Consider the following 61,034-nt stretch of genomic DNA (forward strand, 5'->3'; position numbering starts at 1 on the left):
CAAATTGACTTTTAAGAGGTGACTCTTTACTGATTTTTGCATGTAAAGAGAGCAATTTGGTTACTCAAGGCAGCCTTAGTGGAAGCAGCCAATTTATTATTATTGGAAATCAACTTACCATGATGAATTTGCAATAGCAATCTCCAAATGACCAATTTGCCAAATTGCTAGATTTGTTTACAATTTTTGTCTTGCCTTGGCTTCGCATGTTTAGTCCTATTTGGGTGCATGTCCATTCCAGTTTGGTTTCATATTTCAGATACCAAACATTTCTTAAATCCTTCGTTTGCACATGTGAATGGTTGCGATTTCTGTTATATACCGTTCATTTTGCTGTGTCCCTACTGCCACTGTCCCCGCTGCTGTCAGTGTCCCTCCCTGCCTCTGCACAGATGAACACACTTCAAGGATCTGTGTGTGCACATGAGGATTTTTCCTTTGACAAAGTCCTAGAAATGTCAAGGAATACGTAGATGTCTAAGACTTATGATGCAAATTGACAAATCACCAAGTGATTGGCAAATATGCCAATTTACATTCACACCACCTGGGTGTAAGACACTGATGGTCTTGATCTGAATTATATTCCTACCATCAGTGATTGAAGCTGCATGTTTCCCACACATGGCCGACACCAGGTGTCATCGCTGTTTCTCATCTTTGCCAACACGTAAGGTTAAAAATGATGTTGCATTGTTTTTTTAACGTACATATCCTTGGTCATTAATGAAAGTAAACTTTTTTCAGGATTAATGACCATTTTAACTTCTCCAAAAGATACGGTCATGTCCTTTGTCCAGTTTTTTAGTGTTGGGCTTTCTATGACCAACACTAAATATTGGTCATATTGACCCTATATCATAATCTTCCCAGTTTTCCCTTTTTACCTTGCTTATGGTGACATTTGAGAATCAGTTTTCATTTTTGTCTAGTCAAATTTAGACATTTTTCCCTTCTTCCTGGTTCCTTCCTCTGTTTTTCACCTACAAAAAGCCTTCCTCATCCTAAGAATTGATGAATGTTTTTTATATCTTTCTAGTTTATTTCTTTAATTTAAATGTTTTAATGCATTTGGAACTTATATTGCTACATAGTGTTCTCTACCTTAAAAACAAAACTTGGGCAGGATGGGCTTAAACAGGGAAGACTTCTGATAAGAATGGCACCTGATAAGAATGGCAATATGGATGCGATCTTGAGGCCCTCAAACAGAAGATGTTATTAGGTCTACTTTATTCCTCCCCTCTGGCCCCTGAATAGTGTTGAGCCAACAGCTGCAGTTTGTGTCATGTATTGTCAGTTTTCTTAGGCGACATCACATTGATCAACTGTAATGTCAAACAAACTGGATTAAAGTATACTCTGAAATAAGCAACAAAATTCATGATCACCAAAGTATGACTCTAAAACGCTTTTCAAACCTTCCTGCCCAACTTATACATATCTGGAGTTTTAAAAGTTAATTATCAAATTTGTCCTAAAAATTTAACTGTGCTTACCTAGCAAAATGATGCCAGGAAATGTAGAGGAGGAGTTTAGTTCTTCCTGTGACTCTTTGCTCTCCTCATCCTCCTCCCACCATAATTTCTCCATGCTTTAAAAAAACATAAAGAGATCGGAAAGACTGTTATGATTTGCTTTTACAAAAATGGGATTATACTATCACCCTATAACTTTATTTTTTCAATAATGGTCAACCCTCCAGGTCAACAGATATATGTGATATATTCTTTTTGATAGCTACTTAATATTAAACACACACACACACACACACACACACACACACACACACACACAGTGTTAGTCTGCTTAGGCGGCCATAACAAAATACCATAGACTAAGTGACAAACAACAGCAGTTTATTTCTTACAGTTCTGGAGACTGGAAAGTCCAAAAACCAGCCAGTTTGTTTCCCTGGTGAGGACTATCTTCTTGGCTTGCAAATGGCTGCCTTCTCACTGTGTCCTCACATTTCAGAGAGAGAACGGGGTCTAGTCTCTCTCTTATAAGGTCACTAATCCCATCATGGGGGCCCCACCATCATGACTTTATCTAAACCTAGCTGCCTACCAAAGGCTCCACCTCCTAATACTATCACCTTGGAGGTTAGGGCTTCAATATATGCATTTGGGAGGGATACATTCAGTCCATAACACACACACACACACACACACACACACACACACACACACACACACATTTAAATCCTAGAATGAAATACTGAATAACTTAGCCTTAAAATTGAGCCACATCAACTAACTTTTTTTGCGGGGGTTGTGTTGGGTCTTCGTTGTAGTGTGTGGGCTTCTCATTGCGGTGGCTTCTCTTGTTGAAGAGCATGGGCTGTAGGCGCGTGGGCTTCAGTAGTTGTGGCACATGGGCTTAGTTGCTCCACGGCATGTGGGAATCTTCCCAGATCAGGGATCGAACCCATGTCCCCTGCACTGGCAGGTAGATTCTTAACCACTGCGCCACCAGGGAAGTCCCTAACTTTTAAATTTATATATATAATTTTAAAACATTTTATAAAGTGTGTTTTTCAAGTGTATAAAGGCTGTAAGGCTTTAAAAAAAACTGTGCTTGGGATTTTGTTGAAGTCAGTGTATTAAAAAACAACAACACACAATGATTTTTACTTTTTAAATAAAGTGTGCCTCTTCTAGACCAAAAAAAAAAAAAAAAGGAAAAAATTGGGCCACAAATGTTAACAGAAGACAGCATTGTATAATGATTAAAAATATTTCTAGAGTGCTAGAGCTTCAAATATATTTCTTAATATTAAAAAACTCAGAGAAGTGAGCTAGAAATCCAAATAATTTTCCTATTCACATAATTTAATCCACATAATTTCTATAGTGGTACTAACTCAGTATTTCTCTGATTCAAGATTTGGCAGGACAATAAGGTTGTGTTTAAAGGAAATGTTTATGTTTTACTTCCTACTCTTCTTAGAGTCTATATATTATGACTTGAGGCTTAGAATTACTAGTGAATTTTGCAGCTGCTAAACAATAAAACTCAGAAAAATATAAAAATTATAGCCTGGTTTTCTTTTCCCATTTAGAAAAGGAAATGAGCTCAACCAATAGCCAAATATTTTAACATGCATACAAAGTTTTGTTGTCAAATATTTGTGCTTTTTGAGTGTAGCTCTCATTTGGTCAATGTATAATTAAAATTTCAGTAGTCTCCCCTAAAAGCCCTTATGGTGAAATATATGATTTATTACACAGTGTTAATTAAGCTCCTATTTTGTACTAATTCATTTTCCAGGTGGTAGCTGGAAAAAAATATTCTATTGTGTTCACGGCCAGGGAAACCACATGTTCTAAGGAAAGTAATGAAGCGTTGAACAAAAGTTGTGAGATCAATAAACATAGTGTGAGTAGTAACGCAACCGTCTTACTTATTCCCTGGAAACCTGTATGATATTTTATGCTTGTTTATGTATCTCATGAATAACACTGTTCTCTCTTTTGGCTTCTGTTTTTGTGGATAGCCAATTCTAAACTGTAAATCTGATGTTTACGTGGTACCTTGGGAGAAAAAAATTTCCCTTACTGTCAACTGTCAATCACTTGGACAGGTATGATTCTAATTACAGTTGGTTTGGGTTAGTTATGCTCATTCTGAAAAATCATATTTTGGGGTTGAAAATGAACAACTCTTTAAGTGAATTGGGGGACTATCTTTTTAAAATGGGGAGAACTCTCACATTTCTTTGCTGATCTCTTTTTTTTTATGACTAGAAAGGAGAGCAGCAGTCCTCTTAATCACTTCTCAGACACTGTCAGTGCCTCATGGGTCCACAGGCTCTCTTAGTGAAGCACATCCAAAGAGCTTGGGAGAAACACAGGGCTCATACTCCACTCCCCATTTCCTGAATCAAAAGCTGCATTTTAACACAGTCCCCAAGGGAGTCATACCCATATTCAAGTTTGAGAAGCATTAGTTTGCATCATTTTTTTAATTCGTAAAAGAACCCTGGGAGGTTAAGTAATACTTTCCCTACTGTCAAGGTTGAGACACTAAAAAGTACGAAGATGCTAAAGTCCTAAAGTGAATTAAAACTTTCTCAAGTGCTTCCTCCCTCCCAGGCACTGTACTGAGGACCTGACACATATGTTCCTCCTGACAACTCTATGAGGCAGGTGCTTTTATCATTCCTATTTTACACATGAGGAAAGTGAAGCTAGTGGTGCTTGGATCCAAATCTAGGTCAAATCAGAGCCCACTCTGTTCCCCATGACGCTGGTAACTAGTAGGGTCTGGCTTGTTTGACTTCAAAGACCATGCTCTTCACATCACCAAACAGTGCCTCCGACTGCCATGTCCTCATAGGTAGTGAAAGTGTAGGTAGAAACAATCCACGAATCCGTATCTTCAATGCAAGTTGCCTCCGCTCCCTTTGTTCTCATTTAGGTTTTTGCCACGTGTAGGTATGTATATACTCTAATACAAACATTACACAAAGGCTGTGTTTCAAGCTTATGAACATATATATTCTAATGTGTTTCAATTCAACAGAGTGATTGTGGTATATGCTGCCTATGTATTCCATTCTTAAAGCCAGGTAGGGCCTTTTGGGATAAAAGCAGTAATTGTGCTAATAGAAATAGCATCAACTAATAAGTAATGTGCCATGGCTTTAAAGAATCATAGGCTTAGAAAGTACCCTAGAGGTTATATAGTTAACCATCCAGTTTTTCCAGATAAAGAAAAAATTATCTAGTTTAGAGTATTATTAAGAAAAAGAATCAATATCTACAAATTATAAAATCAATCAAAAAAGGAAAAAATATTATTCATTTTCATCCTTTTTGGATTATTATTATAATATAGTACTTAAAATCTGGCAAAGACATGACCCACTGTAAACTGAGATAACATTGCCAGGTCCCTGTCCCTTCTTTCTTCTTTGATAGTGTGGTTTTCACAGTAATGCATTCATCTTAATATCTCCTGTTTAGACCTCACTGATGAAAAGGCCTTCAGGTTTTTCACCTTTCCGATCAGTACAAGTGGAGAAAACTAAAGAAGGAACAATCGTAAGTCCACCCCACACTTTCCTGGCACCTGTACAAGATGAAGAGCGGGATTCAGGAAAAGAACAAGGACCCACTCATGGGCATGGCTGGGGCCATGGAAAGCAAATAAAACATGGCCTTGGCCATGGCCATAAACATGAGCATGACCAAGGCCATGGACACCAAAGGGGTCATGGTCTTGGCCATGGGCACCAAAGGGGTCATGGACATCAAAGGGGACATGACCTAGCCCATGGACATAAGCATGGTCATGGCCACGGAAAACATAAAAATAAAGGAAAAAACAATGGAAAGCCCAATGGTTGGAGAACAGAGTATTTGGCAAATTTTTATGAAGATAGTACTACCTCTTCTGCACAGATACAAAAGAAGACAGAAGGGCCAACACCCCTCCCTTCCCTAGCCCAGCCAGGTGTAGCCAACACCTTTCCTGACTTTCAGGACTCAGATCTCGTTGCAACTGTGATGCCTAATACACTACCACCTCCCACAGAGAGTGATGATGATTGGATCCCTGACATCCAGATAGAGCCAAATAGCCTTGCATTTAAATTGATTCCAGATTTTCCGGAAACAACTTCCCCCAAATGTCCTGGACGCCCCTGGAAGCCAGTTAATGGAGTGAATCCAACTGTAGAAATGAAAGAATTTCATGATTTCAGTCTCTCTGATGCTCTTTATTAATTTATGCAGCCACGGGTATTTCTTTAACATCTCATCATCCCCTCTCCCCATTGTCCAAATATCCTGATATAATACAACTAAGACCATGAACGTTCAGAACAGCCTAGAGAGAAATGGTGAGACTCCTAATGGGGACACCATCGATCTCTACGGACGACATAAAGCTGAGCGCAGAATTCAAACTCCTTTCTGAGTCTTCCTCACAAGTTTTCTCAACTAGCACAGAAAATGGACAAACTAATGTGACTTGTGGCCTACTGCAGTTTGCTTTTCTGATAACGAATGTGTACCTTAAAACGTACGTCATCAGTTTTCATACAAAGATTCTTGACATTTTGAATAAACTGTGACATCTGGGCCCTGAACACATGTGAAAATAAGGGAAGTCAAGAGACTGAATGCTGAACTTCTTAATGGGGAAAAAACAATAATAAAAACCTCCAGAGGTCAAAGAGGGACAAGAGAGAAAGACAGATTGGCCAAAGGCAGGAGAGAGAAAGTAAATTAATTGACTTTCTGTTTCCAAAATGGGCTAGTTATATCAAACAGTTACTCCCACTTGACAAAGCTATTCTGATAATTCTCCTTCTGGGTGAGAGTGTTTCTTATAAGTCAGTAATTTCTGTTTACTCATTAACTGTGCTTTGCAACAGGGCTTTCAAATAGGAGTTTTCTGTTTGTTTATATGTTGCCAGGGCTAGACTGAGTAATCCTTAGTGTTTAGTAGCTCTGAGTTTAATGATAAGGATGGAAAGCAGAAGAAGTAATACAAAGGCAGGCCTGCTTAAGGAAATCTTTTTTTGATGATTGATAAGGGAATATCACAAGATGTGATGTAAATTTTGTTCAGGAATTTTATGAGAAAGTCCTCTCTAGCCTCACTTTATAATTGCATTATTTTTTTTGCCACAACATTGAAGTGTACGGACTTTGCAAAAGAGAATAATATGATTATCTTTAATTGCCTGATAATGTGAAGGAGGCATATATTTTATAACCCTTGCTGTGCTTTTGCCTAGGAAAACAGATAGGGCTTTATACAGCTACACTCACTTGTGGATTCATGTGTCACTGCTCCTTCAATTTATTGGATGCATTTGAGCCTCTGAGTTTTTATTTCATTTCAAATATTATCTGTACTTGCAAATAAAGAACCTATGGTGTCAGGAAAAAGTCTCATCTTGTCAACTGGTGGCTTCACTTTTCTCTTTTTGCATGATAACATCAGATTAATGGCGTTTTACTATACTTACAGAGGCACGTAAAGTCTTGTGAGTACAAGGGCCGACCTCAAAGAGACGGGGCAGAGCCAGAATCTGAGAGTGAGGTCAACTGACTGGTGGGCAGAATCTCCACAGCTGGCACAATTGCCCCGACAACCTCTGTCAGCAGCCCTGCGTGGAAGGACAAGAAGGTGGGATAGAATTTAAATAGAGAAGAACGCCATTTTATCCCTCTGTGGCTGGGTGAAATAAAGTTCTGATTTGATGTTCTCCCTTCTAGTTAATTCACAGCGGTCTCCTTTCAGTCACAACCAACCTGCAGCAAAGTCGAGGTGATCAGAGAACGGACACTAGGGCTCTGCCCTGGGATCTCACAGCCCAGCCCCAAAGCATTCTTGCTCACCGAGAAAGGATCCCTTTGGTGGGGCTTCCCCACCACAGAGACCTAATCACGGGTGCCCAGTCAAGGGTTAGTGGGTTATGTTTCTACCACCAGTCTAAGGACTCTCTTTCTCCCTTCCCTTCTTCCTCCTCCTCCTCCTGATTCCCAGCCCAAAGCTGAGAGAAATTCATCTTGTTTTATTATTATTTGTTATGATCCAGGTAATTACCAAAAAAGAAAAAAAATCTTTTGTTAATATGATGTCTACCAACTTCTCATTATCAGAAAATATTAAGTCTTAAAAAAGTTGAAAGAAAATGTAAAATTATCTTTCTGATCTGGGTAAAGTAAAAAATAGAAAACCAGTAGAATAAAAAATAAGAGATTTAAAATTTTCTGTAACAAAACACGTTTATTGAATGCTCCTTTTCGTGTGTAACTTAGTCCTCACAACCACTCTGAGGTCCCCGTGATCACCTTTCTTTTACAATGAGGAAACTGTGGCTCACGGAGCCCTGCCCAGGGTCACAAAGTTAATATGCGACAGAGCTGGCATTCAGACTCAGACCTTGAACGCCTTTACACCATATTATCACGAGGCTTTATCATCAATGTTGTCATTACAAAAAACACATCAAGATAATTTCTGATTCTGAGATGATTATTATTTCTCTCCAAAACCTTTATGAAATATCTCATTGTGGCTGGTGCTGTTCTGAGTCCTGCTCATGGTAAACTAGAATGGAGTCACACAGGCATTGGCTATTTACCATAGTCAGTCCTGAGGAAAAGAGAAATACTTATTATTTTTTTAAATATTGAATTCTTATTTAAAACATCCCACTCCATTGTATTGTCCAGATTGAAGAGAAAGTCAACAAAGAGAAACCTGTGCAATCATTTTATAGAATTACTGAGTAAGGGACTTCCCTGGTGGCGCAGTGATTAAGAATCCGCCTGCCAATGCAGGGGACAGGGGTTCAAGCCCTAGTCTGGGAAGATCCCACATGCCACGAAGCAACTAAGCCCATGCGCCACAACTACTGAGTCTGAGCTCTAGAGCCCACGAGCCACAACTACTGAGCCCACGCACCTAGCTAGCGCCTGTGCTCCGAAACGAGAAGCCACCACAATGAGAAGCCCGCACACCGCAGCGAAGAGTAGCCCCCGCTCGCCGCCAACTAGACCCGCGCTCAGCAACGAAGAGCCAACGCAGAAAAAATAAATAAATAAATAAATTTATATATATAAAAAAATCATTAGCTATGTCTTTAAAAAAAAAAAAGAATTACGGAGTAAGATGAAGATGCCATCAGTAAGATGACAGAAATTGACGTAAGCCTTCTTTTTTGTCAGTCTTAGTTTAAATACCTGCCGGCTCATCACATTTTTGGGGTTCCCTGGGTGCTCAGAGCACGAGTGTGGTGATTGGGTGCTTCTACTCATCTTTAGTTGACTTGTGTTCACATATTCAGCCTATGGGAACCTCAAGGCAAAGAAGAGAAATAAATTTTAAAAGACATAAATGCTTTCCCTCGAAGAACTTACAATCACTTTGGGAAGCCTAGACGAAAGCATATGAAACAGACATTTAATCCAAGTAGGATCTTTGTGGAGCAGTGAACCCGACTAATGTGACAGGAAGATGCTGAAGAGATGGAGGGACCAACTTGGAAAGATAAAATGAAGCCCAAGTGGGACGATTTATAAAAAAATTTTTATTGGGGCTTCCCTGGTGGCGCAGTGGTTGAGAGTCCTCCTGCCGATGCAGGGCATACGGGTTCGTGCCCCGGTCCGGGAAGATCCCACATGCAGCGGAGCGGCTGGGCCCGTGAGCCATGGCCGCTGAGCCTGCGCGTCCGGAGCCTGTGCTCTGCAACGGGAGAGGCCACAACAGTGAGAGGCCCGCGTACCGCAAAAAAAAAAAAAAAAAAAAAAAAAGGGTGCTGGGAATTCACTGGTGGTCCAGTGGTTAGGACTCCGCGCTTTCACTGCCAAGGGCCCGGGTTCAAATCCTGGTCGGGGAACTAAGATCCCGCAAGCCACACAGAGCAAAAAAATAAATAAATAAGTAAAGGGTAAAACAGTAGCTCCTGAAGAGAATATAAATATCAGCTTTTTAGGTAAGTAATATTTACCAGCTGGGTGATTTAGTACTATGTCAATTTGGCTAAATAGGAATTATAAAAGAAGCCCCTCTGCTATGTGGCTCTAGGCTAGAGTTGTTCAGAGGAGAAATTGATATGTGACTGAGAAAATGAAACAGAGCTGCTACTCCCGAAAGGCGTGGGGTGAGACGCAGAAGCGCTGAGAGCTCCTGCCTGTCCTCATCCTCCCTGCTTTGTATGTGATCCCCTCTCACTACCGGCCATGTGGACCTCCAGCCTCGTGAGGCCCACCGGGACAACTGCCTTCCACAGATTTCTCACTAACTCTCCGCTGTCCTTCTGGCAGCTGGATGTGCTTGTGCAGATTTTCCTAAAAGCTCTGGCTTTCTTGAAAGCACAAATGCCTCTGTATAGCACAGGGAACTCTGCTCAATATTCTGTAATAACTTAAATGGGAAAAGAATTTGAAAAAGAATAGATACATATATATATAACTGAATCACTTTGCTGTACACCTGAAACTAACACAACATTGTTAATCAACTATACTCCAATATAAAATAAAACTTAAAAAATTAAAAAAGGACCCAAGGCTGATTTGTAACTTTTCTCTGATCCTCCAACTCCTCTTCCCTGGATCTTACTTCCCTAGTCCCTCCCACAATGGTATAAAGTCTAATTTCTAAGGTAAATTTTTTTTTTTTTTTTTTTTTTTTGCGGTACGCGGGCCTCTCACTGCTGTGGTCTCTCCCGTTGCGGAGCACAGGCTCCGGAGGCGCAGCCTCAGCGGCCATGGCTCACAGGCCCAGCCACTCCGCGGCATGTGGGACCTTCCCGTACCAGGGCTCGAACCCGTGTCTCCTGCATTGGCAGGTGGATTCTTAACCACTGCGCCACCAGGGAGCTCTTTTTTTTTTTCTTTCTTTCTTTTTGCCTGCACCATGCAGCTTGCAGGATCTTAATTCCCCAAGCAGAGATTGAACCCAGGCCCCTTCTGTGGAAGCATGGAGTCGTAACCACTGGACTGCCAGGTTAGTCCCAACATTTCTTGATTGAACTAAACTGAATTTGTGTATGGCACAGTGTCAAGCCCTAAGAATATGTATGGCATTGAACAAGACAAACAGTTCTTGCCTTTACTTAGCTTACAATCTAGTGCAGTGGTTCACAAATGTTAGCATGCCTCAGAATCTCCTGGAAGGCTTGTTAAAACCCTGATTGCTGGGGCTCACTTCCAGAGTTTCTCATTTGGTAGGTCTGCTAGGGGGCCCTGGAATTTGAGTTTCTAACAGGTTCCCTGGTGCTGCCGGTCCAGGTACCATACTTTCAAAACTGCTGGTGTAACAGTTCCCCACCTGGCAGGCTACACATTAGAATCACTTGGGCAACTTTCAGAAAACGCAAACTTTGCTAGGAGAATCAGCCCAGACCTATTAAATCATGTTTTAAAAGCTCTGCAGGTGATTTTAATGTGCAGGTCAGCATTGAAACCACTGATGTTAATGGTAGCAGTTACCATTTATTACTTGCTTGCTATGTACTGGACACCACATGAAGAGCCCATATACATGACCACATCTGCGAACCCCATTTTACAGGTAAGAAAACCGAGGCTCAGAGAGGTGAGATAAACTGGCTAAGATCACACAGCAAGTGTTAGGAGAAGAGGCAGGATTGAGCCCAGGTCTTTCTGACCCCAGAGTCCACACTCAGAAGCACCAATGACTGTGCCACATGGGCCTCAGAGAAACTGAGCACCTGATTTGAATATTGAATGATGAGTAGAAGTGCTGCAGGCAGAGAAAGGGGGAAAGCATTTCAGGCAAAAGTACTGAGCTCCGCATTTCTGGAGGTGCTGAAGAAGAGGCCAGAAAGTTAGAGGTATTCTGGGAAGAGTCTCTGAGCTGGGTAGGAGGGCAGGACAAATGACAGGGGTGGCCCATCCTCCAAGATTCTAGAATACTATAATGAGGAAGTCTAGAACTGACGGACCAAGAGGAGAAGGAAAAAGATGTGGGCAGTGATTTCTGCCCAGTTGCCCTGCAAGAGTAATAATGATCAGATGCCTCTCTCCTGCATTTTTTCTCTCTGTTTTGAACATCTACTACCACTCAGTTCTGAAATCTTATTTACCCCCAAACAACTTTATGCTAGTTCTATATGCTAGGTAAATATTAATAAATAAAAGCCAGAACATGTAACAGGAAAATGTAGGACTAAGATGGAGGCTATTCACATTTAAATATTCATTTAAATGTTGAATTTCACTATTAATTTTTCTCTAAGGTTCATGATATCTCTATTCTTTATTTTATACACTATTTTATAGTACATACTTTAATGCTTAGTATGGAAAATTTAGAAAACACAGAATAAGTTAAAGCCGGAAATAAAAACTCCTGTAATCTCACCAGCCAAAGGAAACTACTGTTGAAATTTTGGTTATGACTTTCCAGAAATATTTTCTCAAAATGCCTGTAGGTATGTGTATTCCAGAAAGGAAATCATGCTGTAAATATAACATATAATCTCTAATTTTTATTCAACAAATATGACCATTTTTTATGCCCTTAGACTTGATTATCATAAGTTCCTTCACAATTGTGATAAATATATGAATAACTTTTAATAATGATACACTGCTGAAAAACTTAGTGAGTAAGAAAATTCAGTAAGTATGGTATTTGTTGTTGCTGTTACTGTACTGATATTACAAAAGGTGGATCCATAAAATAGGTGGAGACCCATCTGTGAGTAGCTGACTCAAAATAGTCCTTTCTGAATAAGTGTTTGTACATTTGAGAGGTGATTCAGCTTAAATCTTATTCAGGTGAGTGAGGATTTTTTGTGAGCGTCCAGCCCCAGTAAGAAGCAAGTTTTCCCTCACTGCCAGGAAAAATGAGAAACGAAATGAATGACTGCCAGTGGCCCTCACCTTTCCCAAGGGTATTTTTCCTCCTTTTCTGGGAACTGCTGCCCCCCAGAGGATAAATGCAGAAGTGAAGGTCTTTAGCGGACACCATAAAACTCTTAGAGGAAAACATAGGCAGAACACTGTTTGACAATAAATCACAGCAAGATCTTTTTGACCCACTTCCTAGAGAAATGGAAATAAAAATAAAAATAAATAAACGGGACCTGATGAAACCTAGAAGCTTTTGCACAGCAAAGGAAACCATAAACAAGATGAAAAATCTCTCAGAATGGGAGAAAATATTTGCAAATGAATCAACGGACAAAGGATTAATCTCCAAAATATATAAACAGCTCATGCAGCTCAATATCAAAAAACCAAACAACCCAATCAAAAAATGGGTGGAAGACCTAAATAGACATTTCTCCAAAGAAGACATACAGATGGCCAACAAACACATGAAAAGCTGCTCAATATCACTAATCATTAGAGAAATGCTACATTAAATCACATGGAAGCAACCTAAATGTCCATCGACAGCTGAATGGATAAAGAAGATGTGGTACATATATACTATGGAATATTTCTCAGCCATAAAAAGGAACAAAACTGGGTCATTTGTAGAGATGTGGATGGACCTAGAAACTGTCATACAGAATGAAATAAGTTAGAAAGAGAAAAACAAATATCGTATATTAACCCATATATGTGGAGTTAGAAAAATGGTACAGATGGTTTGCAAGGCAGAAATAGAGACACAGATGTAGAGAACAAACGTATGGACACCAAGGCGGGAAGGGAGGGTGGTATGAATTGGGAGATTGGGATTGACATATATACACTAATGTGTATAAAATAGGTAATTAATGAGAACCTACTGTATAGCACAGGGAACTCCACTTCACTGTACAATAGAAACTAACACAACATTGTAAAACAACTATACCCCAACTTAAAAAATTAAAGATTGAAAAAAAAACGACGTGAAGGTCTTTATAGGAAACTCAGGGCCACTGGGAAAAAGTGCTTTCCTCTTCTTAATGAATACATTTGCATCCTTTCTTTTCCTTGTTCTTACAGGGCTGCTGTATCATTTCACTTTGCCTAAGAGCTTATTGATTCCTTTTGTTATATGGCCGTGGTGAAAGTGAATATGAAAGTCCATATGTACCCAGGAGGATGTAGGACCCCAAAAGGGACTCTAGCCTTTCTGAAGCCTTTGGCAGTAAAAGCTTTCTGTTGTGGCACACCAGTGTAGATATGCCACAAAAGACAGAGGACAAGAGCCTCCCTTGGTAGAAGCCTTTGCATTATATAGGATGACTCACCCATGGAGGAAATTAGAAAATAAAGTCCAGTAAAATATCTCAAATTTAATGGGACTCCTATAATTGGTGACAAAAGACCACTAAGACTTTATGAGTCTAGGGGAAGGGATCATAAAGATTCTCAAAAAAAATGAGACATTACGCTTGAGGAAAAAATCTGCAGGCTGTGAGGAAAGATAGATACTGGGCTGTCACTCTGTCTGCAAGTGCCCGGCAGTAAACTTATACTCTATGGCCTATAGAAAGGCATCAAGTAGGTTATCGTTTAGTCTTCAGAAAATTGAAACTTAAAAAGTCTTTTTCCTAGGAAAAGGTGCCTTCCAAGTGGAAAAGTTTAAGTTTTAGATGAGAGCTAAAACTCTGAGCAAAATAAAACGTAAAACATATAAATTATGATATAAAGATAACTAAGTTATTAATGAAAATTTAAAGAGTATGTCTATTGTTTTCTAATAGGAACACTCTCAAAAACATTTTTAGAGGAGAAAAAGGAAAATTTAACTTTCATTGAATGACCTGTTGTCTCTCTTATTTATGACATAAAAAATAGAGGTAGGAAAATTGACAACAAGCCAACAATGAGTAGTTACAAAAAGGGAAAGAAAAAAACAAATACAGGAGACCCTTTCCATTTGTAAGATGATGAATTATAAAGACACAGCTTCCTGGGACTTCCCTGGTGGTACAGTGGTTAAGAATCCGCCTTCCAATGCAGGGGATGTGGGTTCGATCCCTGGTCAGGGAACTAGATCCCACATGCATGCCGCAGCTAAGAATTTGCATGCCACAACAAAGGAGCCTGCAAGCCACAACTAAGGAGCCCGTGAGCTGCAACTAAGGAGCTCACGAGCCGCAACTAAGGAGCCTGCCTGCCGCAACTAAGACCTGGTGCAACCAAAATTTAAACTATATATATATATATATATATATATATATAGAGAGAGAGAGAGAGAGAGAGAGAGAGAGAGAGAGAGAGGGAATGATTTTTTTAAAAAGACACAGCTTCCAACTGAAAAGACTTTTAAAAATCCGTTTAATGAAGATTCATAGAGTTTTCATATTACTTTTTAAATGCATGAATAAAAAGTAAAATATAAGCTAAGTTTATGTGATACTACTCAAATACTTTAATAAATTGTTTTATGTATTCTGGGTGTGAAAGATAGCTACATATCTTCTCCTGGTTTTGCTATATGAGAAATAAAAATGCAAACTTAGCAAATGTGAGAAATACAGCATTTTACAAGTGCTAAATTAAATGAAAATTCCAAAATTCTAAACACTTGCCTTATAAATTATTATTGCTTAAAGTATATAAACATGAATATGGGCGTACAACTGAGTTGAGTTTTTATCTGAATGATTGGTGTCATTAGAAACTGGTCTTGAAAACCTCAGATGATATTGCAATTTATGAGAACCTGGAGAGTTTCTCCACTTCCCTTTATGTGTAAACTTATAAGATGTGATATCTTTCTAATAAAAGTTTAAAAATAGTATTTAGTGAACTTTAATGCCAACTTAATATATTTTTCTAAAATCTTAAATTGTCTTTGGAAACAGACAATAGTTTATTGAGATACCTAGTTAAGAATCAATATTTACCTGGGACTTTGAAAAATATTAAAATTCAGAGTGCCAGTGGACTTCCCTGGAGGTCCAGTGGTTAAGACTCTGCGCTTCCACTGCAGAGGGCCTGGGTTCGATCCCTGGTTCCAGGAACTAAGATCCTACATGCCGTGCAGCGTGGCCAAACAAATAAAATAATAAAATAAAATAAAATTCAGAGTGCCAAGAACTGTGAAGAATCTAAGATTTTGCTCTAATTTCAGCCAACAAGCTAGCCTTCCACAGTTTCATGGACGGTGGCAGAAGACACAGGACACCTGGGTCAGAGATAGTATTACTCCCAGCAATCCCAGCATTTCACCAGTCCCCTAAGTTCCATTTCCCACAGAGTGACACAAAGAGGGTCAGGGGATACCCGCATTGCCCACACAGTGGATTGCATTACAGGAGAGGAACCCTGAATTTGAAGAACATGAATATTTTATAATGAGCAGTAAGCGCACCTGAACTTTGTACTGGAGGGAGACATCACTACGATGGGCAGTAAATAAAAACATCCTTTGCTCTGGAGGAAGACACAATCTCTATCTCCTTGTTGTTCACTGTACAAACATCTTTGAAAGATCGTCCAGAACAAAGTTAATCATTGCTTCTGCTCTTATGATGTGCAGAATCATGAGAACCCCATGGAGACTGGTCTCCCAACACAGAGAGAAATAAAAAATAAAATGCATAGCTCCTACACAACACCTGTGCATGGTTTTATATATGTATTCGTATGTATGCATGAACACTTTTTTCCTTCAGAATACTCAAATTAAGATTAAAAAGCATATAAACATCAAATTATGATATACTTGATAAAGTTGTTTTGAGAGCTGGAGTTTTAAAGATTTAAGTATTGTCATTTAAACTTACATGACTATATATGTGTGTGAGTGCATCTGTACATATCAAAGTTATATTAAGGTTAATAATTTTAAAAAATTATGTATAACAGAGGAGAGATGATTTGCAGTTTGGGAAAAGAAAATTGGTCTCTGGCTATGTCATCTATTGTCAACATGAAGCAGGTAAAAGTTCTTTGCCTAAATTATATTCTGACATGGGAGCAAAGATTGTCACACCTCTGTGTGTGCCCTCTCCCTTTTTGCAAGTGTGCCAATATTTATACTGATTCTTGTGTTGCTTTTGAGTGCTTCATGATTGTACCCAAGTTCCTGACTGCTAAAAGAATTATTATGATTTCCACTGTTATCTCTCTATGGCTGTTATAAAATATCCACTTCTAATTTTTAGTCACCTTTGCTATTATTTGTATCAACTCTCCAGTCTCTTAGGGCTACTTTTTCATATATTACCCATTTCTACAACTTGACCCAAAATTCAGAAGCTTTGGACACCCACAGGATGTCATTTTCACCTCAACTGTCTTTGCTGCTCCCCAGACTAACAAAGATTTGCTCCCTCACCTTGTCCAGTTCAGCACTTGCCAACAAGGAGGAGAGTCCAGGAGTGAATGGGCATGATCTGTATGCTGCAGTTTTTTCCAGAACTGCCCTGGAGTCTTGTAAAAGCTGCCCTTTTTTTTTTTTTGCCAGCCCCTCAATGTTGAAAACGATGCTAAGAGATGGCATTCCTCCCCTCCTCGGGAACCCTGAGAAGAGTTGTTGATATGAGTGTGCTCTCGTGATTGCAAGCATCTGTTTAGGATGAGTGGAAACAGCCACAAAGAAAGGTAGACACAATGACTATCTGCAAAAGACTTCTAAGAGACAGTTTATTCCCAGGTTTGGAATACCCTTGTCTGTTAACAATAGTTGGATACACTTCGTAGGAGAGAGTGTAAAAGAATTTTGTTTTAAGGCCCTACACGTATATAGCAATACCTTCATTGATTTTTCCATCTTAAATTAATCAAGGGTAATGTTAAAATAGAAATCTTAAAGAAGAAGGAAAAGGAGAAGGAAGAGGAGAAAGAGAGGAGAAGGAGAAGGCAGGGAAGAAGGAAGGACCAACCCACTGGCTAAAGATTTTGGAAAACTGGATTAAAGCGGCCAGAAATACTGTCCATAGCCAAGAAGCAAGTAGCAGAGGTTACCTCTGGGGAGAGGAGCTAGAGGGAAAGGGGTATGAGGAAGACTTCTTTTTCACCATTTGTCCTTTTGTTCTTTTGCATTTTGTACAAAGTTTATAATTGCTTATCAAAATGTTCATATAGTAACACTCTTCCAAATTACAATGTCACATACATGACCCTTGAATTACATTTCTTGCAGATATAACTGCACATGTGCAAATAATGATGGGAGAAACCTGTTCATGGCAGCATCGTGTGTAATAGCAAAAGTTGGGGGGCCTCTAAATATCCATGAAGGGGATGAGTGAAAGGAACTGTGTACATCCATACAACAGGATAAAATGCAGACCCAAGAAAGGATCAAGAAGCTTATTATGCACTGATACAGAATCTGTATCTCCAAAATATATTAAGTAAAAAAATAAATTAATAAAGAAAAAGATACAGAAGTAAACTATGCTATCACTCTCTGTAAAATAGACATGCATTTCCTTGCTTATGTGTTCACAACTATACCTAAAGGATACAGAGGAATAATATAATTGGTTGAATCTGGGGAGAAAATTAGGTGGCAGTAAGACAAGAGTAAGAGGATGGCTCTTCACTATATACACTTTTGTACCTTTTAAACTTTAGGTCTTATAAATATATTACCTATTCAAAAAATAAAAATAAGCATTTTTTGAAGGGGATAATAGTAAATGTTACCAATTTCAGAAAACCTCATCCATAGGTATTTTCTACACCTCCACCAAAGTTCAATTGGTATCCCAATAAAATCCATTTAGACTATCTCTGAAATTATCCTGAGACTATGAGAAATAGAAAGAACATGGCAACTGAATTATTCTGTAGAGATAAATGAGGAAACCCAAGTACTTTTCTGCAGATGAAAACTTTTTCGATATATAAGTATACATATATCAGACTGCTCTTCTTGCTAGGAGTTTTTTAAAACTTTTAAAATTGTGATATAATTTTAGACTTGCAGAAGAATTGGAAAAATAATACAGATAGTTCTTGTACACCACCTTTCACCCAGCTTCCCCTAATGTTAACATCTTGCATAATCATATTACAATGATCAAAGATAAGAAATTAGCATTGGTGCATTACTACACCACAGACTTCATTCCAACTTCCTGTGAGATTTTAAATTATGTTTCAAAACCTACTTGATTCAGGCGGACTTCCCTGGTGGCGCAGTGGTTAAGAATCCGCCTGCTAATGCAGGGGACATGGGTTCGAATCCTCGTCTGGGAAGATCCCACATGCCACGGAGCAACTAAGCCTGTGCGCCACCACTACTGAGCCTGCATGCTGCAACTACTGAGCCTGCATGCTGCAACTACTGAAGTCCACGCGCTGAGAGCCTGTGCTCCACAAGAGAAGCCACAGCAATGAAAAGCCTGTGCACGGCAACAAAGAGCAGCCCCCGCTCGCCTCAACTAGAGAAAGCCCACGCACAGCAACAAAGACCCAACGCAGTCAAAAATAAAAAAATAAATAAAAATAAACCTACTTGATTCAAAGCCATTAAGAACATAAACATTATTTCTTTCTGTTACACAGCAAAACAAGTTGTATTTTTTGTCTTTAGATTTTAATTTTTGTCACAAATATTTTTGTAAATGTTCAAAATAGCTAGATAGTATTCTGAAGATTTTTAAATGTTTGTATAGGTGTACAATAAGGCAAACTGAATTCATATTGGAAAAAGTGGCATCTGTAGAATTGTGGATTTGGCTTAAGGGGCTTAAATTATGGCTTGAGAGAAGTATTCATGTTTCATCAATTGATCACAAGCTTTTGCTAGTCAAAAAATTTGTGAATTAGCCACTTAATTAAAGAGATTCAATTCCATTCCTGAGTCTACCATCAAATGCAGTGGTTCTCAAAGTGTGGTCCCCAGACCAGCAACATCAGCATCAGCTGGGAGCTTGTCAGAATATGTGTTTTAGCAAGCCCTGGGTGATTCTGAAGGCTAAACTTTAAAAATCTCTGATTATAAGTGTTTCAGTGACTAAAAGGAGGGGAGAAGGAGAAGGGAGGAACTAATAGAGAACAGGAAATTCTCAATGGAACATTCAACCTGCCTGCTTGTTAACGGGAAGGTCTTGGTTCAAACTTTGTTTGTTTCCAAGAAATAGATTGTACTTCATTTCTCTTAAATACAGACTTACCTTTGCTATACATCAAGGTTTCACCTTTGACCTGAGTGAACTGGTTCCAAAGACTACAAAATGATTAATGTAGAACCTCTGCATTGATAACCTCTTCTGCGAGAAACCGATTTGATCACTCTCTCATTGGGAAATGAGTGTAATAACTCCTCACTTTGCACAGTTCTGAGATGCACAAATTTCAGTCACAGTGGTCTAAATTAAGACCAGTCCCCCAGGGCTTCCCTGGTGGCGCAGTGGTTGAGAGTCCGCCTGCCGATGCAGGGGACACGGGTTCGTGCCCCGGTCCGGGAAGATCCCACATGCCGCGGAGCGGCTGGGCCCGTGAGCCATGGCCGCTGAGCCTGCGCGTCCGGAGCCTGTGCTCCGCAACGGGAGAGGCCGCAGCAGTGAGAGGCCCGCGTACCGCAAAAAAAAAAAAAAAAAAACAAACAAAGAGATGTGTATCATGATCTGTAGCCAATCACATCAATTCTTTCAAAGTCTGTTGACGACTAGTCACCATGCATTGGTTATTCAGTATGCAGTTGCTGCTTTGTCTTCCAGTGATAAAGCCTACCTGACATTTTACAAAACTGAATGACTGAAAGAATTGTCCAAGAAAGATTAAAGTGCAGCACAAAAAAAAAAAAAAAAAAAAAAAAGGAAAAGTGATATCGCTAGAAGTGAAGTGAAATTGGAAGTGATTAGAAGATACCGCCGGGCATGCCAGGGGAACTTTGTGAAGGTGAACTTAGTGACATAAATGAGGAAAGTGGTTGTGACACCAAGGATGAAGATGTGCCAGTGGAAGTGATGTCTGCAAAATCCTTCATGTTGAAGAATCCTCAGAGAGATTTCATAACATAGAAATCACAAAAGATAAAATCTTGGAAGCAAAAATAGGTTGTCAACTTGTACTCCCCTGAGAGGGGGGAGCTATATAAGTGGATTGGTGGACTTTCAGGGAATTAGGAGCTGAAAAAATTGTGTAGTAAGTTGCAAATATTTTAGTTCAGAGATTGTTGTTGTATCTCCTATGTTACCTTTGCTGACAGAAAATCAAGTCACAATCAAGCTCAGAAGAGGATTATAACCTGGGACACAGATTCGCAGAAGCTCTGACAACTGCTCCACTGGTCAAGAGTTAGAGGTGCAGTTTTATACATTCCTGAGACAGAATTTATGTATCACATTTACAGATTAGCATTGTACATCAAGTTCGTCAGAGATGTTTTGGTCAGTTATGTGTGTACAGAGTGAGCCTTTGGTCAATGTGACCCCCTGTATGGGATGAAAAAGAAATATTAATCTTAAAATTACCATGCTGGTGTCTGAAGAAAGGGACCGTTTTTCTCAACAGTTGATTATATCGTCCTGCTTTGAGGAGGTCTGGTTAATGTATCATGCTGATGCACATGGCGCATTGGGAAAGGCCCACCACAAAGAGGGGCGTTTTTCTTTCCATCTTAGTTTGCTTGTCATGTCATAGAAAATTTATGATTTTTCCTCATCACCTTTATCATCTAAAGTTTGATTTCTTTCTGGTTGTCATTCTCAGTAAGTTACTGGTCTGGTAATAAATTATTGTCTATTTTTTTTTTCTGAAAGATATAAATAATTGTGAATTTTCTTCAGTAAACTAGAATAGGATTTTTGGCTCTTCTCCCACATTTATGGTGGTTAAAAAGAAGGAAGGGGGGCTTCCCTGGTGGCACAGCGGTTGAGAGTCTGCCTGCCGATGCGGGGGACACGGGTTCGTGCCCCGGTCCGGGAAGATCCCACATGCCGTGGAGCAGCTGGGCCCGTGAGCCATGGCCGCTGAGCCTGCGCGTTCGGAGCCTGTGCTCCTCAACGGGAGAGGCCACAACAGTGAGACGCCCGCGCACCGAGGAAAAAAAAAAAAAAAAAAAAGAAGGAAGGGGAGAAGAAAAAGGAGAGGACAAGGGAGGGGAGAGAGGGGGAGACTGGAGAAGAAGAGGTGCTCTGTTCACCCACCCATCCATCCCCCTTCCAGATTATTCTTTTATGGTATTTTATCTTTTTCTTAGGTATTCAGTTACTCAACGTCTTAGTCATTTTAAATGTTCTATTTTGTGTTCTCTTTCAGATAGTCTTTCTAATACCAGAAGTTCACGGCCACTGAGTCCTGCTGCTTGTTGTAAGTGCTGACTCTTAACAGGGTGAGTTGTTTCCACGTATGTTTCAATTATGATCAAAACATATGATCTGTAGCAGGGCTGGCTTTTTCCTGAGAGAACCCATCGTGCCCTGGGTGAAGAAGAGTCCTGGCAGGTTCATTCTCTGTTGACTTCCAACAAGAGTCTTGGGATGTCACTGGGCTTGGACACATTTTTATATTAAATTCCCACCTTGGGGTTGGGGGACTTCATTGGTAAAAGAAATTCAATCTCCAAACCTCTATGAGAAACTGGACTCTAAGATGTTAACAATGGGGGAAACTGGGTAAGGGGTATATGGAGGAACTCTGTGTACTACCTTTGCAACTTTTCTGCAAACCTAAAATTATTCCAAAATAAAAAGGTGATTTTTTCAAAAGGGAAGTCCCTAGGTTAGACCCTTAGGTAGCCATGGAGTCAGATTGCATGCATTCTGGTCCTGTGTTCATTTACATCTTCATTTTGTGTATCTGCAATATCCCTTTTGCCTTGCAAGTTCAGCTATGAATTTAAAATAAATTTTGTTGTAATTCATCTAGCATATCTGAGAGTTATTACAGGTAGATTTTCAGATCATATCAGTCCACTACACATGGAACTTAATTTCCTATTTTCTCTTTAATCCACACAAATCAGGCTTTTATCCCCACCAGTGAAACTGGTCCAGTCAACCTTACCAATAACATTCATCTTGCAAACCCAGTGGTAAATTCTTAGTAGTCAGGTACTCAGTCTTTTGTTAGCATTTGAACAGTTGAGCATGCCTTCCTTGAAACCCTTTATTCTCTTGGTTTGTCACACCTTCCTCTTATTTCTCATACTTCAGTGGTCTCTCCTCAGACTTTTTTGTGGTCTCTCTCCTTTGCTGACCTTCACATGTTGAGTGCCTCTGGACTCAGTCTTCCACCCAGTCTCTTATAATTCTGCATTCATTCCATGGGTGATATTATTCAGTACAGTGATTTTAAATATTCATATGCCACGACTCCCAAATTGAGATCTTAGGACCTGATGACCTGATTTCTTCTCCTACCCCTGCCCCCCTGCTTCAGGTCCCCAGACTCATTTATACAACTGCCTACTCAACATCCCTGCTTAATGTCAAATTTAATAAAGCCCAAACAGAACTCTCCATCTGGTGCCAAAAATAACAGATACGTTGTTCAGTATATGCCTGTGGTAGGCCTTGACCAGGTCTGGCGATTTAGCAGCAAATAGAAAAGTAAATCACTGTGGCATAGCAAAACCTCTTCATGGGGACTTCCCTGGCGCGCCACTGTTTAAGACTCCGTGCTCCCAATGCAGGGGCATGTGTTTGATCCCTGGTCAGGGAACTAAGATCCCGCATGCTGCAAAAAAGAAAACCTCTTTATGGAGTAGTACGTAGACCTTTGAGTGGGAACATGGCCCTTCCCCAATAATAGTATGAGATGGTAAAACTACAGTTCTCTACATTGACCACCAAATTTCAAGTATACCTTCATGAGGGCCTTCAATCCAGAGATCTACTAATTTATCAATACTATCTTTGGAGAGTAAACTTCTAGACTAGCCGAAGTAAAGGAGAGAAAGTTGCCTAACTACATGGAGTAGGGGAGGAATTCCTGAAGTCTGCTTTTTTGTGTGTGTGTGTGTGTGGTATGCGGGCCTTTCACTGTTGTGGCGGAGGAATTCCTGAAGTCTGCTTTTTTGTGTGTGTGTGTGTGTGTGTGGTATGCGGGACTTTCACTGTTGTGGCCTCTCCCGTTGCAGAGCACAGGCTCCGGACGCGCAGGCTCAGCAGCCATGGCTCACGGGCCCAGCCGCTCCGCGGCATGTGGGATCCCCGCAGACCGGGGCACGAACCCGTGTCCCCTGCAGTGGCAGGTGGACTCCCAACCACTGCGCCACCAGGGAAGCCCTGCTTTTTCTTTTTTTCTCATTTAATTTCACATTTATTCTCATTGCACTGGGCTGGGAAAGGAAGGAGTTGTGAGTGTACAGAATTGCACTATTGCACTGTCTTTCAGACAGAATTGGGATCCAGGTTCTAACTTCCTTTGATTTCAGGATCTGAATCAGAGTCAGAGGAGTCTGACTGCAGCTGGAGGCTGGGGGCTGCTAGGAAAAAGGCAGGGAACAGGAATGTACTTGACCTCGGAGAGTTCCTGTTCCAGGGCTCCCATCCAGGTACCTGAGGATCCTTCATGTAGATCACATGTTGGGGCGGTGGGCACAGCAGCTCCCCAAAGGGAATATGACTGGCACAGGCCTGGGACTGGTATTCAGGAGGTGGGAGGCTGGCCACATGTGCACAGGGAGGACCTGAGAAGACATTGTCCAACCATCTGTATCCCAGGATCCTGTGAAGGGGCCTCTCCATAACGACAAGGCCAGGGCTTGCTCCTTGACCTCTGGTTGGCCTCATGAATAGTGGAGCATAAGTCATGCAAATTTATAAGCATTTGGAGACATTGTTGCCACTCTTCTTTATGCCCCTGTGCTTGCGACCCTGGGCAATTGCTTTTGGCTGTACATGAGTCTTCTCACCACTTCACATTCAAGGAATTCCCATTCTTGTAGGAAACTCCAGATTTCCTGGTCACTCTAAGGTTTAATTGGCCTGTTGGCTTTTCTGATCCCTGGGTTTATTTTTCCTCCTTTACTTCCTGGGGGGTTGCCAATGATTTCCGCCCGAAGTGTCTATTTTTATTCCTGATAAAAATGTCTATTTTATTTTCTCTGCAGCCACAGGGTTCTAATCCAGGGTCAGCAAAGAGCTGGTGTAAAGGGTCTTTTAAGCATGGGCCACTGCCTGTACTCCTTGCTTGGCCCTTGCAGTAAACCTTTCTCTGCTCCAAACCCCGATGTTTCAGTTTGTTTCGCTTCACTGTGCATCGTGCCCATGAACCTGGGTTTGGCAACACAGGCACTTACTCTGACATGCTGGAATTCAGCAGAGCCTGGACGTGCCCGAGTATAGAGATGTGTCTGCTCCTCTCTGCTCTGGCAGTTTCGAACTGCTTTTTCAACAGACTTGCAGCCAGTGTTCATGTTTTAATCTCACATCCCTACATCCCAAAAAACATGGTCCTACCAATTTCTGAGTCTTTTGGTTGTTCTGCAATACAAATGAGGTTGCTTATCAGCTTTCCGCACTCTGAATTTAGGACTAAGCTTTCTCCCATCTGCTAATTTTCTCATCAATTTCTCATTTGCTTTCCAATTTAAGTTTTGTGAGCTGTTGTCTCTTTTCCAATTTTCTTGAGTGTTTAAGTCTTTTCAGCAAGACTTTTTACCATTATTTTGGTGAGCTTTCAAGAGAAGGCAGAGGTTAAATATCAACCTTCTAACTTTAACCAAAATCAAGACTTTAATACCTAGGGACAAAGGTCCCCATTTGAAGGAGGAGGGTGGGATGGAGCAAAGGCGGGGCCACTGATACCCTTAGGAACCTAACAATCCAGCTAGATCCACAAACTATTCAGAGTTGCCTGGGAAGCTTTGAAACCTCAGTTCACACTAGTTAGCCCAGGGGGAATTCTCATCACAGTTCTCTCACGGAATGCATTCAAATGCAAGCTTTTTTTTTTTTTTTTTTTTTTTTTGTGGTTGCCTCTTGCTGACCATAGGGCTCATACCTGAGAGGACTAGCTAATGATTTAACCAAAGTGTGGCTCCGGACGCACAGGCTCAGCGGCCATGGCTCATGGGCCCAGCCGCTCCACGGCATGTGGGATCTTCCCGGACCGGTGCACGAACCCGTGTCCCCTGCATCGGCAGGCGGATTCTCAACCACTGCGCCACCAGGGAAGCCCGAAATGCAAGCATTTTGAAGTAAATCATTTAATCTCTATACAATCTCTGTACAATCTGTACAAATCTCTGTATAATCCCTCCACAGTTTTTTACCTCTAGGAACCAGGGTCACTGCAAAGAAGGAAGGCAACCCAAATTGGAAAATAGGTGCCCCAAAGGAAAATTTAGTACCTATTCCTCAATCTGTATTCTGTTGAGAGTCTATCCCCTCAGTGATTCCCACTGTCCACAAGTACCCGTCTATCTTATCAGACAGCCTTTGAGCTGATTAATCTAAACTCATATAGAAATGCACTCTCTACTTTTTAGTCTCAGAACTTCATTTAGTTCGTTTGATAGATTTTCCTTTCTTTGTCTACTTCAGTGAGTCTAACAGATTGAACAGCTAATTCCAAATTAGAGAGAGAAGGAAAAACAAGAAGCTTCCCATTTAAGGTCCCAAAGGATCTTCTGCCTTTCCCCTCCTTGGCAAGACAGGGAGTTCAGTCCCAAGCATCTCCTTGCCTTCTGGAAGGAGTTTGCCAGCTGACTTTACCACAGCACCACCTTGTCCAGGAACCAAGTTTTGAGGTGTGTTTAGAGTTAAATCTATTAGAATCATCTTTTGTGTTTTTGTTTTTTTACTTGCAGAGCCAGCAGAAAGGCAGCTAAACACAGGGTCTGGGGTTTTTTCATCAACTAACAGACATCAGCTTATAGAGAGAGATAGGTCATATAAAGTCAAGGCTATTAAAGTCAACTACAATTTAAGTGAACAAATTGCATTTTCTACTGCAAACTCATTCTGCAGATTAAAGAAACACTGCAAAGTTATATTTGCTTTGCAGTAGAAGGGAGTTTAAACGTGAATGACCAGCTCAGGAAAAACAGCTAGTAGCAGTGGACATCTCAGGAAAATTTTCAGTGTTTCTATTGAACATCACAAGAGACAGAGCCTTACAAATTATTATAAGACTTTTCCTCCACTGGTCTGGGCTGCTTATTCCTGATATCACCAGAGTGTACATATTCCTGGTTCTTGACTTCTGAGCTTACTGTGGAGGATAATGATCAGCCTAATACTTTGCAAATTTCAAGTATTTAACGTAATAGGTTTCTTGACCACCACCCCCCGCCAAAAAATGACATTACAGCCCATATAATGTCTTTTATTTGGGTCAACTGTAAGTATAAAATATTGAAGTTACTTTTCAAAGGAATTTTAAAGGAAAATAAAAATAGAAGCCTCTAGCAAGCAAAGGGGCACTATGCCTTGACCATCTTTTCTCTTCAGACGTGAAGGCCTTCCCAAACAGAGACAGTCTCAGGGAACACCAGCTAGTTATGCATCACCTCAGCCTTTCTACGGGAGTCAGGAAGATGGCAGAGTGCCCACTCCATTTTTTCGAAGTCCTATTAATATAATAAAAAAAAGTTTTCATCAGAAACAACTGACAATTAATATTTAGTTGGTTATTTTCAGACTTTAGTTGGCCTATCATTCAGAATTCAGAACTGGAAACCAAGATCTAATTTGCCTCGGCCCTGGTCTGGCTAATGACTACAGATTTAGTAGGCCTACAAACCATCTGAAACAGTGTATCCCAAACAGAAAAGTTCAGATGAGCTATATTGACACACAGTATTTATTTTGATTTTTTTTGGTAATTACTTTAATCAGTATTAGAAAATACAAGAAATTAAACCTATGATTTCACTCAAGCGAAGTAAATGCAAATTGACTTAAAAATTAGGTAAATAATTCAGGTGGTACTCAAGTATGGCAAAAATCATGAAGCCTGAATAGTTGAAGAATGGCTGGATTTATTCCAAGGAAATGAGGTCTATAAACTGCCACTTCACTTCTACGTCTACTGCACCCGTTTCAGATGCAAGGAGTGGACCTAAGGACCACCACCACCCAGCCTAGGCTCCAGGCCCACTTTCAAATGTGGGCAAATTCACCATACAAAATTCACAAACAGCATCAGCAGAAGTAACAATACCAAAGCAACTGATGGAGCAGTGAAGAGGAGGAAAATGCTGAGCTGTTTTCCTTAATGTAGTAGGGTTAGGAGAAATTTTATTTTTAAAATGCCCTTTATTGTTCTTAAAGTATGGTTTGTGCAACAAAAAAGATAAAAACTTGCAAGTAGAACTCATTTTGTTTTACAGTCCAGACAGTTTATAACAGCTTCTTCTTAAAAGTACCTTTATGTAAATCATCACCATTTCAGTAAGTAAATGCAGGCCTACAAGTTCAGGGGATAAAAATGGTCACATAAGCTGAAGGGGACATCAGGATGTGTCCTTTTTTGAATATGAATAGCAGGAGTAGTTTTACTCTTTCAAAGAAATTAAAACAGCATATCAACAGTACAACTCACTGTAGGAAATAGATAATATTCCTTCATCTTTGTAGTTCTACTATTTATTCTTCTAGTTATTCACTCATTCATCCAAAAACATTTAAGGGCTTGCTATATGTCTACGGAATTACTGCCAGCAGTGAAAAAATTCTTTTCCTCATCAGTTTGTTTGACCTAAGAATAAAAGAAGCAAAAACATCATTTTGCCATTTTTGGATTAAAATTCACAACTTCCTAGAAGCTATTCTGGATCAACTCTACTCTATGCTAACAATGCCTTTACTGTCTCTTCTTGGTTCTTATTTTATACACTATTCAACAAAGTTGGTTGCTGTGGCAGGCAGAATAATGTTCCCCCCAAATAGGTTGGCTTACAATCGCTAGATGGCTTTACAATTGTCAGCGGAGGCTACTGGAGAGTAAAACTAAACTAGGTGGTCACACAGGGAAAGAAGCAGAGTTTTAGCATCATTTGCCATATAAATGGCCTCACATGTTCCAGGTTAGCAAAGAAGCATTGTAGTTGACTTAGAGATAGCCATCTAATTTTAGATCTCAGGTAAGTGGAAAAGTTTCACAGTATGCTCTGTGTTGATATGCAAAACTTTGTTAACGTGTATGTTTTGTTTGGATCTTTATCTCATTTTTTACTTACTAATGCTATTTAGTAAGCACTTGAGAATGCGGCAAGCACAGCATTTATTAGAAATACATGGTAGAGTTGCTGGCAATGTGGGTCTGGATTTTTGCTGAATTTTGGATTAGGAAACTTTCTTACCTTGAAACCCCTTGAACAATTGTGACTTAAACCAGAGTTTAGCTCTTGATTATTTCCTGTTAAGGGACTCTGGAAATCCGCCACAGCATGTAACAGTAGTGCTAAACCTAAAGAAAACACTCAACAATTAGATGTTGTTGATTGATTTCACCCTATGGTTGATTGCTTTCACCCTGTAGACTCAAGTGAGACTAAATTGTTGGCCATTTTTCTCATTTAGTATTTTCTTCAGTTTCCTGGATCCCAGGAGATTTTTAGTAGGTTTTGGATGAGCCAACAAGGATCTCTGATCTCCATTCTCAGAAAATGTCTGGCATTACCTCAAATCTGGATTTGAACATTATAAAGGGTGGATAGGGAGCATCATCACTAGACTGAGGGCCAAGTACACTTTGTCATCTTGGTATTAGTTTTTGTCACAGTTCCTAGCATGATAATTTTCAAATAAATAAATGATGTTTGGAAAAAAATGTAGTATTTAGAACCAGATATCATGTTGAATACACAAATATAGAAAATTAAGTCATTTTTATCCCCGTTATCAGACTTCAGGTTGGCCTTCTGAATTAATGAGAAAATGTTTTCTTGAGTATTCGTGTTATCTTGCAGAGTGGGTAGGACTGTATTTTAAAGTTAAATGACTAACAATACTATTTTTGGTTTTTATTAACGAGCCTGGGTTAGGGCTACAGTTGAAAACCTCTGGAACTTTACGAATCAGGCGGTTTATTTAAGCAGCAAGGGTTGTATTGCTCTCAATGTCACTAAATCAACATTATGTATAAACAATTAAAGCGCAAAAAGCCTTTAAAAAAAAAAAAAAAAAAGACCATAACCAAAACCTGTGTAGTCCCAAAGCAGCATGGAGCTGTATAGGCCGAAGCATCCATTTAAATTCTTGACTTACAAGGAACATTACCCCTACATAAGCAAAAGTTTACAATGATTTTATCAGGCATTTCTGACACCTGTTAAAATTATAAGCATTATTTTAAAAAGAGAGCGAGGGAAGACCAGAGGCAACATGAGAAGAATGGAGTTGGCTACTCCAGAGACACCTGCAGAGGACACTACATATTTCTTCTCGCCCTGCACGCTGGACGGTAAACCGGATCTTCTGGGGCTTGCTGGGTAGCCGACATTTTCCGTAGCAGGAGTTTCACTGTCAAGGTCTGAAGGATGTTAAACGCTCGGGCCAAAGGCCAGGCGGCTCTTTACCGTCAAGTTAAGTAGCGGTGGGAACGAGCGCAACAGCCCGATTCCCCTCCAGTGCAGAGTGTGGACGTGCCTGCCCCTCCGGCACCGAGCACTGCGGGACCGGCGAGCCTGGTCCCACTCGCCGGCGGGAAAGCCAGAGCTGCCAACCGTCCGGCGCGCCCCAGCCTTCCGCCTCCCGGTCCAGCCCGGCCGCCCGGCCGCCTCTGCTTCGGGGGCGCGGAAACCCCGTAGGAGCAGGGCGGGCGGGGAACGCGGGTCTTCCCACCGCTTGCTGCAATATTCTTCCGCCGCAGAGCAAAGAGTCCCAACATTCCCCCCCAGGGTCTTGGGATGTTCAGTAACGCCGTAAGATCGACAAATAACTAAATTTGGGTTTTCCCACCGATTTTCTTAGGATATTTTCTGAGATAAGCACCCCAGGATCACAATTTTGTGGCTGGTCGAAGAACGACGGGAAAATTCCTCCGCAGAAAACGGGTCCCGGCCGCAAGCCTATAAAAAACGGGTGGTGCGGCCCTTCTGTCTTTCCAGTCGGGCACTGAGTGGTTTTTCGGATCATGTCTGGTAGCTCCGCGGATTATAACAGGTATGCCGTTTTCTCGGTGGTGGTGGTGGTGCTCTGTGGCACAGGTCCTAAAGCGCTGGAGGAGGTTGTAATAGATGGAGAGGAGGCAGGGAACCCCGGGTTCATAGGCGTGGCTTTGGGGTACAGTACTCCTGTGTTTTTCGAGAAGCTTCCATGATAGGTAGGGCCCGGATTGTGGGGAGACGGATAAGAAAACGGGGTGGTGAAAGAGTGTGTTTTCCCGAAGACGCCTTGAAATCGCAGCCGCTTCCCCTGCCCGTGCGGAGCCCGGCATTTATTGGAAGCCGTGGCGCAGTCCGTACGGTGTAACTGGGTTGTCAAAAGCTTTATTCGTGGCCAGCGGCGCGGTTTGGGAGCGCTAGGCAGTAGGTTGGGTGGGGGCAGGACGGCAGCGGCGGCCGGAGGCCGCATGGGGCTGGGCCGGCAACGAGGTCCCGGCGAACCGTTGGCGAGGCCTCGCGGGGTCTAGGCCCGCGTCAATCACTACGGCTTGCGCATTGTTAGGGGCGGAGCCCGGCTCCTGGAGCTCTCGCGAGACGGTGCACTGCCGAGAGGGGCGCGCCTGGCGCTCAGGCCTGGGGGGAAGGGTCGGCGTCCGTGGGGCTTTTCCGGGCGTCCCCGGTTCCTAACCTTTGAGCGGCCGCGCAGTACCTCGTGTGCTCTGCAGCACCAGCTGCCTTTGCTCTTTTGGGAAGTGTACACGTGAGGGGGAGAGCGACCGGATGAGAAAGGGCTTCTCTCCCCCTCAATGTGCAGTCGCAGGGGTTTGGGGAAGGGACGTTTTCCTAACAGCAGTATTTTTGTCAGCAGAGAACATGGCGGCCCAGAGGGAATGGAGCCCGATGGTGTCATCGAGGTAAGAAGTGGGTGTGGAATTTGGAACTTTGGAAAGGTGAATTTGTTCATCCGTTTATTGCTTTTTTTTTTTTTTAAACTTTCAGAGCAACTGGAATGAGATTGTTGATAACTTTGATGATATGAATTTAAAGGAGTCTCTTCTTCGAGGCATTTATGCTTATGGTTTTGAGAAGCCATCAGCTATTCAGCAGAGAGCTATTATCCCTTGTATTAAAGGTAAAAGAACTCGCTGGCGCTTTTTAAAAATGATTTCCCTGTTCTGCATAGACGTGCACCTTTTTAATATGGGAAAATTACCTTCTGGGGGACTAGCACCTATTTGTATTCCTTAAAGTGAAATGATGGCAATCATCTTTCGGGACTGACCTGAAATGAAGAGAATACTCATTGCTGATCACTTGATTATTTGGGCATAATTCATGTTCCAAATGGAATACGTGGTGTAAACTAGAAGTGGCGGTTTGATGTGGGATCAGTAAATGTGTATCCTACTTTTTTTAGGGTATGATGTGATTGCTCAAGCTCAGTCAGGTACTGGCAAGACAGCCACATTTGCTATTTCCATCCTGCAACAGTTGGAGATTGAGTTCAAGGAGACCCAAGCACTAGTATTGGCCCCCACCAGAGAACTGGCTCAACAGGTATTGATAGTGTAGTTCAAAAAATGCTTGCGTGTTGTACAGGTTTCAGGTTTCACAATTGTGAAGAATTTAAAGCTTAGTATAAATTTGTCCTACAGAGCCCTCCTTTTAACTGTCCGTGCATGCAGGGAGTTTCTGTTGAAAGCTAAACAGTCAAACGGGAACTGGGTGTGCAGGTATGGTTTGCAGGGTTGTGTAACAGATTGAGAAACTGAAGTTTTTGTTCAGGGTGGACTAGACCTGTTCTCATTTTCAAGTTTGAATGCAGTTGTGCAACATGAAAACTGCAGTGACATGTTATTTGACTGTCTTAGTAGTTTGTGATATATCTGTTGCATGCTGTGTTTTCAGAGCTCACTGCTATATTGGTTTGAAGTAAAACCTTGCTAATACATCTGTAGGGTTTATTAAAGCCAAGATTATATACGTCGCAGTGCTGCAGGAAAAATTGTTTTACCGCTGTTTACACTTTTCTACACAATGAAGAATAACAGTAGGAAATGTTTTTAGTTACGTAGCTGGTACCTGGGGCAACAGAATCTCAAGTTTGACAAGGCACAAGATGTTTTCAGGGAAATTTATCTTGAGGCATTTAGATTGGTCTGCATTTTAACCTCGGAAGTAGTTAAGTGCTCTGCATGCATTAAAGTTGTTTGTAGACCAGATATTTGCCATTATGCTTTGGAAGTTAAGTCACAGAACCAGTAATTCTGCTGGATAATAATTGAGGCTTTTGGCTTTCAGATCCAAAAGGTAATTCTGGCACTTGGAGACTATATGGGAGCAACTTGTCATGCCTGCATTGGTGGAACCAATGTTCGAAATGAAATGCAAAAACTTCAGGCTGAAGCACCACATATTGTTGTTGGTACACCAGGGAGAGTGTTTGATATGTTAAACAGAAGATACCTTTGTAAGTATTGCTGTCGAGTATAGTTTGGTTTTACTGTTATAAATAAAGTAAATAGCATGCCTGAGAACCTAGAGATGATAGTATGACTTTATTTTAAACAGCTCCAAAATGGATCAAAATGTTTGTTTTGGATGAAGCAGATGAAATGCTGAGCCGAGGGTTTAAGGATCAAATCTATGAGATTTTCCAAAAATTAAATACAAGTATTCAGGTGAGCTTTATTTCACTCCCACTCTTAAAATAGCTGGAGGTTAGGTTTAATGCGGGTATTATTACAAAACAACTGAAGTGTTCTACTGTCGCTCCCCCTGCTTAAAGCAAAAGCAACTGATGCATAACTCACAATTCCATGCTCAGACAGAGACGCTTGGTCTCAAAGATTTTTTTTCCTCGAGTATTGTGCAAGTTGTGCGAACTCTGTGACAGCATAATCAATTTTTTTTTTTAAGGTGGTGTTGCTTTCTGCCACAATGCCAACGGATGTGTTGGAAGTGACCAAAAAATTCATGAGAGATCCCATTCGCATTCTGGTGAAAAAGGAAGAATTGACCCTTGAAGGAATTAAACAGTTTTATATTAATGTTGAAAGAGAGGTAATTTGTCTAATTGTCAAACATAAAAATGTAGCCAGGTTTTTTTTTTTTTTTTTTTTACCTTCTTGAATAAGCACTGTGCTAAAATTACAGAAACTAGGATCACATCTTGGTTTTTGTAATAATGCTAGCAGAGTACACACAAGAAGAAGAGTAACTGCACTAGGTTGTAAAAGACTGGGGTGGACCTCTTTCTTAATGTCCAATGTCCTTTGTCTTAAGATTTGGTGCAATATGTCTTTAGAGCAATCTAATAATGAGTTTCTAATGAATGTAAGTTGGAAACAATCATGTTAATTACTGTTAACTTTCTCTTTGAAATACTGTAGGAATGGAAGTTGGATACACTTTGTGATTTGTACGAGACACTGACGATTACACAGGCTGTTATTTTTCTCAATACAAGGCGTAAGGTGGACTGGCTCACTGAGAAAATGCATGCCAGGGATTTCACAGTTTCTGCTCTGGTAAGAAGTATTCTAACCTAGTAATGGTAACTGAAGTCTACCTTCATTAAAGCAGGATTTAGACTACAATATAGCTGCTAAGTGCTGTGTTGTCGTTCCCCCTGCTCAAAATAAAGTTGTTTCGTAACTATACCTGTCTGCTGTACCCCTGTAGCAGCCAGGGACGCTTGGTCTCATACATGTTGATAAAATTAAATGTTGATTTGATAGGTGATTCTTGAATTAATAGGTTTGTTCCTTTGCAGCATGGTGACATGGACCAGAAGGAAAGAGATGTTATCATGAGGGAATTCCGATCAGGGTCAAGCCGTGTTCTGATCACTACTGACTTGTTGGTAAGTCTCTCACTGCTTTTCTTAATTCACCAAAAGTTTGTTTGGGGGGAAGGTTTTTTAATAACCTTTACCAATTTTGGGCTATTTGGGAGAATAAAGAAAAGACCACACTCCACAGTGAGCTATACCACTTAGTATAGTTCATTACTATTTTGTGGCCTACATTACATAGGTGTCTAGTTTTTCAATTAGAACATCGTTGTCATTGTATTTCAGGCTCGTGGGATTGATGTGCAACAAGTGTCATTGGTTATAAACTATGATCTACCTACCAATCGTGAAAACTATATTCACAGGTAAGTAGATGGCATCTTGACTTTACTGTACTGGTAAAATTCATATTTTGCTTTTCTACTGACTGATTTGTCTGAAAGGTAACCTCAAATCAGGGAATTGAGTAATATGACATAGTAACTTGGTAGGGTGTAATTAAAATTGTACTTGGGAAGATTGGTCATACACAGTGGGAAAACAGTTGTGAATGTTGCCCAAATTGTGGACTCTATACATACAGATAAGGTTGTTTTAGATCGGTTGGTCTTAGCTTATTTTTGAGCTGTATTTTTTAGTGATGCTCGTGTCCGTGTCCATGCGCTTTCTTGGTGATTCCTCTATAGTTGGGATTTTCTTGGTGTCATCTGGTAGCAATTTGAGCAGTCCCTGGTTTAGTTATAGTGGCTTTATCCCTAAATAAATTGAATTGTACTTTGTTATATGATGTAAAAAAAGACTTTTTAAAAAATACAGGGGTCGATAGCAGCAGTTGATGACGAGATGGCGCTCAGAAACGGCGTTGACGTAATTTAGGACGTGGAATCATAAGCGAAACAGCACACTGTTTGAATAAAGAGCGAGTCGGTATTTATATTTGTTTTTCTTTTGTCATGATTATTTGATATTTTAAGATGCTCCAGCCAAGGCATTTTGTATACTAGCCTATTAGGTGGTTTGTATTGTCTGGTTTCTATCAGGAAGGTTAGAAAGCTGTTTTTGGAGGTAAACACGTTTGAGTAATTTGTTATAACGTGTGAAACTGAGCAAAAAAGCAGTGATAAGTTTGGGTCACCATACCAAATACTTGTTTTCCCACTGGAAAAAGTTGTTTTAGTAGACAATAGTTAACCTTGCAGCATTTGTATTTGCAGTTTACAGTTCCAGAAGTGCGTCGAAATGGATTACATAACTGTTCTTTTTGTTTTATCCCTGGTGTTTTACATCTGTCCCAGGCTGACATCTGCTCTTGGCTGGCCCACTTTGGTATGGGCTTTAAATTCACTACCCCAAACACAATACTGTCATCTGCTTTAAAAAAAAAAAATAATAATAATAATAATGCTCAAGATACTTGATAAAATCTCATTTTGCAGCCAGACAAGCCCTTGAATCCTTTTGGCACTAACTGCAAAGGAAGATTTTTTTCTCTAGATATTGATTAGCAGCTAGTGCTCCAATTAGAAGCACGAACTATAACCTTGATAAGTAAACAGCAGCTGATGGTTAACAAGTGGATCATCATGTTCAGTAGTTCATACAGCATGTGAAGTAGTATATTCTAATTGCTGATTTCTTTTTCTTACACAGAATTGGCAGAGGGGGTCGATTTGGGAGGAAAGGTGTGGCTATAAACTTTGTTACTGAAGAAGACAAGAGGATTCTTCGTGACATTGAGACTTTCTACAATACTACAGTGGAGGAAATGCCAATGAATGTGGCTGACCTTATTTAATTCCTGGGATGAGATAGTTTGGAATGCAGTGCTCGCTGTTGCTGAATAGGCGATCACAACGTGCATTGTGCTTCTTTCTTTGGGAATATTTGAATCTTGTCTCAATGCTCATAACGGATCAGAAATACAGATTTTGATAGCAAAGCGACATTAGTCGTGAGCTCTTGTGAGGAAAGTCGTTGGCTTTATCCTCTTTAGAGTTAGACTGTTGGGGTGGGTATAAAAGATGGGGTCTGTAAAATCTTTCTTTCTTAGAAATTTATTTCCTAGTTCTGTAGAAATGGTTGTATTAGATGTTCTCTATCATTTAATAATATACTTGTGGACTAAAAGATATAAGTGCTGTATAAAATCAGCCAATTATGTTAAACTAGCATATCTACCTTTATTGTGTTTGTCATTAGCCTGAATAGAAAGGCCTTTAAAATTGATTTTTTTAGAAAGCATTTGGATGCATTTTGTTTGGTATTATATTTATTCAATAAAGTATTTAATTAGTGCTAAGTGTGAACTGGACCCTGTTGCTAAGCCCCAGCAAGCAATCATCCTAGATAGGGTTAAACGTTTACCCCAGTAAAATTGCCATATTGCACATGTCTTAATGAAGTTTGAATGTTAAATAAATTGTATATTCACTTTAAAGGTGCTTTAGTCATTTTATTTTAATTGTTCACAAAAATACATACTGAATATGTTTTAACAATTCTGAGTTAACTGCTGCATGACAGTTGCGCAGAGGCTGATCAGCTGTAGATGTTCATCAGCACCATCTGCTAAGCATTTATCAACTTCCTACAAGAAAATGAAAGATTAGTAAGTTCCCTTTCAGGTGTATGCTGTGGTGAAATGAGAAGATGCCTACTTACAGCAAGTTTTTCTGTAATAACAGACTTCTGTTTATCAGAAAGGTTATCATTTTCTACAACCCCATCATGAAGTTGATTTATAAGCTGAGTTGCTGCATGACCGTCATCTATTAAGTCCTGTAGCAGAAAAGAGAATGATTTTAGTATGATTTCCATTCCTCCCCCCCAGGTTAGTAAAGTGTCTTTACCTTTACCACAGCTTCTAGTTTGTCAAAAGAGCCACTCTGACATGCAGCAAATACTCCATCAATTGTTTCAGCTGGTATTACCTAAAATAAACAATCAAAGAATTTATTAATTAAAAATAAAGTTTCTGGGTAAAGACGGTTGACTTGTTTCTCTGCCAAGCCTGTGCAAACTCTGGTGTTCTGTGCTACAGGACATGTGCCACTTCAAGCGTGGAACTGTTACCTGATACTGAATCCATACATAAGGAGTTGGGAGGGCAAAGAACTGAAAAAGGGTCAGCTTTAAGCCTTATGCTCATCTGGTCTCCAGATAGGTGATGGAGAAAGCTACTGGACCTGAAACAAACCTGGAAAAGATGCCACTAGCAAAATGTAGAGATTGATTGATGTTTCATTACAATACAAAATGAAATCTGAAGACAAGGGTGTGGCACAAGAGAATTCCTTTAACCATTTGATTATAAGTTGGGTATGACCCTTTTTCCTTTATATATATATATATTTTTTTGCGGTACACGGGCCTCCCACTGTTGTGGCCTCTCCTGCTGCGGAGCACACGGGCCTCCCACTGTTGTGGCCTCTCCTGCTGCAGAGCACAGGCTCCAGACGCGCAGGCTCAGCAGCCACGGCTCACGGGCCCAGCCGCTCCGCGGCATGTGGGATCTTCCCAGACTGGGGCACGAACCCGTATGCCCTGCATCGACAGGCGGACTCTCAACCACTGCGCCACCAGGGAAGCCCAGGGATATATTTGTTAACTGCCACATCCCTGCCTGCCTGAAGCATTCTGATACTCCCAGAATGGTATAAATGTTTATATTCCCTCAAAATTCATGTTAAAAATCCCTAATGTATTTGCGGGTGGCACCTTTGGCAGGTGATAGAGTGGAACCCTCATGAATGGGATTAGTGCCCTTATAAAAGGCTCAGAAAGCTGCTTTTTGCCACAGGACGGTGCAGGGAGGTAAAGGCCACCCCTGAACTAGGAGTCTACTCAACTAGGAAGTGTGTCCTCAGGCACTGAATCTGTGGGCACCTTGATCTTGGATTCCCAGCCTCTGGAACTGTGATATTTTTGTTTATAAGCCACTCAGCCTGTGGCATTTGTTACAGCAGCCCGAAGGACTAAGCACATAGTAAGCATTCCACATATATCTGAATTAAAAATTTTCTATAAGCCAACTAAAAATTTCAGAATATCCAGTGCTCTTACCCCAGCAATGTCTGTGATCACCTTTTCTGTGACCTCCTTTCCACCTGTTAATCGAGTAGCACTTTGAAGAAATGTAATGGCTTTCCTTAAGTCTCCTTCTGACACTTTAACAAGATGAGCTAGTCCCTGAAGAGAAAAAAGTTCTTTAATCTGTTATGGCCAATTAAGGATGACTTTAATAAAAATGAAAAGCACTGTTTTAACCTAGAGTTACTGGGGGAAAACAAAATCTATTCCCATTTTTGAGGGAATGTCAGTTCTATAGTGGCAGAATTCACGCAGACAGCCTTGATTACATACAGCAAGGACAATTCAAATTACAGTTAAGTTCTGTTACAATGAATAAGGGCCTATACATTCTATCACTGCCAGAATTTCATCATACCAAATTAGTCCTTGCAGTGGAGTATGGGTAATGACAAGTGGAGTACACTGTCATGCAGAGATTGGCTGTTGCAGAATTTGCATCCAACATGAAATCTGCCTCAGCTTTGGGTCTCTGAAGTATTGACACATAATAAACTTCTAATAGCAACAGAAAGGCTGAACCAGTAATTCCTAGACATTCTGTTTATTTAGCTTAACTTTGCCTGAAGAATCGGCATCAGAAATTGAAGCAACACAAATTTGACTTTCAGGAAGGGCCTCTTCATAGGCATTCATCAAAGGAATTAGTAATTTACAATAATTGTAATAATAGTGATTACCTCATTGCTAATTTTGATATGTTCTTTACCAGCGATGTCTAGTAATCGCTGCTGTTGAATTTTATCTGACAGAGGTTTGAAGCGGAATTTAGAACATCTAGAGGTCAGAGGTTCAATTATTCTGTAAAATATTGGAAAAAACAAGTCAGTGTCTAAAGAAGAAACTCCCCCGAAGAACTCATTTTTGTCAAGAACAAATCAAGATTTGATGGAGAAACTAATGTAGCCTTGAAACATTTAAATTCTTTCTCTCCCTATTTGGGGCTATCATAATAAGGCTGCCTAGCATCCACCTTTAGGGCATTACACATACCGACTGACATAGTTACAGATGAGACAGAATCGGGTAGTTTTAGACTCTTTCTCCATGGTACGTCTTAAAGCTGCCTGAGCAGCTGAGGTCATAGAATCTGCTTCATCCAGGATCACAATTTTAAAAGGAGGACATGGCTTCCCGCTGATTCAGAGAAACACAGAGGAGTTGTAATTCACACATCATTATCACAATCTAATTTTAGAACATTCTCATCACCCCAAAAGGAAACCCTGTGACCCTCAGGAGTCATTTCTTTTTTCTCTCCCAACTGTCCCAGCCATAGGCAATCAGGAATCTCTACTTTCTGTTTCCACAGATTTGTCTATTCTGGACACTTCATATAAATGGAACCACATGTTGTCAACTTAATACACTGTCTTTTGTGATTGACTTCTTTCACTTAATGTAACGTTTTTAAGGTTCATCCATGTTGTAGTATGTCATTACTTCATTTCTTTTTATTGTCAAATACTATGGCAAATGGATGGATATACTATGTTTCATTCATCCATTCTTTAGTTGATGGATATTGGGTTAGTTTCCATGTTTTTGCGGAGCACAGGCTCCGGACGCGCAGGCCCAGCGGCCATGGCTCACGGGCCCAGCCGCTCCGCGGCATGTGGGATCCTCCCAGACCGGGGCGCAAACCCGGTTCCCCTGCATCGGCAGGCGGACGCACAACCACTGCGCCACCAGGGAAGCCCAGTTTCCATGTTTTGACTACTATGAATAATGCTGCTATGAACATTTGTGTACATGTGTATATGTTTTCATTTCTTGTCAGTATATATTCTAGGACTGGAATTGCTGGGTCATATGGTAACTCATAGGGGAACTGCCAAACTGTTTTCAAGATGGCTGCACCATTTTACATTCCAACCAGCAATGTATAAGGGTTCCAATTTCTCCACATCCTTGCTAATACTTGTTATTTTCTGTCTTTTTTATTACAGCCATCCCAGTGGGTGTAAAGCGGTATTTCACCATGGGTTTGATTTGCATTTCTCTAATGGCTCATGATGAGCATGTTTTGATATGCTTATTGACCATTTGTGTATTTTCCTTAGAGTAATGTCTACTCAGACCCTTTGCCCATTTTTAAATTGGTTTGTCCTTTTATTATTGAGTTGTAAGGGTTCTTAATTCTTGATCTAAGTCCCTTATCATGTATGTGATTTATATACATTGTCAATCCAAGGTGGATATCAAAAATTGAGTTATTCACTTTCTACAAATTCCTAAGTGTGCTCTGATATAAATTTAAATATATGCCAGGTATCAAAAATTTAACCTTGGAACTTTGCCACCTAAGGAGTATACACAGTTGCGTGAACATCCCTATTGAATTATTATTAGTAACAACTCCTTTTTCACTCAAAGTGTCCCAGTTTGGACAAGGTTTTACATTGTCACCAACTATGAAATATACACTGAAGCTTAAGATATATGATAGGACTTTAAAAAAAATAACATAATAGCAAAAATCAGGATTTTTATTATGAGTGTACGACCAAACCATCACATTTGATTAATAAATACTCCTTAGACAAATATCGATTAAAAACCCTTGACAGCTAAACAACTTAAAATTAGTTACTATAATGGAAAGGTCATTTCTAGGTTTAAATAATTTAGATAAAAATACAATCTAACATGAAAAAGAAGTTGAAAATCTGGCAGAAACATGTTTTTTAAACAAATACAATGACATGGTATAGAGAAGGGAAGGTGAGCTTACTTACTCTGAACGGCTTCCTGTCACAGTTAATTGGGCAAAATTCTTCACTTTCTCTCTAACTACTTGTATTCCACGTTCATCAGATGCATTTAACTCAAGAACTCTTAATCGAAAAAGTTCAGGCCTATGTCAAAATGAAAAAAAATTATGAAACATCATAGAGCATATAAGTAACCCAGGTTTAAACCATATTTTAACATTTGTACATTTTTCAGTAGTTTAAAATACACCTAGTAAACAATATGAATAGAAGGTATACAATTCATTCTGTATTTTCTCCTTTGCAAAGGCATACAGTTAACATTCTGGCTTTTTTCCATGCTGCATTAAAAAAAATAGGTAGATATCATATAATGTACTAAATTTTAAATCAATTTTCTACTTTGGACTGTATCATAAGCATCTTGTCATGTCATGATAAACACTGTAAAAACCATTTCAATAGCTATATGACTTTCTAACCTAAGACTGCACCATTATTTAATTTACTTAACATCCTTCTGTTGTTAGACATTTAGTTTTAAATACGTTACAATTTTAAATAATGCTGCAATGTAGCATATTTTTTAAAAAATATTTATTTATTTATTTTTGGCTGTGTTGGATCTTCGCTTCTGTGCGAGGGCTTTCTCTAGTTGTGGCAAGCAGGGGCCACTCTTCATCGTGGTGCGCAGGCCTCTCACTATCGCGGCCTCTCTTGTTGCAGAGCACAGGCTCCAGACGCGCAGGCTCAGTAGTTGTGGCTCACGGGCCTAGTTGCTCTGCGGCATGTGGGATCTTCCCAGACCAGGGCTCGAACCCGTGTCCCCCTGCATTGGCAGGCAGATTCTCAACTACTGCGCCACCAGGGAAGCCCAATGTAGCATATTTTGAATTATTTCCATAAAGTAGTTTGCTATAAGGAAAATTACTGGATCAGAAATGAATAGTTAATTTTTAAGTGAGTTTTTTTAAAAAAATTATTAAAAGTAACTCTGTAGGAAAATCTGAGAACTCAAAAGAAAATGAAAATACCTGGCACACACTGCCAAACCCTGTTTTGAAGACTTCCTTCTAGTTATTTTTCTATATATGTGTGTATATTTTTTTAATAGAAAAAAAAACAAGAGTTGGGATTTCATCTTTATTTTTCCTACATAGCATGATATCCTATGCATTTTTCTATGGGCATAAACATCTAGAAAGCTCTATGCATGCATTTTCTATTTTAAAACCACATATACTATTAAATGTGGAATTTATAGTTAAGTCCTTTTAGGTCTATCAAGACAAACACTATTTTAAAAAAATATTTTATAAGTTTTATAATTTGGACTAACCTACTGAGAACAACTAATAATAAACTATACTTAACAGTTTCATGATGACTACCTCGCTAAGGATGATTCAGACTGGATCTAACTGATGGAGTTGTAGAATAATCAAAAAAGCTCTCTTAAAATTTCCTTGGGAAAATGAAAGTTGCTGTCAAATAAAATCCTCGGTTCAGAGCAGCTTCCCCTTTTGTCCTCCTTCACATTTCAACAGAACTGATTATCCTTATATATTTGGTGGTTTCAGAGGCATCTAATTATCTTCATGTGTAAGATTTCAGATGTACCTACCCTTAGGCCATATGCCTGATATTAAAATTCTGGATTAATTGAAGATAGGCTGTGTTATGTTGGTGCATGTTGCATAGATATCAGACATGGCTGATACGTATCTTTTAACCTTAGGTAAAGGGCTGCTCTACTACAACAGTTGGCTAAGCCGAGACAGTCAGTCTACGACTGACTAAGAAGGTGGCTCATAGAGATTTTCTGCTGTACCTGGAATCATACTGCCTCAACTACCACACACTCTGCTTATACTCGGGATACTTGAGGGCAAGGAGCTGGCCCAGACACTCCAGAGGCAGGCCCTGGCAAGTCCAGAGCAGGAAGGAACTCAAGAAGGAGTGGTGCGCGTCAGTAGCATCAAATAGCAAATTCTATGACAGATGTGAACACGACCATTAAAAGTCATGAAACTACCAGTATGACTGGAGATAGGGTCTTCTGGTTTCCAAAATCATAATGAAAGAATTAAAGTGATGAAAAAAATCACAAGGCTCCTTGTAGTACATTCAAACATTTGAACAAGGTTCAGAATAAAGGTTACAAAAGATACAGGCAAGCTAATTTATTGGAGGGGATGAACTGGAAATGGGCCAGCTAGATTATTAAAAAATTCAGAACAAAAATAAACCAACAACCTCACAGAAAAACCAAATGCAAAGTTTTAGAGAATGAAAAGCAGTACCAGAGATTCTTAGTGTCAAGTCTTTAAAAAAGAGAGAGAGAGAGAGATTTCAACTTACCCAAAGAGTTCCCTAGCTGCTGCCAAAATAGTGGATGTTTTTCCAGTTCCAGGTGGCCCGTAAAACAAGAGATTAGGGAGCTGTAGAAGTTAAATTTTATTTTTTAAAAAATTGTATTCTGGCACAAATAGGTGAAAGTGACTGAAAATGTCTATGGAACAGTGCGATGACTTCCCTAATAGGGCATATATATCTGAATACAAGGATTTCTTAATATAACTGGTATCATAGTAATAACAGTACTAAATCCTGCTTTTTCACAAACACTATCATTTTTCCCTAAGAGGTCTTTCTAATATCTTAAGCTGAATCAACATTTATGATTGTTCTACACCTAATCTAATACTTAGGTGGGATTTTCAAAGCTGGAATTAAAAACCTCTTATTTCTGAAGGGAATACTAGGCTTCTGTCAGTTCCCTATCCCACACCTAGGCTCAGGACTGGGCAAGATTTTATATTTTATAAAGATGTCAGTTGCTTCAAAAGGGACACAGACCAAATTGGATTTGGCCAATACTGAGGAAAAAGGAATGAAAATGGCATACTGGGGCTTTGGATGAGCTAAAGTTCCAAGAACAGAAATATTAAAAAAACCAAGCATCTTTTAAGTGCCAGGCCGTGGTCCACATCATGATTACATACCCTGCCTGTAGGGATACCCGCATGTATCAGGAAGATTTCATCAGTGGAAGACAGGATAAGATTAAATAACTAGTTATATTCTTTTATACCTTAAGTCTAGCTGGCTTGGCGCCTATCAAATAGGCAACTGATCTGTGGTACAGATTAACAAATGTACTAAATTCTAATGAGCACTGTTATGAAACTGTACATTCTTTTTTTCTTTTAATTTTATTTCATATTGGAGTACAGGTGATTTACAATGTTGTGTTAGTTTCAGGTGTACAGCAGAGTGATTCAGTTATACATATATCTATTCTTTTTCAAATTCTTTTCCCATTTCGGTTATTACAGAGTATTGAGCAGAGTTCCCTATGCTATACAGCAGGTCCTTGTTGGTTATCTATTTTAAATATAGCAATGTGTACATATCAACCCTAAACTCCCAATCTATCCCCCCACCAATGCTTCCCCCCTGGTAACCATTAAGTTTGTTCACTAATTCTGTGAGTCTGTTTCTGTTTTGTAAATAAGTTCATTTGTATCATTTTCTTCTAGATTCCGAATATAAGTGATATATATTTGTCTTTCTCTGTGAAACTATACATTTCTTTCATGTACGGAAATCACTGCACATGGGAAACTAAGCAGTATGGTTTATTTGCTTCCACTCTCGCCTTCCCATCCATTCATTCTTCACCCAAATCAGATGCCACTCTGCTTGCTACTTAAAGCTATTCACTGTATTCATACTCCACTTAGAAAAACAAAACAGACAAAAAAAATCACCCTGCTTACCATAACCTACAAGGATGTCCATGATCTGCTCACCACCTCTCTCACTTTCTAGGTTCCAACTTACAATGACCTCCAACAGCTAAGCACTTTCTTGCCTGCACGTATGCTGTCCCCCATGAGCTGGGGTCTGACTCCATTCTTCTGTTTGGCAACTCCTACTGCATTACAAGTCAGAAGCCTTCCCTGACCACCCAATCTAAAGAGGGTCTCCTCTGTTATTCTCTCACTGGTATTTGTTGCACTTGATGTAATTTGCAATTATTTATTGTTATTTATGTAACTGTTGGGTTTAATTGTAAAATACCCATTCACCTCACTATATGAGAAGCTTGAGAAGGTCAAGAACCTTCTTTGTTCTATTCACATCTATATTCTCAGCATCTCCCACAGTACTCAGTATACACCAAGTAAATAAACCAACATATAAATATTAGTTAAAAGACTATTACTGTTACACTGGTAACATACAGCTTAAGATACAAACTATGAGATTCACTATTTAAAAACAAAAGCAAAAGCAAAACCTTCTAGGTTTCTTCATTTTTAAGGCTGTAACTGTTATTTTGATCCAACTACCTCAGTAGTTGTAATGATTCATCCAGTCAACTATTACAATAATTTAAATTCTTTAAAACATGGTTAAATTACTAAACCCTACATTATGTAAGTCTGATATATATATATATATATATATATATATATATATGCATTCAAGAACTGTACATGGAGTTCTAAAAATTGATTTCTGAAAAATCTCTTATAATTCTACTGTAAAACCCTTTAATATAAATGAAGGAATGAATTTTTTCCTTTACTCTTTAGAGTTAAAAAAATTACTTCAACTTTAAGTTTCAGAAAACTTAAGTCTGAAAAGAAACAAATCATTAAACAAGTGGATAAAGAAGAAAGTTCTTAGTTCAGCCTCATAAATTAGATGGTATAAAGAACTGGATCATAATCCCACTACATTTGCCTAAAGAGTTGAGAATCCCAGCAATTAAAATACATCATGTCCTGCAATCTGTGTAAATATTGCCATGCAATGTAAATTGTATACTATTATAAAATTAAAAGCTAAAGATATTTGGATCAAATCAAAACAAATACTGGTAAAGAAAAAGATTTTCAACAGTTTTATAAATATAACTTTCAAAATATATACTGTTGCAGTGTAATTCCAGGAAGACACCAATGGCAGCAAAAACCAAAGAACCTCTAATTCAAAGCAGCCAGGTTGAGAGGAAGGAAGAAAATCTTGGGAATAAAGTAAAAACCACATCCCACTTTCACCTGCAGCTGTTTCCCTTCCTCCACTAAGCTCTTAACACACTTGATCACATACAATTTTAAATTGCTAATTCTTCATATGGTTTGTCTCTGAATTAATCTAAAATGCAAGTCACTCAAGGACATTTTATCCCACATATCACAGCAGGGGACATGATGCCATAAGCAGAACTAAAGACTCAATTTTTTTTGTATTGTAGTTCAAACCAAATCCTAAAATTAGGTGAGCAATCATACGGTCAAAGAATCTTTGACTCTCCCTTATAGTGCCTATCATTATCTATAATTCTCATATTTATTTTGCTTACATGTTTATTCTTCTGTGTCTCTCCCCACCAAAATAAAAGCTCACGAGCAAAGGGACCTAGCCTGTCTTGATCAATGATCTCCACTTAAGTACTATGTAACAATGCCATAGGACAGAAAAGGAGATGCTCAACAAATATTTGTTGAACTAATCATCCATTGTACAAATAGTAATCAAGGGCCTACTGTATATACAGGATAGTATTTAAAGGGGTCTGGAGTCTATAAAGGAAGGAAGAGGGTGAATAAATTAAGTCTTAAATCTCCCAATGACTTTAGACAGCATCTGCTACTCACATCAGCTCCTTCTAAAGACTTTTTTAGCACTGCAACCACTTCTTCCTGGAAAGCAACTTCATCCACGTATTTTGGGCGACTGGAGGAAAAGAAAAGAGAGAGAGAAGTTATTCAGTGTATTATAGTAGCGACAGAAGTCTCTCCTTTTGCTAAAATACCAATGATAACTCTCTCATATCAGTAATGAAATGAGAAACTTTCATAATTGGATGTGGAAACCCCATCTATATTTACTTTAGGCAAATATATACTGAGGAATGAAGTAATTTTTCACTTTTCCAGATGCATTGCTTGTATCTGTCGTGCTTACAAAAACTATGCAAAAGGATTTTATAACATCACAAATGCCAACTGGTTCAAAATGTAAAATGAACATTTGCCTAGAAAGTAATATTATGTTTTGACAACATGCCCCTAAACTGAAAAGGGAGACCTATTTAGCAACCTCAAGATAGGTAACAAAGTTACTTATATGTTACTATGTTGTTAATGGGTTAATACCAATTTCTCCTATCACCTAACTGCACAAAAAATGCATACCTATTCCTTCATTGATGGTTAACAAAATAACAAGCTTAACCAATATGGAGTGTAATTTTTGTCTTACATTGTTAACTAATGATGTTAAACGAAGTTATACTCCCAACCCTAAGTCAGGCTCTGTGCTTAGCTAACTAAACAAAAGTTTTTCTTTGATTTATACTTTTCTAACTAATCAGACCAATGCCAGGCAGATATTTTATGTCAGATAATGTTATCTTGGAAAACCAGTGTATATTATAAACCAGGGTTTCATATTCAAATACCTGCAGGGTCCAGGCAGATAACAAGAGTGAAGAATTCGAGTGTAAGACAAGAGACACTGGTAGGGACTATGGTGAAGTGAGGAACATATGACCTTTCCAAAATGAGTAGTACACACATCCATCTAAGTGTTTTCAGGTGAGAACTTGAATCTAGTGCTGCCTAGTCTCCTGAGTCTGAAAATGTAGATTTTTCCCCTTGTCTAATTTATTTAATGAAAAGTTTCTAGACTTTTATGTGAAATTTCCCATTTTTAAAAACATTGTTGGTGCCAAACAAAACTTATGAGGGCCTTACTTGGCTTATAAGTAATCTGTAATCCTTTGGTAATAACTGAGGGTACACCAGGGGTTCTGACTACTTGTTATAATATCACTTAGCTGACAAATTTAAGAGCCACTTCAGGTGCTGTTTTTGCTAAAAATGTATAAACAAAAACTCAACAATTTTCAGCTACCAGTAATGAAAAGAGGAACAGATTATTTGGACTTAAGTCAAACTCCTAAGAGCTTATAGAAACTGTTTTCTTCACTGCTGTATCCCAGCCCCCAAAACCGTAGACCTGAGTTACAGAGAAGGCTGTAGTTCATTCAGAAAATACGTGAATTCAACTAGATTATTCTAAGGTACATTTCAGTTCCAAGGTTCATTTCAGTTCCAAGGTTCTATGACTTATAAAATTGGGTGACTTTTTTTTTTTTTTTTTTTTTTGTGCTAGGCGGGCCTCTCACTGTTGTGGCCTCTCCCGTTGCGGAGCACAGGCTCCGGACGCGCAGGCTCAGCGGCCATGGCTCACGGGCCCAGCCGCCCCGCGGCATGTGGGATCTTCCCGGACCGGGGCACGAACCCGCGTCCCCTGCATCAGCAGGCGGACTCTCAACCACTGCGCCACCAGGGAAGCCCATAAAATTGGGTGACTTGTAAGGCAACATTTAAACAAGGCAAATCATCCTCCTCTTAAATTAAAAAAAAAAAAAGTGATCAAAACTGGTCAGAGAGATAATTTATTAACTATTTCAACAAAAACAAAAGCGTTCTTACTATTTTTCCACCCACGGAACAGGTTTGGCTTTCTTGCTCTCTCCACTACTTCTGGCAGTGGCAGCTACTCCTCGATCCTTAGTCAATGGTGGTTTACTGCTGATAGATGTGCCTTTTAGAAATGCCTGCATGGTTACTTCACCCTGACCAGGTGCAAGACAGAAAAGGAAAAGCTCTTTTGAAACCATCATGAGGAAGTACAGCCTGAAAGCACACTTAACCTTGTGCAAAGACATTCAAAAAATATTAAATGAAGGACATCACCCCATGACCTAGCATCCTTTGAATGCATTCTACTGAGGACTACAGGGACATAGAAGAGGCCAAAGTGATGAAGGAACTTAAAATCTACTTATAGGGACTTCCCTGGTGGCACAGTGGGTGAGACTCCGAGCTCCCAATGCAGGGGGCCCGGGTTCCAACCCTGGTCGGGGAATTCGATCCCACATGCATGCCACAAGCTAAAGATCCTGTGTGCTGCAACGAAGATCCTGCGTGCTGCAACTAAGACCCGGCACAGCCAAAATCTATAAATAAATATTTTTTTAAAATCTACTTATAGTGAGGGACTTATAGAACAAAGTTCTATAAATTTAACAAACTTTTTGATAAATATGATGGCATTAATGGCCAAACTGTACATGGGTCTCAACAGTCTCTTCAGTCATGGGCCTAACTCTAGCTCAGACCCTGGAATGGACTCAGCAATTAGGAGTACTAGGACCAAAAATGAGAACCTCCACTTCTCTTGGGCCTAAAGCGCCACTGGAGAGCCTATTTTATGGGCAGAGCCCGTGCCTGCCTTCAGACAGAAGCTTTTGTGGGGAGGGGAAGGCGGGGTGGGGGGTGGTGAGACACTGTTAAAATGGAAACAGCTGTTTTTCTCATAGGATGCTCATTTGAAGAAACCAAAACAATTCGGAAAAGCATGAGGAGTTTTAAAAATTCAAAATCTCACCCAGAAGATAAGCACTATTAACATTCAGGTAAACGTTCTCCCAGGCAGCAAAAGGCTGTTTTTAGGGATAGTTTGTCTGAAAATCCCCAGCATTAATGGCAATTCTATTTTTTTCACTGCTGTGTCTCCAGTGCCTGGTACAGGATAGATGCTCCATAAGATTTGGTGACTAAATTACCACTTATCATACTCAGTTTCGCCTTCTGTAAAAGAAGCTAAGGCCCATTTCATAAGGCAACTGGGTCAAATAAAAGAATAGTGCAAACACACAGCTCCGTGCTTGGCATATGGGTATAATCAATAAATAAAATAAATTGTTAACATCTGTAAACAACTAAGGTTTTTAACGTTATTGGATTACTCAATCCCTGCCACAGGCTGCCAAACAGTAATACCGCCCAAAGCAGGGCTCTGAAAGATGCTGGATTGAGCCACCCATAGACCAAGGAGTGCGCAAGAGATGGAAGACATCACAGGGGCATAGAGGGCACAGGAGTAGAGAAAAGCGAAGGCAGCCCTCGCAATTTCTCCGGCTGGTCACCTGTTCTCCCCAGCTCCCCGCGTGTGTCCCCGAGCACGGCCTGGGCCTTTTAGCCGTTCGTCTTGAGAGCTAGGACGCCACCGGCTCGTTCCTGAGGTTTCCGCCGTAGGGAAAGGGCGAGGTGGTCGCGAAGTCTTAGCCGCGTTCTCCAAGCGGAGACTCTCAGGCCCAGGAAGCCCCGAGCCGCCAGAAGGGGGGGCGGAAACCCTTACGGTAGCCGCCGTCAGCAAGCAGCCCGAATTCCCGCCACCGAACAGCGGTGAAGGGCAGGGCGGGAACACGCCGCACGTCAAACGTCACTTCCGGTCCGCTGCGCGCGCCCCGCCTTAAGGGAGCCGTATCTTCCTATTCTGTGGTGTTTAAGCTGATGAGACACGCGGACTTTCGGGGATGCTGGGGCTGGATGGGAATGGGTCCGGAGGTGTAAATAAAGCTCCATCCTGTCCCGACGTAGCCCTCCGACTAGAGGCTGCGGCGCAAGGGAACTTGAGAGCGGCCGTCTGTAGGAGAGGCTGGGGCGGAGGACCCGCCTGCTCAGCGGATGGGGCCGGGGAGGGCTCCGCGAGCCCTGACCCGCTAGGGCGGTTGAGGAGGAGCTTGTGGGCCTCGAATCGCGGAGGTCCACTCTCTTTTGTAGGTACGAGCTTGCAGAACCTGTGATTCATTGGCAGTCATGGGCATGTCACTGGCATTTCTGCGGCGACACAATTCGGCTTGCAACCTGCTTCACCCCAAAGAAGGGCGGGGATTGGGGAGGGTGGAGTCTATTCTTCGCCAGAAGAGGGCGCCGTGAAGATCCCTGTCCTCTCCCTCCGGCTTGGTTGTCGCGGAGCAAACCATGTGTGCTTTAAGGGCGGAGACGTCGGAAGAAGATGACTTTCCTTGCCCTTTTGGGTTCATGTGGCTTATATCTCTATTAGTGTCTGCCCATTGGTGAGAGGGAGGGCCTTGCCGCGCAGCTATGTTCAGCTAATCCCAGGGCCCTGCCCAGAAATCTGCTGGTGCAGACGCTCAATACAAGTTACAAGATTAATAATGTTAACGCCACCAGGGTACATAAAATGTGTGCTCTAGGCAAGTGTTTGAGGCCACCCTTTTAATCTTTACCCACTGCTTGTTTTAGCTCTGGAGTTTTCCTAAATGTTATTGAAATCTGAGCCTTTTGAAATGCTGCCTTCGCTGCAGACCTTTACTAATTACCCTAACCCACAGGGTTGATCTGGGTCTTCTCCAGATGAATGACTTTTATTTGGCACATACTCATCATGATACTCATTGTTAACTTTACGTGTTCACTTGCCTTTCAACAAATGCTTATGGAGTGCCCATACCTACACTGAGAGGTGCTGGGGATACGGCAGAGAACAAGCTGGAAGGTCTTGCCCTCAGGAGAGTGACAGTGTGATTTGTTATGCAGAGGAAGTAGGGGCTCTGAATATATACATCCCAGGCCTAACCTAATCCAGGGGTTAACCAGATTAAGGGTGCTTTGTGCTACTTTGTAACTCCCACAGGCAGGGCCTGGTACAATCTCTGGACAGTATAAAAAGCACACAGTTTACCTATCTGGTCACTGGTTTACATTGTCAAAACTGATCACAATGTACATTTAATGTTTGTACACTTTATGTAAATTATACCTAAATAAGGTTGATAAAACAATGATCTGTGAAGGTAGGTGGCATTCATTTGCTACCTGAACACCACAACCACACAGAGGGAGATATAATCCCATTTTACAAAGGAGACTAGCCTTAGATGGATAAGGTTAACAGCAAGTAAGCAGCAAAGCCAGAATCCACATCTAGGACTGTCTGACTCTGGAGTTAAGGCTTGTAATTAGTCACGAGGCAGGTCCAAGACTGGCATAGAGGTGCCTTTATCCTAAGTAGAAAAAAAGAGACCTGAATGGTAGCCTGTTAGGGCAACTGGTTTAGAAAAAGTGCCACGTTCCTTCAGTATAGTCAGCCCTATGATGGGGTGAAAGTCTTGGTGATTAGAGGTTGGGCTGGATTTCGGCCTCCACTTGCCGTTCCATTCAGCTGGCCGTTCCATTCTTGAACACAACTATAGGTAGCATCCTAATCCAGGTATTTCGTGAGTTTATGTGTGCACCAAGTACTGTCTCTGTCACCAGAACAAGAAATGTCATTATATAAATACACAACATTTTTTTTGTATTATACATGGGTGCTCATGTGATTAAACCAGTTACTAAATTTATAATAGCTTTTATTATTTTTTAATGGATATTCATTTAGTTACTATTATGGTACTATAATGTGGAAATTTGTGAAGTTTTTCAATGTTACAGAAGGCTTTCAAAAGTTGAGTACAACTCTACTTAGTATGTTGCCAAGACAGTACTGTACCTGGATTATGATTTATGGGTCCATTAGAAAAGGAAAAGACTTGGATGGAAATTAAGATTGCTGTCAGGAGTGGGAAGAACTAGACAGTGGATGGCCGTGTCAATTTTAAAATTGGGAAGTGCAGGTGTAGTGGATGTTCTGGCGTGCCACCTTTCAGGACTGAGACACTCACTCCCGTAGCTGCTTTGAGTGTCAACAGCTGACAGCTCTCAGCTGAGTCCTCTCCAGCAACTGTCCTCAGTCAAACACACCCACTTTGCCCAAAGTCACTTTCCTTCCTTGGGGCAGTCCACCTCCAAGGACAAATCTAGGAGAATTATAAAGGCTAAGCCATTTTGCCTTATGTGGCACAACTCATGGATTGTCGCAGCCCCAGATCTCTGTGCATTTGCATCACAGTACAACCTCTGCCCAGTCCTGCTTCCCTGACCCCTCTCAGGTGTTGGTCTCTAGAGTACCACTTAATTAAAAACCTACATGCAAATCTCAAAACCTCAGAATGTTTTCCTAAGGAATTCAACCCATATGGTTGCTACAAAAAGTAGTCCTAGAAAAAGATTCTAAGATGAAATTTTGAAGTTGGATCACCTACCAGCCTTCTGGTAATGAGAACCCCATCTCCGGTGACAGTGGGGACTGATAGCCCCTGCAATGGTATCGCAATTGTTAAAATTTTCACCAGTGGAAGACTGGAATGGGATGCCAGTGGGAGGGAATGTACCAACAGATGCAAAATCCCAGATGTTTTAGGGAAAAGCAATTATAAGAACTTTGGAGTTGGATGGCCACTGGGGGAGGGGGGCTCGTTAATTTATTAAATGAAAGACTGACGGTGATTAATTGCCAATTTCAGCCCAAGTGTGAAAGCCAGAGGATCTATTTGACAGCTTATAAAATGATTCACATATCCTGCAGCCAGAGGGCAAGAAAATCTGGGGCCGGACCAAAAAACTAAATTTTAGGAGTATCAAAGTTCCAGAGAAGTTTAAATTCTCAGCCTCACCAAGTCTGCTACACTAAGGTCAAGGCCTTGACTGGGAGAAAAGTGGGATGCTGATACTTGAAATGAAGTCACCAGGGTTGATGTATTTGAAAATCTTAAATTTCCCTATTTCCCTGAATGTTTTTGATCTATAGAAGTAGCTCGTTCTTCCCTGTTAGAGGCTGATGCTAGTCTCTTGGGGATGTATGTATATGCTTGATGATGTAGAGGCTTCTGCCTTGTACACGTCTGCCCTTACCCCCAACCATCTATTCCACTTTCCACTCGCAACCACCAGAATGAGAGCCAGGATTAAGTCACAATGTAGCCCACCTGGGGAAATGCTGTGATGGCTCAAGGTAGAAAAGGACTATATGGAAGAGCTGCAGGACTGCAACGTGAACTGGCAAAGCAGGAGAGCATATACGGGACTGCGCTGGATGAAGAGGAACAGAATACACAGTTGGAAAAGGGAGATAAACCTACAACACATGATTTAATAGCTTGGCAAAGACCCCAGGTAATAGTATTTGGTTGGCCCTTGGAAGCTTGGAAAATGAAACAGCCCACACTAAATAGGTAGAAATGCCAGAACTACAGTGGTAAACACTGGGGGAAGAAGTCAAAAGACTCACAGAAGTAGGATATGCTATGTAAGGCCAAAAAAACCAGTAGCCAACTCAATTCTTGGGATATAGTGTTCTTGTCCAAAGTGATAAGGATTGTGCTGATGAGGAGGCCTCCAGCGTTGTAAAGAAGCTCAGTGGTGGGCTGTCCTCTGTAGGCCAAGGCTGCTGGTAGCAGATGCTGGGACAGAGCAGGATTTTCTGATAGCAATGGAGACAACAGACTTCCAAAATAACAGAGGCCAGATGGCAATGCTTAACTCTCAAAAACAAGATAGGTGCAATTGTCATCATGAGTGGCTAGGTCAGAGGCAGTCAGGGAGGTCTGACTCACAGAGAGCTCGGGAGGTGGTTGATACAGCACCACATCCCAAGGGACATCCCAAGGGACATGACAGATGGGCAGCAAATGAGAGTATTGCTCAGTCTATACAACCAAAGCAAGGAGGCTGAACGCAGCCACGATAATAAAAAGTCATGATCACTTTCTAAGTTTCCAGACCTGAGCCAGTTCTCTGACCCAAATTCCACTGACTGATGGAGAAACTAGGTCCTTATGAATCATGGCATGCATGTAACTGAGCAGGACCGTATGAGGCCTTCCCAGAATAGACCCCCACTCATGTCCTCTGCCTGCATTTTGCCTGCAGAAAAACTTTAAAGAATAAATTTAATCAGAGAAGTGAGGAAATGCAGAAAGAAAGGAAAACAGTCAAGTAAGACAAAATAATAATACTTTAGCCATTAAACAAAGTCAAGGACCTTTAGTTCTTCCTTAAGGACTATAGATAATATTCTGAGCCATGTCCTTTGAGCTGTTTTGCAGATAATGAAACCCCTACCAGGTTGAAGAAGTTAACTGTATGCTGCCCACAAGCATGTAGACCCCAGACCGGTTGGAAAGAGAAAGTTGATGCTGACTCCCAAATACTTCACCTCCAATCAATCAGCAGAATGTCCACGAGCTGATCACGCCCTGCTTCTTGAACACTATGAGACTCCTCACTATCCCCTCCAGGGTGGGACACACAGTCCTGAGGGCATTACTCCATTGTGGCCCCCTTTGCCTGGCAAGGCAATAAAGCTATTTCTTTCTACTTCACCCAAAACTCTGTCTCCGAGATTTGATCCACCACTTGTGTACGGAGGCCGAATTTCGGCAACCTGAGTAGAGATTTCTTCAGTCCTTGCCCAAAGCCATTTATTCATGAGACTATACACTGGGGGGGAAAGAAGGATACAAAAACCTTTCAAGGACAGTTGGATACAAGGTGTGAGTTGAGGAATCCAGGGACCCAAAGCATCCTCATAACTCCCTTGTTGGAATGGGTGGATAAGGGGTCAGGTAGTAAATGGAGTTTGGACTCAGGTCTGGCTCATGGTAGGTCACTGGCTCCACAGACTCACTCACTGATCATTTCCTTGGTTCTCAAAGGAATAACTGGACTAGCCATACTTAGGTACTGGCAATAACCACATTGGTTCCTTGTCCTGTGCAGTACGGGCTAGTAGCGAAAACCAAGTAGAAGCCTTTGAACCCCCTTACCCTCCCCAGCCAAGATGGTAAATCAAAAACAATACCATATGAAGTATATGGCTAATATTAGCGCCACCCCACTCCCACTTAAACACCAGAGTCAGCAGGAATGGTGGTCCTCATCACACGCCTTTTCTATTCATCAGTATGGCCGCTATAAAAACTAGATATATCCTGGAGGATAGCAGTGGGTTACCATAAACTCAACCAAGTAGTAGTCTCCCAATTACAGCTGTGAGCTAGATATGGTATCTTTGCTCGATCAGGTTAAAATGGCCTTAAATATATAGCATATGGCCATCAATCTGATAAATGTATTCTTTTCCATCCTTATCAGAGGACCGAAGCAGTTCACATCCTCATAGGACAGGACACAGTATCAACTCACAGTGTTGCCTGGAAGCTAAATCTGCCCTTTGCCCTAATATAGTCTTAAGGACCTGGGCCATCTGGACACTCTGCAGAAGATCACATTGTTTACTATATTAAATGGTCAAATGAGTAAGAAGTGGCAAATGCATTGGAAGACTGGATAAGACACATGCATTCCAGAGGGCAGAATAAAGACTAGATGAAGATTCAGGGGGTCACGACTTCAGTGAAGTTTTTAGAGATCCAGTGGTTTGGGGCAAGCTGGAACATATCCTCCCATCCCCGCCGCATTAGGACAAATCGTTATCTCATATCTCACAAAACTAAGAAGAAAGCACGATGCCTGGCAGGCCTTTTGGATTCTGGAGGCAGCATGTTCCATATTTAGAAGTACTGCTCTCACTTATTTCCTTAGTGACAAGGAAAACTGCCAACAGGAACGGGTTGTGTAGCAGATCTAGGCCAAGGTGCAAGCATCCCTGCTCCTAGGGAATACAACCAGTGGGCTACACAACCAGGTAGACTCCATGGGATTAGAGTTATCTGGGGTGAGAAATGATGCCATGTGGAGGAGAGCAGAATCACAGCATAAGGCCCTGGGGTCCTGACGCAAATCTTTGCCATCTGCAGCAGAGAATCATTCAGAAAAGAGATGCTTCTCTGCTAATGGGCCCTGGTAGAGATTATGCACCTAACCATGGGACATGAAGTGACTGAGTGTCCAGATTTGCCATCAGGAGCTGGGTTCTGTCACATTCACCAAGCTTTAAGGCCCGGGAGGAGTCTGCAGCATTCCATCATAAGGTGGAGGTGGAGGTCTGGGAACAGCCATGCGTAGGACCAGAGAATACAAGCAAGCTGCATGAGCAGGTGGCCCAGGCTCCCATGTCACCTACACTTTTTTTTAAAATTAATTCATTTATTTGGTTGCACCAGGTCTTAGTTGCGGCACGCCATGTGGGATCTAGTTCCCTGGCCAGGAATCGAACCCAGGCCCCCTGCATTGGGAGCATGGAGTCTTAACCACTGTGCCACCAGGGAAGTCCCAATCACCTACACTTTGTACCAGTGCCTCTCTCTCAGCTCATATTTATGATTGTGTATTTGGTTTTCTATTGCTGCACAGCAATATTATAAACTTAGCAGCTTACATTAGTACATACTTATTCCTTCCCAGTTTTTGTGGGTCAGGACTCGGGCATGACTTAGTTGTCTCCTCTTCTTCAGGTTCTCACAAAGCTGCAGTTGAGACATTGACTGGGGCTGTGATATTATCTGAGGTTCAACTGGGGAGCTATTCACTCCCAGCCTCACGTGCTTATTGTCAGAATCCAGTTCCTTGCCCATGGCCACAATGAGGGGTTTAGTTTCTTGTTGGCTGTTGGAGAGATGCCCCCTTCAGCTCCTGGTGCCCGGTTCCTTTCCATATGGCAGCTCATAACACAGTCACTTGCTCCTTCAAAGCAAACAAATCACGGGGAGTGCCCTTGCGAGATGGGCCTTACCATCTTATGTCGTGTATCATGTACACATTCCCATGTTCATCCCATCACCTTTGCCACATTCCACGGATGAGAAGCAAGTCAGAGAACTTTCCCACACTGAAGAGGAGGGGATTACCTAAGAGAGTGAACACCAGGAGGCAGGGGTCCTGGGGGCCGCTCTAGAATCTGCCTGTCTCAGACTGCATGAAGGGTTCTGAAGACAAGCTGACAGAGAAGGAAAAGCTAAGCTTGGTTCATGGACGGGTCAGCTGGTATGTGGGTGCAAGACAAAAATGGACTGCAGCTGCTCTGCAGCCTCACTTGGGGTGGCTCCTTTGGCCTGCAGGAGTTTCCTCCTAACGACAGCTACAGGCAGTGCATCTGTCATCCACTTGGTGAAGAAAGAGAAGACGCCTGGGGCAAGGATGCCCAGAGACTCATGGGCAGTGGTCATGCTGGCTGGTTGGCCAGAGACTTGAAAGGAGAAAGACGGGAAGACTGGAGATGAAGGTGTCTGGGGAAGAGGTGTGTGGCATGCGGACCAAAGCAGTGGGCTTGGAATGTGAACATCTTTGTAATATATGTAAACACCCAGCAGGGAGCATCTCCCATGGGAGAGGCACTAATCAACCAAACAGAGTGACTTCCAGGGGTCCTGAGCCAGCCTCTGCCCTTGCCCACCCTAGTGTTGGCTCAATAATTTCATGAACAGAGAGGACACGGTGGCAGAGATGGAGGCTATGCATGAGTCCAACAGCATGGGCTGTTCTAGCTTCTGCACTGTTCAAAGTCCAGCCTGCCGTTTACAGAAACCAACGCATACTCCTCTCCCCTCAAGCACCAGCTCTCAAGGAGACCTACCACCCTGTTCCTCATAAAGAAAGAAAACATCACAGAAACAAATTTCTATTCTCTAGATTGTCCTAGAGATCCTGTCTCCCTAGAATAATGCTTCTCAGGACCATAGCTTCAGAATTACTTGGGCTTGTCACTACTGTGGATTTCCAGACACCACCCAACCTACTGAAACAGAATCTCTAGATTGGGTGCCTGGGAATCTGCATTTGTGGAATATGGAGGGTTTAGTCAGTGGCCTTTGACTACAATTCAGTATCCTAGCTAAATTTCTCCCAGAAAACAATCCAATTGTTATGAGATGGGGAAAGAAAATATAAACTTAGGAGTGTCAAATTGAAAAATCACTTCACCATATTAGTAGGACAAACCCGTTATTCAGTCACCAATTTAGAAACACATTTATAGGGTCCATGTGAGCCTGGAACTGTGCTCTAGGTTGTGGTGGGAACGAAGAGCACAAAGTTCAGATAAGAAGGAAAACGTCTACACACATAAAACCTCAGAATTGGAGGACAGCCCCAGAGGTGTGGGCCCAGCCCCTTCCTTTCACAGGCAGGCCAACTGAGGGTCAATTTCACACAGCTTTCCTGCAGCAGGACCAGGTCTCCTGAGCTTGGCTCACCAAGCAGGGTCTGATGAAATGTCACTGCGAGTGATGCCCACAGCAAGGGCTCTAGGAATTCAGAGGGGCCTCCGCGCCCTGTGGGTGAGTGAGCAGGAGTGGGGCCTTGGGCTGGTCCCCGAGAGATGAGACTCCAGGGCAGAACACAGACTCAGGCATCAGGCAACAGGGGAGGGAGGTTTCAGAGGTTGCCAGAACAGGAACATCAGGACCTCACCCCTGCCCAGCACTCACATGGCTCTGACACCTACACATTATCACCCCAGTTCATTCCTACACCGCCCGACCCCACCTTCAACCACCGGGACTGCTGGGCACGATAACTCTGTGCCCTCTGGACAAGGCCTCCGGGCCCCCAGCGACGAGGGCCTCTAAGGTGACAGGACGGGCCCTGGGAGCCGCTGAGGGTGTGGAGACAGGGCCTTTGGAGACAGCCAGGCAGAAGGGGCCTGTGCCCAGAGGGAGTTACAGAGTCAGAGAGGCTCTGGGCTGGGAAGAGAAGAGCGTAACCCGACGCATGGGACACAGCGGCGCAAGTCAAGGAGGGCGGCAGGCCCTGTGGTTTCGGACAACCTCCTCCCATGTGGCCTGACCCCGTGTGACAGGGACGCCTAGGGACACTGGGAGATCAGGCTCACCAGGCAGGAGCTCTGGCGGCAGGCGGCTTCTCAGGGGCAGCACGGTGCGTGGTACAAGGCAAAGCCCCTTTGTGGTACAAGGCATCGTGCTCCAGGCTGCAGGCCCATCCTAGCAACTGGGCAACTTGTGCCGTCACATGCGTAATAAAGGTGGACCCACGAACCTTTGAAATCACCGAGCTGCCGCCAAGGGAGCATGTTCAGTGATGACTTGGAGCCTGACTTGAGAGGTTCATGGGTAGAGAGGAAGGAAATGAGGTTGAGAGAGAAGGAGGTAAGCCTCGAGCATCAGGCTGAGGTGGACAACACCTGAACAGAGAATGTGATCACTGACCCAGGGATGTGTAAGTTTGCCCCACCAACTTATACAGTTTGGGCTCATTTATATTCTCCTTTGGTATGCATAGGGAAGAACGGAGAATGGTGGGAGCACTGCTATTACTTATTCATTATTAACAGAGCTAACTATCACAACTTGGACGGGCTGAGAATCAGGCATGCAGGAAACACAGCAGGATGGGCTGAGAAGTGGGAGAGGATGCCAGGACCAAGTGAGCCAGGACTGTAGAAATGTCTTCTGAATGTATGAGAGAAAGAAAAGATCAAATGCATGCATTCATATACATTTAAGTATGTGGTTATAATGTTTTGTGTGTGTGGTGGCCTTGTTCCTTTAATACTTGCTTACCCGTGTGTGTGTGTGTGTGTGTGTGTGTGTGTGTGTGTGTGGGTAAATGGGCTGAGAAGTGGGAGAGGATGCCAGGACCAAGTGAGCCAGGACTGTAGAAATGTCTTCTGAATGTATGAGAGAAAGAAAAGATCAAATGCATGCATTCATATACATTTAAGTATGTGGTTATAATGTTTTGTGTGTGTGGTGGCCTTGTTCCTTTAATACTTGCTTACCCGTGTGTGTGTGTGTGTGTGTGTGTGTGTGTGTGTGTGTGTGTAAAATAAATGAAAACTGGCTTCACCACATAGCACAGGGAGATAAGCTCAGTGCTTTGTGACCACCTAGAGGGGTGGGATAGAGGGGGTGAGAGGGAGAGGCAAGAGGGAGGAGATATATGTATATGTATAACTGATTCACTTTGTTGTAAAGCAGAAACTAACACACCATTGTAAAGCAATTATACTCCAATAAAGATGTTAAAAAAAAAAACCCAAAACTGGCTTCAATTTGAGTGCCGATTTTTTTTCTTTCTTTCAGCCTGAAATCAGCTTCTGTATGAAGCATGCAAAAAATTGCTGGCTTGGGTAAATACTATTTAAAAAAATTTTTTTTTTTGCTGTACGCAGGCCTCTCACTGTTGTGGCCTCTCCTGTTGCGGAGCACAGGCTCCGGACGCGCAGGTTCAGTGGCCATGGCTCACGGGCCTAGCCGTTCCGTGGCATGTGGGAACAGGGAGATAAGCTCAGTGCTTTGTGACCACCTAGAGGGGTGGGATAGAGGGGGTGAGAGGGAGAGGCAAGAGGGAGGAGATATATGTATATGTATAACTGATTCACTTTGTTGTAAAGCAGAAACTAACACACCATTGTAAAGCAATTATACTCCAATAAAGATGTTAAAAAAAAAA

The 61,034-nt window shown here is 41.3% G+C and overlaps 3 protein-coding genes, 4 non-coding genes and 1 pseudogene across 11 annotated transcripts in view; 6 read left to right on the plus strand and 2 right to left on the minus strand.

Annotated features, from left to right (window-relative positions):
- KNG1 (kininogen 1) overlaps window positions 1-7,212 on the plus strand; it is a 27,430-nt gene extending 20,218 nt beyond the window's left edge. Inside the window, exons 8-11 of the mRNA XM_024124344.2 lie at window positions 3,274-3,381; window positions 3,500-3,586; window positions 4,971-5,048; window positions 6,988-7,212. Of these exons, the coding sequence (XP_023980112.1) occupies window positions 3,274-3,381; window positions 3,500-3,586; window positions 4,971-5,048; window positions 6,988-7,068 (354 nt within the window). The 3' untranslated portion in view covers window positions 7,069-7,212. The remainder of the gene's footprint in view (window positions 1-3,273; window positions 3,382-3,499; window positions 3,587-4,970; window positions 5,049-6,987) is intronic.
- Window positions 7,213-23,707: 16,495 nt separating this feature from the next.
- Window positions 23,708-24,711, minus strand: LOC129392180 (putative uncharacterized protein MSANTD5; annotated as a pseudogene).
- Window positions 24,712-30,306: 5,595 nt separating this feature from the next.
- On the plus strand, window positions 30,307-36,581 carry EIF4A2 (eukaryotic translation initiation factor 4A2). 5 transcript variants are annotated; one of them, XR_002891791.3, is made up of 12 exons: window positions 30,307-30,406; window positions 31,214-31,262; window positions 31,348-31,480; window positions 31,766-31,905; window positions 32,650-32,818; window positions 32,920-33,029; window positions 33,268-33,411; window positions 33,741-33,878; window positions 34,124-34,213; window positions 34,430-34,509; window positions 34,961-35,067; window positions 35,795-35,926. XR_002891791.3 is itself a non-coding variant. In XM_007116275.4 (11 exons), exons 1-11 carry the CDS (start codon window positions 30,378-30,380, stop codon window positions 34,968-34,970), a joined length of 1,092 nt encoding a protein of 363 aa, XP_007116337.2. In that variant the 5' UTR covers window positions 30,307-30,377; the 3' UTR covers window positions 34,971-35,788. The 5 variants fall into 5 exon arrangements, 3 of the variants coding, with proteins under 3 accessions (XP_007116337.2, XP_007116335.1, XP_007116336.1); XR_002891790.3 differs by having other exon boundaries at window positions 34,961-35,071; window positions 35,795-35,918; XM_007116275.4 differs by lacking the exon at window positions 35,795-35,926 and having other exon boundaries at window positions 34,961-35,788.
- Window positions 31,596-31,664, plus strand: LOC112065082 (small nucleolar RNA SNORD2). The gene has a single exon (XR_002891834.1). It is a non-coding gene; the product is annotated as a small nucleolar RNA SNORD2 (small nucleolar RNA).
- LOC112065077 (small nucleolar RNA SNORA81) lies at window positions 33,471-33,649 on the plus strand. The gene has a single exon (XR_002891830.1). It is a non-coding gene; the product is annotated as a small nucleolar RNA SNORA81 (small nucleolar RNA).
- On the plus strand, window positions 33,928-34,059 carry LOC112065066 (small nucleolar RNA SNORA63). The gene has a single exon (XR_002891821.1). It is a non-coding gene; the product is annotated as a small nucleolar RNA SNORA63 (small nucleolar RNA).
- On the plus strand, window positions 34,240-34,379 carry LOC112065070 (small nucleolar RNA SNORA4). Its single transcript, XR_002891824.1, has one exon. It is a non-coding gene; the product is annotated as a small nucleolar RNA SNORA4 (small nucleolar RNA).
- Window positions 36,576-50,259, minus strand: RFC4 (replication factor C subunit 4). Its single transcript, XM_007116276.2, has 11 exons — window positions 49,964-50,259; window positions 48,465-48,607; window positions 46,620-46,698; window positions 43,309-43,388; window positions 40,972-41,091; window positions 39,227-39,370; window positions 38,914-39,034; window positions 38,207-38,332; window positions 36,994-37,074; window positions 36,806-36,922; window positions 36,576-36,731 (listed from the first exon to the last, which is right to left on the minus strand). Exons 2-11 carry the CDS (start codon window positions 48,593-48,595, stop codon window positions 36,636-36,638), a joined length of 1,095 nt encoding a protein of 364 aa, XP_007116338.1. The 5' UTR covers window positions 48,596-48,607; window positions 49,964-50,259; the 3' UTR covers window positions 36,576-36,635.
- Window positions 50,260-61,034: the final 10,775 nt, after the last annotated feature.

The sequence above is a fragment of the Physeter macrocephalus genome, chromosome 1, assembly GCF_002837175.3.
Source record: "Physeter macrocephalus isolate SW-GA chromosome 1, ASM283717v5, whole genome shotgun sequence".
In the NCBI taxonomy this organism is placed as follows: Eukaryota; Metazoa; Chordata; class Mammalia; order Artiodactyla; family Physeteridae; genus Physeter; species Physeter macrocephalus.

Excerpts from the sequence above, each read along its gene's own strand:
- EIF4A2 (XM_007116273.3), top strand. The coding sequence starts at position 30,378 with ATGTCTGGTAGCTCCGCGGATTATAACAG. Across the intron at positions 33,030-33,267 it reads AATTAAATACAAGTATTCAG|GTGGTGTTGCTTTCTGCCAC; the intron begins GTGAGCTTTATT and ends TTTTTTTTTAAG. Across the intron at positions 33,412-33,740 it reads ATATTAATGTTGAAAGAGAG|GAATGGAAGTTGGATACACT; the intron begins GTAATTTGTCTA and ends GAAATACTGTAG.
- RFC4 (XM_007116276.2), bottom strand. The coding sequence starts at position 48,595 with ATGCAGGCATTTCTAAAAGGCACATCTATCAGCAGTAAACCACCATTG. Across the intron at positions 41,092-43,308 it reads GCAGCTAGGGAACTCTTTGG|GCCTGAACTTTTTCGATTAA; the intron begins GTAAGTTGAAAT and ends ATTTTGACATAG. Across the intron at positions 37,075-38,206 it reads TGATCACAGACATTGCTGGG|GTAATACCAGCTGAAACAAT; the intron begins GTAAGAGCACTG and ends TGTTTATTTTAG.